This window comes from Phaseolus vulgaris, chromosome 3 (assembly GCF_000499845.2).
Source record: "Phaseolus vulgaris cultivar G19833 chromosome 3, P. vulgaris v2.0, whole genome shotgun sequence".
Lineage (NCBI taxonomy): Eukaryota > Viridiplantae > Streptophyta > Magnoliopsida > Fabales > Fabaceae > Phaseolus > Phaseolus vulgaris.
This window is the reverse complement of record NC_023757.2, coordinates 24,887,302-24,957,855: the sequence shown is the minus strand read 5'-3', so window position 1 is coordinate 24,957,855 and position 70,554 is coordinate 24,887,302. Positions and strand designations below refer to the sequence as shown.

Here is a 70,554-nt window from a genome sequence, read left to right as displayed (position 1 = left end):
TGCTCCCTTCACAACTTAAGCATAACTTGGCATTTATCCTTCTCTTGTACACTTGTGTGTGTCAAAGGTTTAAGGATCTTATACCATCCATTTTCTCTGTTCGTCCTTCCTACTGCCATTGATGCATTTTCACCTTTTCGGTACTTTGGGTTTACGTGGATTTTTATGTTTCCAATCTAGATATTATCCAATTGTTTCTCGAGCTTCGGATTAGGGATCCTGTAATACTTCACAAGATTCAGTCTTCTTGAGAAGAAAATATCATGTATTTTCCCCATCTTTGAAAAAATCGCCACATTTTGTATACACCATATATAGTTGGATGGAAAGTGAGAGAAGAAAGATGTAGTTAGCTCCCTCATGATTTGTTTTGAAAGAGAAACTTATATATGCTTGTTTGAACAAGTATGATGATATGATAGTGAAAAGCTTGTGACACAAACTACATATATCTCTCTCAAAAACCTTTGTAGTAGGGGTTGTTCTTCTCCTTATGTTTATTTTAGTTAATATCCTTACACGTTTTTATTTGGGGGCTGGGAAGTGAAAGTTAAATTTAAATATAATTTTCCTTCTTTATTTGTTATCGCGAATGAACATGGTTAATGTTGATATTACTTTGCTAACAGGTGGAAAATAAAGGCTGATGATCCCCCACTTGCTTTACCGTATGTGGAATTCACGGGAGGGTTGCTATTGATCTTGAACCCATAAGCTGAACTTCTCGGAAACACCTTTGATAGTTTGGTTTTTATATGCTGAAAATCAATAAAACAATAATATGTAAAAGTAATTCTCTATTTACAAAAACGGGAAAAAAAACTTTTAAATTCGGAATTTTATTACATTATCTTTTCCATTTGGTCTCTGAACAAACAATTCTACACTATGATTTACACATCCATATCACCTAACTTTCTTTAATGAAGAAATAAACGGCATGAAATTTTTAATGACTTAATTGTTTCCCTATGGGTATAACAGAGAAAATCGACAATAATCGCGTATGAAATCATGAGCTGTTTAAATAAGTTAAACCTTCTGTAAAAGAAAGCATGAAATTGTTCATGAATTAATATGTCCCTGTGGGTATTGACATAAATTGCACTTGAAATCATGAGTCCTCAAAAGTTAATTATAGACACTATTCGTGAACAGTGTTATAACAAAGAAAGACCGGTGGCAATGAAAAAGTCAAATTAAGAAATGACGAATCAAAATTTTGTTTAATGTATTTGAATTTTATTTTCTATTTAACATTGATTAAGTAAGAGTGTATATTAGTTTTACGTTAATGCATTTTTGTTATATTTGTTTAAAAACTATAAAAATAAATACTAAAATGTGAAAGACTAAACAAAAAAATAATTAAAAATTTAAATTTAAAAATTATATATCCAGATCAATGGTCAAAATTTAATCCATATATTTAGATGTTGGTATATCACACTTCTTTATTTATTCTTATTTGGTCCAACATTGTATGAATTTAGTTGGACTTGAATCACTTTCAATTGTAACTCAATTTAAGTCTTCTTACATGTTCCGTTGCTTTTATTCTCTTCGTGTTGGACGTTAGTTGAATCTTCAATTAAAGGCCAATTCTGTCATAAACTATAATTGTTATTTAAAGGAAATGAATCCAAAATAGAAAATAGGTAATAACTATATATATTTATGAGCAAGAATACTTTCTCTTGTCTTATACCTTGTGACTTTTTTTGGAATTATGTACTTTCTTTGTGAGTGAAAATTATTTTATAGGGGTAGTCATCATGTATAGATTTGTGATCATATTGTCGTGGCCTTCCAAGCATAATGTGCCCAAATTTCATAGGAATAACATCACATAAAACATTTTCCTCATAATTGTCCATGAAAATGAGTATACTTATTCTTTGACTACTATACCACCATCATCATTTATCCATTCAAGTTTGTAAGGTTGTGGATAGGGTTTAGAGTCAAGGCTAACTTTTCCACCAACCTTGCATTGCAACATTTACAATTGTAACCATTATCCATAATAACAGAACAAAGTTTTTTTTTAAATTTTACATTGTGTTTGGAAGAGGTTCTTATGTTGTGACGGTAAAGTACAATTAGTTGACTTTCAAGAAGCCTTCTCACCACTAGTAACTCTCCTTCACAAGGACGGATTTCCTCTTCCACAGAATCTAAAACAACTTCTTCACCGGTGAAGAATAAGAATTACCCTTACTTCCTATGTCTTCGTCTTTTTAAAACCATTTCTCTCTTATGAGAGAATACTCAAAAGAGTAGTGTCCCTTTTCAAGACACTTAAAGCATTGAATATTTATCATTTTAGCCTCTTTAAAAGGTTATCTATAGTTATTTTTTCTTTCTCTTTTTAATTCTCCTTTCTCTTTCCCTCCTTTCTTCATGTGGGTGGGAACTTCATGTTTAGATTTGGAGGCTAACCCTCCCTCTTGTAGTCTCTTAGAATAGGATGTGTTTGGGTGGTCCCTTTTATAGCAGATTTTGTTATAAGTTGTTGTTCTATCCCTCACACATACTTAAACTAAATCATTATAAGATAATAGTTGAACTTTATCCCGAACGGTGTGATTAACGCTACTTTGGAACCTTGCCATTGTTATTATAGGTTTTTCTCTAATTATTGTCCTCATCAATAGTAACTCCATTTTTTTCTACACTCCTCTGTAGTCATGTCTTTTGTTGGAGTCTTTGGAGTTTGTACATCAACTCCTAAAATACTATAAAAAAAATGTGAGAATTAGTTGTTATACTGGTGGAACGTGCTCGGGGCCCGACCCGAACACTTAAGCATACCATTTTGGTCTGCCTAGCTTAAAAATCTAAATACTTTAACTCAGCCCAAACGATAACATGCCTAATGATCTGTTATGGAGTCAGCCCAAGCGGTTGGCAAATATATCAAAAATGGGCAACAACTATAAAACAACTGAATGTATAACTGAATCAATTAGGCCACAAATATTTGCTATAAATCTGATGAAATAAACAGTAAGAGAAAATGCTCTGCCAACACCCCTAAAATAAATTAATAGAATATCTTTATGGTTGTTAACTCCTAAAGGCAGGATCTACGAGTATTATAAAAGGGCCTCAAGACCCTGAACAAAAGGTAAGTGTCATTCCATACACTACACACTATACTCATATTTATATGCTCTCACTGACTTGATTGTCGGAATCTTGTCAATAGGTGGAGCTCCCCTCACTGCTGACTTAAAGCATCTCAAAGCAACAGTAGAAAAAAGTTGGCCCAAAATCTACCTTCAGGACTCGATCCAGGATAGTAGATGAGAACATTTGGCAACCACCGTAGGGCAAGTAAAACTGATCTCACTAACTACGTTACGTATGACATATAAATGGTCATTATCATTTAAATCTGTTGTGATATTTTAAATTTGTTATCATATTATTATGAAAATCACAAATATATTTAAATATGGTATCATATTATTTTGAAGATACCACAAATGATTATTATCATTTAAATCTATTATGATATTTTTCTGAAGATAACAAATATATTTGTTATCATATTATTATGAAAATAACAAATATATTTAAATTTGTTATCATATTATTCTGAAGATAACATAAATGATTATTATCATTTAAGTCTGTTGTGATATTATTTTGAAGATAACAAATATAATTGTTCTTATTTAAATTTGTCATCATATTAGTTTGAAGATTAACACAAATGATTATTATTATTAAATCTGGTGTGAAATTATTCTGAAGATAAACAAATATAATTGTTATTATTTAAATCTATTAATCACATCATTATGAAAATAACAGATATATTTTAAATTTGTTATCATATTATTCTAAAGATAATAAATATAATTGTTATTATTTAAATCTGTTATCATATTATTTTGAAGATGACATAAGTGATTATTCATTTAAGTCTGTTAATGATATTATTCTAAAGATAACAAATTATATTGTTATTATTTAAATCTGTCATCATATTATTATGAAGATAACACAAATTATTATTATCATTTAAATTTGTTGTGATATTATTACGAAGATAACAAATATAATTGTTATTATTTAAATTTGTTATCATATTATTATGAAAATAACAGATATATTTAAATTTGTTATCATATTATTCTGAAGATAACATAAATGATATATCATTTAAGTTTGTGGTGATATTATTATGAGGATAACAAATATAATTGTTATTAATTAAATCATTTATCATATTTTCTAAAGATAACATAAATTATTATTATTTTTATGATGTTGTCAAAAATATTTAATTGTAATGGTGAGATTTAATCCAAATAATAAGGTTAAACAAATTTTATGAGATATCAGTCATAAATTTATGAGATGTTTTATTTAATTTTAATCTCTCTGTTTAAGTTATAAAAAATCACTTGGGAGTGGTCATAGTACAATATTTCTTCTATTCTTCACTTTCCCAAACCATAATTTTTATAGTACCCAGTAGATGTTGGGTCTATTAGTGTCTAAGTTCAAGAGGGGAGGGGTGAATTGAAGTTATAAAATTTTCGCAAACCCAAACTGTTTTACAGTTTAACTGAGGAAAAAGAACATATTGATTCTTCAAAACACTTTAACACAAACATAACTTATCTAGATAGAATTGAGATCAAGCAATGAAAGATAGCAAAATTAGATCGGTTCACTTTTAACAGTTTTGAAGAACATAGAATATACCAAAAGAACAATCAAATTTATTCAACACAAGGCTTCAAAGACAATGAATCTTTATCAAGGATTTAATGAAGAAAACTGTTCGTCCTTAAACCAATTACAAACTTATATTCAAAAGCTTTGTTTATGATTAGAGAACTTTTCCAGATCAAGAATAACAGTTTTTATTAAGCCCAGAATTAACAGGTTAATTTCAAATGAACAGATTTCATTCTTGGTAGATTAAACCAAACCAGAAACGAGTGCAGAGATGAGGAAATTTATGCAAGCACGGTTTATACTGGTTCACTCATAAAGAGCTACATCCTCACCTCACTCCAAGGTGAAATACACCTAAAACCAATTCCAAACAAATTACAACACAGCAGTTCTTGAAACCTACAAGAACAATACAACCAAAGTTGAAAAACTCTATTTCAGCACACCTTGCACTCCAAGAAACCCTATCAAAGAGTGACTACACTAGTACAAAATATAAAAACAACGACCCTTTATTTAGTGCGGCTTTGCGCTTAAACGCATTTGTAAAAAACGCGGTGGCATTTTGAAATTAAATTGATTTACAAAAATGCGGTTCTAGAGTAAAACCGCATTTCTAAATCAATGCCAATGATTTACAAATGCGGTCTTTACTATGACCGCATTTGTAAATCAATGTGCAATGATTTACAAATGCGGTCTTTACTATGACCGCATTTGTAAATCAATTTTACCCTAAAAATTGAAGCGCGCCACTAGTTTCAGACTTTCACTTTCTTCTCCGCTCTTCATTTCCACGTTCTTGCGCTTAGTTTCAGTTTCTTCTCTCTGCATTTGTAAGTTCAGTTTCATTCATTCGTTTTCGTTTTTCGTTTTCGCATAATTCATTATTCACTTCGTTGGCATTGGGCATTTTCGTTTCCTAACTTCGTTTGTGCATTTGCATTTAGGTTACTGTTCCATTGGTCTTCGCTGGTGTTTTCCTGCTCTGCCACCGCCACCGCTTCCGCCGCCGGCTTCGACTTTGTCTTGTGCCTCTGCCACTCCGATCACCATCAAGCTTGTTCACGACAGAAAGGTTGGTGTTGTATTTAAATTTTTTGAATTTTTATTTAATATTTTGAATTTATATTTTTCTGTATTATAATATATATAACTAATAACTAATACAACTTGGAATTTATAACTAATAACTAATAATTTATATATTTGTGTGTATTTTGAATTTTTGTTTATTATAATTTATATATAATTAATAAATTAGTTACGGAAACAACTAATTTATATTATTATATATTAAATTGTATTATATAATTTGTATTTTCTTAAATTCATATTATATAATTAGTTAGTTGTTAATTACATTTTAATAAAAGTTTTATGTTATGTTAGTTATTGTTACTTTTAGAATAGAATTATCGTGTTTGGATTGAGTCTGGGGGTGTTCGACCCTCGGCAAATGTGTGAGATAGAATACTATTATTAGAAAATCCTAACTATTCCAGAATATATAATGGATCGAGGTTGGATTAATGTTGTTCGTATAAGTGATGAGTACGAAAGGGGAGTAGAGGAATTTATACAATTTGCGCAGCGTAACGCGATTATTAGTGGTCATGATGGAGCAAAGATCAGGTGTCCGTGCGTTAACTGTTTGAATGGAAGGATACTGGATGTGAATATCATGAGGGAACACCTGCTATGTGATGGGTTTCTTCGATCTTATACAACTTGGACATGGCATGGTGAATTATTAAATTTACCACATGTTTCCGTAACTGAAGAATATGTGGGTTCTACCATGGATGAAGCAGTACACGATGAGGAGATGATGATCGATTGGAGGACATGATTCGTGATGTGGGAGCTGAGTGTTTTGCAAAAGCGCATGGATATGGAAGTATGTCAAAAGATGCAGAGACTCCTTTGTATCCTGGATCAACTAACTTCACACGGTTGTCGGCGGTGTTAAGATTGATGAATTTGAAGGCAATAAACGGATGGACTGATAAAAGCTTCACGGAATTGCTCCAGCTGTACCGACATCCAGCTGATTCTATTCAATGGAAGAAATTTGATGATGACTTTCCAGAGTTGGTAAAGAATCAAGAAATATCTGACTGGTTTAGCTACAGACGGAATGAATCCATTTGGTAATATGAGTACAAATCACAGTTCATGGCCGGTAATTACTAGTTTTACAACTTACCTCCTGGATTGTGCATGAAGCGAAAAATACATGATGTTGTCTATCATGATATCCGGTCCGAAACAGCCAGGGAATGATATTGATGTTTATCTAAGTCCCCTAATTGAAGATTTGAAGTTAATGTGGGACCAGGGTGTTGATGTATTTGACGGATTTGCTAATGAAACTTTCAAGCTTCATGCCATGTTATTTTGCACCATCAATGACTTTCCGCATATGGTAACTTATCAGGTTTAGTGTTAAGGGTCACAAAGCGTGTCCAATATGCGAAGAAGACACTGCTTCTCAACAATTGAAACATGGAAGGAAAACAGTATAATCTTCGGCATCGAGGTTTCTTAAAAGTCATCATCCTTACCGGAGGTTGAAAAAAGCCTTTAATGGGACACCAAGAGGGTAGTGGCCACCAACTCCATTAACCGGTGTTGAGGTTTACGAAAAGGTAAATAACATAGACCACACCTTCGGTAAGTAAAAAAAAAAAGTCATGGTTGTAATGCATGTTGAGAAGAATGTGGGTGATAGCTTAATTGGTACACTTCTTAACATTAACGGGAAGACGAAGGATGGTCTAAATGCTCGTTTAGATTTGATTGAGATGAACATACGCGACGAGTTGGCACCCATAGAAATGGGTAAGCGTACATATTTGCCCCCAGCCTGTTACACAATGTCAAAAGATGAAAAAATTAGTTTTTGTCAATGTCTAAAAGGTGTGAAAGTGCCACAAGGACATTCCTCAAATGTGAAGAGCCTAGTGTCAATGCAAGATTTGAAGTTAATTTGGTTGAAGTCTCATGATTGTCACATCTTGATGCAATAGTTGTTGCCAGTAGCTATCCGTGGGATCTTACCAAAAAATGTTACACATACCATAACCCGTTTGTGCTCATTCTTCTCTTCCATCTGTTGTAAAGTCATTGATCCCTCAAAACTAGATGAACTTCAAAATGAAATTGTTGTTATCTTGTGTGAATTGGAGATGTTTTTTCCTCCGTCTTTTTTTGACATCATGGTTCATCTAGTGGTGCATCTGGTAAGAGAGGTTAGATTGTGTGGACCAGTGTACTTAAGATGGATGTATCCTGTTGAGTGGTATATGAAAATTTTGAAAGGTTATGTGAAAAACCATTATCGTCCAGAGGCTTCAATGATTGAAAGGTACATAGCTGAAGAAAGTATTAAATTTTGTTCAGAGTACATGACAAAAGCAAATCCAATAGGTGTTCCAGCTAATTCATGGCACCACAGGCGTTCTACAAGTAAATGTTTACGTGGTGTGAATATTGTAAGCAAATCTCGATCAGAAGTCTTGCAAACACATTTGTACATATTGAATAACACAGATGAAGTTGTACCTTACATAGAAGCTCATAAAGCCATTGTGAAGGCAAATAACCCAAGACAAGCAGAGAAATGGGTCTTGATGGAACATAATAGAACTTTCATGCCTTGGTTTAAAGACGAGGTGTTCAAGGATTCAACGACATCAGAGACCTTGACCTGGTTGGCTGCTGGATTGAAGTTTGATGTCATCTCATGTACAGCATACGAAGTGAATAATTGTATATTTTACACGAAGTCCATGGATGAAAAGAGTACAGTTCAAAATTCTGGTGTTACTCTTGAAGCCGAGTCAATGCAGTTTTCGACTTCGAAAGATACAAATCCAGTACTTGGATCAATGGCATACTATGGTTTTATAGAAGAGATATGGGAGATTGACTACACTAAGTTTTCCGTTCCAGTTTTCAAGTGTAAATGGGTTGACAATAAAAGTGGGGTTAAAATTGATGATTCAGGATTCACACTAGTGGACTTTCGAAAGATATGGTATCGAGATGAGCCATTTATAATGGTTCAACAAGCATCTCAAGTTTCTACGTGAAAGATTCTACGTCAGAACATTGGTATGTCGTTTTACACGGCAAAAAACAAGGGGAGACCATAGATGATATTGAAAATGGTGACCCCTGTTCATTCACACCAAGGATAATTAATAAAGATGATGATGTAGTTGATGATGTACATGCAACCCGTAAAGACCACAGTGAAGGAATTTACATATGAACTTTCAACCCCCATGCAACCTGTAAATAAGCATTTTAGATTTAGATTTTTATGTATTATTTTTATAAGATTTTAATTCGATGCAGATTAACTAATGTTTGTTACCTAATTTTTTTTAACAGAGACATGGATGACGATCAGACCTCCCTCAAACCTCGATCCGGACGAGGCAGCAGAGGACCTACTAGATTGAAGCGTCTCGCATTGAGACGTGCTGCTGGTGAGAAGACACGTGTTGGCATTGACGTCAACACTGGAGTGGCTTTTGGTCCTAAGGCAGATGAGTTTATGAGCTATCTTGGAGTTGTTTCTCGTGAGAGGCTCTCCATCCTGATTAATTCATGGGATGAGGTGTCAGAGGTCGACCGTAACATGATCTGGGAGGATGTTCTGGTAAGCTTTACATTTTGATATAATGCTTTTTAATATTCATTGATTAATTTTAATTTGCTGATGTTATTTTGCAGGCAAACTTTGAAATTCCTGATGTGGAACCGCTTCGATCAAAGATTATATCCAATATCGGACTCAAATTTCGTACCTTTAAGTCAAGACTGACTTCGAGATACATTTTTGGCGACCCTAAAGACGAAAATACATGTTTAAAGTACAAACATATTGATGAAGAGACATGGCGTCTTTTTAAAGAAAGCCGTGAAAATGAGGCTTGGAGGGTAAGTGAAGTAACTTTTTTGTTTATATAACATTAATAAGTTTATCTTATTTACTTCAGTTTGTTTATTTCAATTATGACAGGATCGTCGGAAGAAAGCTCAAGAGATAGCTTTGAAGAATCTTACCCCGCACGTTATGTCTCGTTCGGGGTATCGAAAACTTGAGCAAACACTGATGGTGGAAAAGGAGAAATCTAAACAGGGGACGTTGTCTGAGAATGTTGAAATAGGGGTCACTTCTCCTCCATCACCACCTTTTCGCCATGTAAAATGGAAGAGGGCCCGAATTAAAAAGTCGGGTGCACCAAGTTCTGAGCAATCTGGGGTTATCATCGAAAAAATTGTAAGTTATTTTTAGTTTTTTTTTCATTTATTTTAAAGCATTAATTATATCAATGCTTGAAAATATGATTTTTGTGTACTCTTGCAGGATTCTTTGGAGTCCGACGGTAAATTTGTTGCTGAAGGTCGTCACGATATCCTGGTTGAAGCAATTGGACGACCTGAGCACTCTGGTCGTGTTCGTGCAGCTGGACAAGGGGTCGGAATTAAACTATATTTTGGAGTTTCAGAACGACAGTCATCCTCCTCCTCCAAAGAGAACGAAACTCAAATGAAGACTAAGATACGTGAAGAATTAATGGAGGAGATGAGAAAGGAGACTGATTTGATGTGGCTAGAGATGAAAAAGGAGAATGATCGAATGCGACAAGAGTTTCTATCGCAACAAGTTTGTGCTGAGCCGATTGAACCCCCTGTTAGTCCCACTCCCAAGAGCAAAAAGGGGAGTTGTGCGGCTCCTCCAACATCAGGGGATGATATCAATGGGCAGACGGAGGATTGTGAGCTACTGGTAGTGGGCGGCAAACTTCCTCGGGTGGTGGCCCTTGGAAAAGTCTACCAAAACGCCACCACCTTACATAACGTTCCTCTCTCCCCTGATGTGGCGAAGGTAACAGTTGAAAAAGTACGATTTCCTGATGCTCGTGTTCCACTACCTTCAGATGAGGTAACCACTGTGGCCGATGCATTTCAGACATTCGTTGCCTGGCCCAGAGAGCTCATTCGATCTATGCCCAAACCTCATGTAATAATTTCATTTCATTATATTATTTTTTATTTATATTTATATATTACATATAATTTAATACAAATGTTGTTTATCTTGTAGAAACCTTTTCGGCCACCAAGTCCGGAAAAGAAGCGTGAGGTTCCAGTTGACGATGCTCTAGCTTCCTTACGTCTCATTGCTAGTCAGATTGGCAATGAACCTTTTCCAGTTCCGTGGGATGATACATTTTTTCAAATAAACACTGAACTGCCACTGATGATTTACAACACAGATTTATCAGAATTTATATCTGGGAAACAGGAGCTCAATATAAGTATAATTCAGTTTTTTATGATGTAAGTATCTTTACCTATTATTCAATTTACTTTATGTTAAATTATTATTGATTATGCTTTAACTAAAAACTTGTAGGTTTTTGCATAGAGTCTGTATCACTGAGGGGAAGGAAAATATGTATGGATTCTTAGATCCTGCATATACTAATCCCGTTGGACCAAACTCATCTGAGACTCAAGCATACATCACTAACACCCTGGAAAAAGAGGGAAAACAAATTTATTTATGCCCTTATATTAATGAATAAGTTTAATTATATGTCATCAATTATTATTATTTCATGTTTTAAATATTTACTAACTCTTTTCATTGATGATATAGGCATCATTGGCAGTTACTTGTCTTATCAATGGTTGATAAAACTGCTGTGTGGTTTTGTTCCCTACACAAGAAGATTCCCACAAAATTTAAGGATATCATTGATACGTAAGTACATTATAAACTGAACTTTGTATATGTTACTAATTAACCATCTACTAACGAGGTTTTTTGTATTAACCAGTTCATGGCGTGGATATAACATCCTAAAAGGTCGATCAAGGTCAAATAATTTGAACTGGATAAGAATAAAGGTTGTAATTTTTTTTCTTTCTCTATTATCATTGTTTATCAATATACTAACATATTACTTTTTATTGAATTATAGTGTAATAAACAACCAGGAAGCTATGAGTGTGGCTATTACATTATGCAATGGATGATTACCATTATAAGACTAGGTGTTAAAACTGGTTGGAAAGAAGTACTATATATGTTAAAACATTTTTATAATTCTTGAACATATATATATATATATATCTAAAAACTAATTTATGTCAACTTTGCAATGCAGTTATTCACAGAAGAAACACCAATGAATGAGGAAGGCATTTCATATGTTAGAGATTCTTGGTCCACATATTTCATAAATTTTTATAACTCTAGCATAGGTAAACAATAATGGTTTTATGTATATGTAATTTGATTACTTGTAAATGTACATTTTGATGATCTCAATTGATTACTATATTTCTGTATTTGTCTGGCTGGGTTTGATCATTATGCAGGTTATTAATTTATATGGTTTATGCACAATACAAATTGCACTTTAAAAAAAACACTATTTACAAATGCGGTCATTTACCAAAACTGCATTTGTAAATGTGATTTACCTATTTACAAATGCGGTTATTACTAAGACCGCATTCGTAAATCTTAAACCCCTAAACCCTCATCCCTCATTCAGAATAATATACAAATGCGGTTATTTTAAATAACCACATTTGTAAATCAAATTTATAAATGCGGTTCTATGACCGCATTTGTATATCTCCGATTTACGAATGCGTGCTGATCAAATGCGGTTCTATAAACGCATCTGTAAATGTAAAATAACCGCGTTTATTTTACATTTCTGCGCTAGTGATAGAGACGGAAAGATAGATAAAGAAGGATAGATAGATAGAGACGGATTGATAGATAGATAGAGACAGATTGATAGATAGAGATACATAGATAGATAGAGACGGAAAACTAGATAGGGACGGAAAGATAGATAGACAGACACGAATAGATAGATAGATAGAGAGAGAGAGAGAGAGAGAGAGAGATAGGAGAGAGAGATAGAGAGGAGAGAGAAAGAGAAAGAGAGGAGAGAGAAGAGAGAGAAAGAGAAAGAGAGGAGAAAGATGAAAGAGGAGAGAGAGAGGAGACAGAAAGAGAGGAGAGAGAGAGAGGAGAAGAGAGAGGGAAAGAAAGAGAGAGAGAGGAGGTATAAGTGTTAGTCACTCTTTGATAGTGTTTCTTGGAGTGCAAGGCATGCTGAAATAGTGTTTTTCAGCCTTGTTTGTTGAAGTTCTTGAAGGGTTCAAGAACTGTTGTGTATGCTGTAATTGTTTGTATCTGTTTTAGTGGATTCCACCATGGAGTAAGGTGAACTGGACGTAGCTCTTGATGAGTGAACCAGTATAAAATTTCTCTTGTGTTTCTCTTCTCATCCCTGCACTTATTTATGAGTTTTCACATAATCTGTCATGAAAGGAATCTGTTCTTTTGAATCTAAATTTGTTAACTATGGACCTGATTAAATCTGTCATTCCAGCTTGTTAATCAATCTCCTAAACATAAATCAAGCTGTTGTGTGAATCTGTAATATGGCTAAAGTGTGAATTGTTTTCCTTGACTGAACTATGACATTTGTCCATTCCTCTAGATGCTTTGTGTTAAATAAAATTGATTAATCCTGTGATACAATTTGCAACTTTATAAGTTGTAAAAGTTAATCAATTTGTTTCTGCTATTCCTACTGGTTGATCTAAACCCTGTTGATCAAGTCCTGGTTGTGCTAAAGTCATTTGTAAAACAATCTGTTTCATTTAAAATCAATCTGTTCTTTTCACCTGTGTTACACTGTAAATCAGTTTCTTTTGCGAAAATTTGATAAGCTCAATTCACCCTCCCCTCTTGAACTTAGACACTGTTTAACTCTAACAAGAATAAGAGAGGAGAGAGATAGAGAGAGACGAGAGAGAGAGATAGAGATAGGAGAGAGAGAGTGAGAGAAGAGAAGATAGATAGAGACGGATTGATAGATAGAGACGGAAAGCTAGATACAGACGGATTGATAGATAGAGACGTTAAGCTAGATAAAGACGAATTGATAGATAGAGACAGAAAGCTAGATAAAGACGGAAAGATATGTAGAGACGGACAGATAGATAGAGACGAATAGATAGAGATCGAGAGAAAGAGAGAGAGAGAGAGAGGAGACAGAGGAGACACAGAGAAAGAGAGGAGAGAGAAAAAAGAGAGAGATAAGAGAGAGAGGAAAGAGAAAGGGTGAGGAGAGAGAAAGAGAGAGAGGAGAGAGAAAGAGAAAGAGAGGAGAGAGAAACAGGAGAGAGAAAGAGAGAGGAGAGAGAGAAAGGAGAGGAGAGATGGAGAGAAAGAGAGAGAGAGAGAGAGAGAGGAGACAGAGGAAACAGAGAGAAAGAGAGGAGAGTAAAAGACATGAGAGAGAAAGACAGCAGAGAGAAAGAGAGGGAGAGAGAGGAGAGAGAGAGAGTAAGCGCGAGGGGGAGAGAGAAAGAAAAGAGAGAAAAAGAGCAGAGAGAGAAAGAGAGGAGAGAGATAGAGAGTGAAAGAGAGATAGAAGAGAGAGAGAGGAGAGAGAAAGGGTGAGGAGAGGAGAGAGAGGAGAGAGAAAGGTTGAGGAGAGGAGAGGGAGGAGAGAGAAAGGGTGAGGAGAGGAGAGGGAGGAGAGAGAAAGAGATAGAGTCAGATAGATAGATAATATATAGAGAAATATAAAGAGATATATAGAGACAGATAGATAGATAGAGACGGATAGATACAAACGGAAAACTAGATAGGTACGAATTGATAGATAGAGACAGATAGAGAGATAGAGACAAAAGATAGATAGAGACGGATAGATAGATAGAAACAGATAGATAGATAGTGACGGAAAACTAGATAGAGACGGATTGATAGATAGATAGAGACAGACTGATAGATAGAGACAAATAGATAGATAGAGACGGAAAGCTAGATAGAGACGGATTGATAGATAGAGACAGATAGATAATAGAGACGGAAAGATAGATAGAGACGGATAGATAGACAGAGACGGATAGATAGATAGTGACGGAAAATTAGATAGGACGGATTGATAGATAGATAGAGACAGATTGATAAATAGAGACAGATAGATAGAGACGGAAAGCTAGATAGAGACGAAAAACTAGATAGAGACGAAAAGATAGAAAGAGACAGATAGATAGATAGAGACGACTAGACAGAGATAGAGAGAAAAAGAGAGAGAGAGAGGAGATAGAGACAAAGAGAGGATAAAGAAAGAGAGAGATAGGAGAGAGAAATAGAGAGGAGAGAGAAAGAGAGGAGAGAGAAAAGAGAGAGAGAGAGAAGAAAAGGAAACAAAGAGAAAGAGAGGAGAGAGAAAGAGAGTGAGGGAGAGAGGGAGGAGGAGAGAGAGGAGAGAGAGAGGAGAGGAGAAGAGAGAGAGAGAGTATAAGCGAAGAGAGAGAGAAAGAAAGGATAGAGAAAGAACGAAGAGAGAATAAGAGAGGAGAGAGATAGAGAGAGAGGAGAGAGAGAGAAAGACAAATAGGAGACATGAGACAGAGAGAGAGAGGAGAGAGAATAGATAGAGACAGATAGATAGATAGAGACAGATAGATAGAGACGAAAAGCTAGATAGAGACAGATTGATAGATAGAGACGGAAAGCTCGATAGAGACGGAAAGATATGTAGAGACAGATAGATAGATAGAGACGAATAGATAGAGATAGAGAGAAAGAGAGAGATAGAGAGGAGACAGAGAGAAAGAGAGGAGAGAGAAAGAGAGAGATAGAAGAGAGAGATAGAGAGGAGAGAGAAAGGGTGAGGAGAGAGAAAGAGAGGAGAGAGAGGAGAGAGAGAGGAGGAAAGAGGAGAGAGAGAGGGAGGACAGAGAGAGAGGAGAGGAGAGAGGGCGAGAAAGAGAGAAAGAGAGAAAGAGAGAGAGAAGAGACAGAGGAAACAGAGAGGAAGAGAGGAGAGTGAAAGGCATGATAGAGAAAGACAGCAGAGAGAAAGAGAGAGAGAAGAGAGAGAGAGTGGAGAGTTGAAGAGAGAGAAAGAAAGGAGAGAGAAAGAGAGGAGAGAAAAAGAGAGAAGAGAGATGAGAGAGAGAAAGAGAGATAGGAGAGAGAGAGGACAGAGAAAGGGTGAGGAGAGGAGAGAGGGGAGAGAGAAAGGGTGGGAGAGGATAGGGAGGAGAGAGAAAGGTTGAGGAGAGGAGAGGGAGGAGAGAGAAAGAGATAGAGTCACATAGATAGATAGATATATAGAGAAATATAAAGAGATATATATAGAGACAGATAGATAGATAGAGACGGATAGATAAATAGAGACAGTTAGATAGATAGAGACATATAGATAGATAAAGAAAGATAGATACATAGAGACAGATAGATAGAGACGGATAGATAGAGACGGAAAGCTAGATAGAGACGAATTGATAGATAGAGACAGATAGAGACGGAAAGATAGATAGAGACGGATAGATAGATAGAGGCGGATAGATAGATAGTGACGGAAAACTAGATAGAGACGTTTTGATAATTAGAGACAGATAGATAGATAGAGACGGATAGATAGATAGAGACGGAAAACTAGATAGGGATGGAAAGATAGATAGAGACAAATAGATAGATTGAGACGAATAGATAGAGATAGAGAGAAAGAGAGAGAGAGAGGAGAGAGAAATAGAGAGATTGGAGAGAGAAAGAGAGGAGAGAGAGATAGAGAGGAGAGAGAAAGAGAGGAGAGAGAAGAGAGAGAGAGGAGAGAGAAAGAGTAAGAGAAAGAGAAAGGGAGGACAGAGAGAGGAGAGAGGAGAGAGAGAGGAGAGAAAAAGAGAGGAGAGAGAGAGAGGAGAGAAAGAGAGAAAGAGAGGAGACAGAGGAAACACAGAGAAAGAGAGGAGAGTGAAAGACATGAGAAAGAAAGACAGCATAGAGAAAGAGAGAGAGAAGAGAGAGAGAGCGGAGAATTGGAGAGAGAGAATGATATGATTCCAATAGCACAATATGAATGATTCTTGACATTCTTAGGAATCATCTTGAGTTGGAAATGAGATAGGCACTTTAAAATAGAATTAGACAAGATTCTATGTTCAAGAACTCACCAAGACTAATACCAAAACCCAAACTCATATGGAAGTTCCATGTATTGTCAAATTGAACCGAACAAATTGAGTGAAAAGGCAAAGGTACCGAACAAAATTCTTAAGAACAGAATTGAACCGAACAATTAAGCTAGAAAATGAAGAAGAAGCAAAGATGAACGGTAGAAATGAAAGGAATCGAAGCAAAACACAAAAGAACTACAAATGCCGAAATGAAAAATGCAAGAACTCAAACTAAGACATGAACATAAAAAGAGAAGGAAGGAAGGAGAAGAGAAAGCTCATGAAGATGGAGGAATGGTTGGATGATCACGCCACTTAGAGGATGGAGACTCCAAGATGAGTGTGCAAGCCGCCACTTGAGGTAACTAAAGAACTCTCAAGATAAGACTAAGTGAGGAAGGCACAAAGGTCTCCAATTCTCTCTCAAAATTTGAGTATAGTTTCTCTAATTCAAAATTCAAATCTGAAAAATACAAAGGCAGCACCTTAATTTATAGCCTAGAGGTGCTGAAATGCAAAGCTAATTAAATTCAAAATTCCCCCCAAATACATGAAAATGGCGCCAAGCATGAGGAAGGTGTGACCTCCTCTCTCACTTTGGCACCTCCCTATTACTCCTACACCTCTCTACTAAACGCACACCCCCCTAAGACTCCTAAACTAAAGACCTAAAGATGCTTTGACAAAAGAGGTTTCTTATGTTTCCCTCTAAGCACCTTCAAACAAAGAAATTACAAAAGGAGAAAACAAACGTCCATTAGCTCCTAAAGCCTTGAACATGCTCCTTGTAAGCCTTTGAGGTGGGCTTTGAACTCCATGAGCGTCCTCCATTTGAGCCTCAACCTCTTCTTGCTCTTGATGATTGGCCTCCATGTCCACTTGAACTTGATTTCCATCAGAGAAAGAAAGGAGATAGAAAGAGCGGAGTGAGAAAGAGAAGAGAGAAAAAGAGAGGAGAGAGATAGAGAGAGAGAGAAAGAGAGAGAGAGTACAGAAAAAGGGTGAGGAGAGGAGAGAGGGGAGAGAGAAAGGGTGAGGAGTGGAGATGGAGGTTAGAGAAAGGGTGGGAGAGGAGAGGGAGGAGAGAGAAAGAGATAGAGTCAGATAGATAGATAGATATATAGAGAAATATAAAGAGATATATAGAGACAGATAGATAGATAGAGACGGATAGATAAATAGAACAGTTAGATAGACAGAGACATATAGATAGATAAAGAAAGATAGATAGATAGAGACGGAAAGCTAGATAGAGACGGATTGATAGATAGAGTTAGATAGAGACGAAAAGATAGATAGAGACGGATAGATAGATAGAGGCGGATAGATAGATAGAGGCGGATAGATAGATAGTGAGAGTGAGAGAGAGAGAGAGAGAGAGAGAGAGAGAGAGAGAGAGAGGAGACAAAGGAAACACAGAGAAAGAGAGGAGAAAGAAAGGAGAGAGAAAGAGCGGAGTGAGAAAGAGAGGAGAGAAAAAGAGAGGAGAGAGAGAGAGGACAGAGAATGGGTAAGGAGAGGAGAGAGGGGAGAGAGAAAGGGTGAGGAGAGGAGAGGGAGGAGAGAGAAAGAGATAGAGTCAGATAGATAGATAGATATATAGAGAAATATAAAGAGATATATAGAGACAGATAGATAGGTAGAGACGGGCAAAAGTACTGATGGTGCCACCAGTAGTGTTGGTGGCAACCTTACTGATGGTGTCACCAGTCCTATTGGTGGCAACTGTACTGATGGTGCCACCAGTACTGTTGGATGCAACAGTACAAATGGTACCACCAGTACTGTTGGTGGCGACAGTACTGATGGTACCACTAGTATTGTTGGTGGCGACAGTACTGATGGTCCCACCAGTACTGTTGGTGGCAACAGTACTGATGGTTCCACCAGTATTGTTGGTGGCCACAGTACTGATGGTGCCACCAGTACTGTTGGTGGCAACAGTACTGATATTGCCACCAGTATTGTTGGTGGCAACAGTATTGATGGTACCACTAGTGTTGTTGGTGGCAACCGTAGTGATGGTACCACGAGTACTGTTGTTGGCAACTGTAGTGATGGTGCCACCAGTACTGTTGGTGGCAACAGTACTGATGGTACCACCAGTGTTGTTGGTGGCAACTGTAGCAATGGTACCACCAGTACTGTTGTTGGCAACAGTACTGATGGTGCCACCAGTACTGATGGTGCCACCTGTACTGTTTGTGGCAACAGTACTGATGGTGCCACCTGTACTGTTGGTGGCAACAGTACTGATGGTGCCACCTGTACTGTTGGTGGCAACAATACTGATGGTGCCACTAGTACTGTTGTTGGCAATAGTATTGATGGTGCCACTAGGACTGTTGGTGGCAACAGTACTGATGGTACAACCAGTGTTGTTCGTGGTAACCATAGTGATGGTACCACCAGGACTGTTGGTGGCAACAATACTGTTGGTGGCTACAGTACTGATGTGCCACCAGTACTGTTGGTGGCAACAATATTGATGGTGCGTACAGTACTGTTGGTGGAAACAATACTGATGGTGGCAACAGTACTGATGGTACCACCAGTACTGTTGGTGGAAACACTACTGATGGTACCACTAATGGTGTTGGTGGCAACAGTACTCCTGGTGCCACCAGTACTGTTGGTGGCAACAGTACTGATTGTGCCATCAGTACTGTTGGTGGCAACAATACTGATGGTGCCAACAGTACTGTTGGTTGTGTTGAACCAAGTGGTGTTCAATGTTTTGAAGAATCCAAACCCTTTGAAGGATGTTGAAGCCTCTGGTCTGCTTGCTGTTGCTGTGCTGGTTTAAGCTTTGTTCTGGGGTAGTTTAATGTTGTAATCCACCCTTATATTAAATCTCAAGCAATTAGCATCTCATTCTTTATCAAAGTAAAATGCTTTTCAAACTAAGTTGAAAGAACCGATTGTTTTGTCGAAACAACCGATTGTTTACACTTAGGTTTTTTGAGAAAGTTTGAAAACTGTTTTTGAATGGTTAAAACTGTTAAGTAACAAAACAACCGATTGATTCGAGGAAACAACCGATTGTTTGTTTTGTAACCATAACAGAAAAATTGTTTTCTTTGACTGAGCTTTAAATGCTTTAACTGAATACGCTCCAGTCATTAAATGCTTTGACCAATCTATTTTAAATGCAATTAAGAGTTTGTTAAGATTTGATAACAAACTATATCTTTGTATAAATTCAGAAAAACTGTTTTTAAAGGATTAAGAATCTTGAAACAAAGTTTTTTTTACTAAGAGTTTTTCAAAGAGTTCTGAGATTGCTTAAGAGTTTAGAGATTGATCAAGGTGCTGGAATAGAATTCTACTTGTATTGATTTCAGATATTCATCTGTAACAAGTGTAATTTTTGTAAACTGCTGAACAATTCGTTTGTGTGTTTTGCTGAGATTGGCTGTGTGTTCTTGAGGTGTTCAAGATCAGCAATCTTAGTGTTTTCCAAGGAGAGTGTGTTTCTTGAGGTTTTCAAGGTCATTCTCTTGGTTGTGGTGTAAGTGATCAAGTGGTGATTGCTTAGTGGTTATCCTCAGGGTTTCTGAGAAGACTGGATGTAACTCTTATTTGGAGTGAACCAGTATAAACAACTGTGTACAATTTCTCTATCCCTATCTCTTTAAATTCAGTTTTGATATTTTGAAACTGGTATAAACAACCGATTGTTTCGCTAAAATAACCGATTGTTTTTCCAGCTTTGTGCTTTTGCTGTTTTGATTTGAAAAACTGAATCCTTAATCAAGGTTCTTTTGAAGAATTTTCATTCTAAGCTTAAAAGTTTACTAAAATCTTTATTAAACAATTCACCCCCCCTCTCGTTTAGGGCCATATATTCTAACAAGTTGCAACAGCACTGATGGTCCCACCAGTACTGTTGCTGGCAACAGCACTGATGGTCCCACCAGTACTGTAGGTGGCAACAATACTGTTGGTCCCACCAGTGTTGTTGGTGGCAACAGTATTGATGGTTCCACCAGAGTTGTTACTGGCAACAGTACTGATTGTCCCACCAGTGTTGTTGGTGGCAACACTACTGATGGTACCACCGGTATTGTTGGTGGCAACAACACTGATTGTCCCACCGGTACTGTTGGTGGCAACAGTACTGATGGTGCCACCAGTACTGTTGATGGTCCCACCAGTACTGTTGGTGGCAACAGTACTGATGGTGACACCAGTACTCTTGGTGGCAACAGTACTAATGGTCCCACCAGTACTGTTGGTGGCAACAGTACTGATGGTCCCACCAGTACTTTGGTCGCAACAGTACTGATGGTACCACCAGTACTGTTGGTCGCAACAGTACTGATGGTGCCAACAGTACTGATGGTGCCACCAGTACTGTTGGTGCCACCAGTACTGTTGGTGCCACCAGTACTGTTGGTGGCAACAGTACTGATGGTGCCACCAGTATTGTTGGTGGCAAGGGTACTGATGTTCCCACCTGTAATGTTGGTTGTCACAGTACTGATGGACCCACCGGTACTTTTTGGTGGCAACGGTAATGATGGTACCAGCAGTAGTATTGGTCGGGATAGTACTGATGGTGACAACAGTACTGTTGGTTGCAACAGTACTGTTGGTTGCAACAGTACTGATGGTCCCACCAGTCCTGTTGGTGGTAACAGTACTGATGGTCCCAGCAGTAGTGTTGGTGGCAACAGAACTGATGGTACCACCAGTACAGTTGGTGGGAACAGTACTGATGGTGCCACTAATACTGTTGGTGGCAACCGTACTGATGGTACCACTAGTACTTTTGGTGGCAACAGTACTAATGGTGCCATTGGTACTGTTGGTGGCAACAGTACTTATGGTGCCACCAGTACTGTTGGTGGCGACAGTACTGATGGTACCACAATTGATGTTGGTGGCAACAGTACTAATGGTACCACCAGTACTGTTGGTGGCGACAGTACTGATGGTCCCACCAGTACTGTTGGTGGCCACACTACTGATGGTGCACCAGTACTGTTGGTGGCAACAGTATTGATCCTGTCGGTTGAGCTAGCGCAAGAGCGTTGCCTCGTCACGATCTTCCTCACCAGCTTGACGCCACGGGCCCTGCAAGTCCACACCACAGATAGCCTCTCTGAGAACCTGAAACACAAGGTGGCGCCTCTGCGGTCGGTGGCGCTCCGACGCTCAAGTCAGTAACAAGAACACCCAAAAACTGAGAGAAAAATATATTCTGTAGAACCGTATTAAAGTGCACACAACTCTAGCAATGAGCCGTAATGAAAAAACGTACCTCTGCAAATTTTATTAAGTTTACCTTTATAGTTAGGTTTTTTCTCTCTCCAGGCAGTTACACTTTGGACGCGTGGCTCGCACCCAACCCTGCACGGTCACCATCTGGGCTGGGGTAGCAGGTAGTACCCAGCCCTACACGTGTCATCATCTGAGCTAGGATAACTCGAGCGTCACTTCTATACTGTATCCAACCTTACACGTGTCATCATCTGGGTTGGGATAACAGGTAGCATCCAACCCTACGCGTGTCGTCATCTGGGCTGGGGTAACTTGAGCGTTATTTCTGTGTGGTAACTATTCGCGCGGCTAAGTCTCCTATTCAAAGAGTAATCTAGCACGTAACACACTCTGGGATATCGCTTGTCGCAAGTGGCTCCTTCCTTATTGCTACGCCACACATGTTCTAGCTGAGGAAACCTTGCCACCAGCGAATGTCCACTCCGGGAATCCTGCCGCTGATGGGCAAGCTGTTCCCTTCAACCCACTCGACCTTCACGCCCCATGCTGTCGTAACAATCGTCTTACTGAACTTGCGCGCCTGAGCGTACTCTTCTGAGCCTCCAGCAGCTTTAACTGAGTTTACTGGGAGATCCGACGATGTGCTCCTCGCGGCGACCTCAGACCACCTGATCTCCCATTATCTAACACGTCGATGACACACAAACCCGGCGACAACCGACCATGTTCACTATAGAACTCCAGTTCCATGAATCGCAGACTATGCTCATTCCTGAACCATTCGTCTCTCACTTGTCCACGTGTTCTGCTGAGCATCCCCCACACGGTCACGTGCCAGACACGTCATCACAACCGATGACCTGGTCGGTACACAAGCCCCCCAGTCTTGAGCTGTGACTTGTTCAGCGAAAAGGCTATAGGGTTAAATTTCCGGCGACCTACGTGGCCTCGCGCGTTGGCGCTCATTCTGTTCATCGATTTGACACTTCACCAACCCCCTTCGATCGCTCGACACGTGGTGATGAGAATCAAATAAAGGAGGCTTTTATTAATGAAGGGAGAGGTCATTCACCTACACATTTGAAGTTCTTCCTTCTAGTCTTTTCAAAATTAAAAGAAGACATAAAATAAAGAGAGGATCAAGCCTAAAGCTAAAGAAGTCTACAAGCCTTCAAAGAATGGGCTTCAAATAAATATCTCTCTTTATAGTTTCTTTTATAAAATGTAGAATGTTTAAATATATAGTTTTTAGGAAGGTGCTTAGAGGGAAACCTTAGATACCTCTTTTGTAAAAGCATCTTTAGGCATTAGTTTAGAATTTTCTAGAAGGTGACTCTTCATGCTTAACTTTAGGTGCTAGAAGTGAGTAGCATGCAAGGGACTTTTGGTTAGCTTGTTTTGTAAGCTTCATGACCAGCCCTTGCTCTTATAAAAGGAGGGCTTAGGTCCTTCATAATGCAGATTTGGAATTTGTAGTAAAGAAACTCTCCCAATTTGGTGATTGAGTGAGTGAGATTTGATTTCTCCTCTTCCTAGTCTCATCTTGAGAGCCTTGGTTCCCTCAAGTGGCGGCAATTCACACTTATCTTGGAGCAATCACACTTCAAGTGGCGTGTTCATCAATCAAGTTCTTCATCCACATAAGTTTCCTCTCTTCTCCATTTAGTTCTTCCATTTCCATGCCCATATGAACTCTAAAACAAGTGTAGTTTCTTTTATTCGGTTCATCTTCCTTTTCTTGCACTTTTGTTCGGTTCTTTTCAATTTCTTACTGTTTTAATTCAGTTCAGTAGCTCCTTTTCATGTTTTTTTCGGTTCAATTGCTTTCTTTAGAGTTTCAATCGGTTCATTTACTTTTCCTCTCATTTTAACCGGTTCAATTTGACAATAATTGGAACTTCCATATGAGTTTGTGTTTTGGCACTAGTTTTGGTGAGTTCTTGTTCATAGAACCTTGATCCAATTCTATGATAAAGTGCCTATCTCATAACCAACTCAAGATGATTCCTAAGAATGTCAAGAATCATTCTAATTGTGCTAGTGGAATCACATCACGTGGACCTATCAATGATCATAATTCCGTGTCGCTTGCGCTTCTCGCAACGTTCGAGATTCTTCAAAACCTTTAAACACTTCGTGCCACTTCACTGTTTCATTATCTTCTTCCTTACTCCAAAACTCTCGAAACTCCTCAGCGAGCGCTTCGACTCCCTCAATCTCCATCTTGCTAAACACTTTTCTGATCATCAAAAGGTAACTTTTTTATCATTCCCACTGATATTTGTTGCATTTTAATCGGTTTGCATCATCCATTAACTGTCTGGAGCATACGTTGTGGGATGTTTTCTCTGCTTTGCATTTTCTTTTCTGCGTTTAGGGTTTCTAAACCTTTTCTCTGCGAGCCCCCTTTGTTCTTCTATCTCCTTCTCTTCTGTTGAGTCTCTCTGCTTACGAACTCTCATCTCTTCCCCTTTTTGTCTTCTTGCAGCTTCTCCGATGGCTCGCTCCAAAATTACACCAAACCCTCCTCTATCTCCTCGCAACCCTCCGGCGAACACCCGTAGGGCAAACCCTTCCTCCTCCCGCGACCCCCCAAGGGATCCTAACGTCCCTTCGAGCCAGGTCGTGAGACCCGCGCCTTCTCGACCCGACCAAACGGAGCCAAAACCACCTCACACCGGCGCAACTGTGAGGCCCCTTCCCAACTACAAGCAACTATATCCTTGGGCCTCTTCAGCCCTACTGGGTGAGACTTCATCCATCAACTCCGGCCGCGATATCCTCCGCCTTAAGAAAGGTGACCCAACTCACCTTTCTTTCAGCAAGCAACACGATGACAAGGTTTCTGTGCATCCTTGTCCTCCTGGAGAGCCTATTTGCACCGATAACCAAGGGAGCGACGGCTTCCCCTTCTGCTTCATCTATGCCACAATGTTCAAGAAAGTCAAGCTTTGATTCCCCTTCACCCGCTTCGAGAGGGAGCTCCTGACCGAGCTTGACATAGTCCCCGCCCAGCTTCATCCCAACAGCTGGGCGTTCGTCCAGGCCTACCAAATCATTTGTGCATATTTGGGACATCCGGCTTCAGTGGACGTGTTCCTCTACCTGTTCGAGGCCAAGAACCCGGGCGACCGTCTATGGGTTTGCCTCAACGGGGTCGCTGGGAGGTCCATCCTTTCCATCTTCCAGCAATCTTATAAGGACTGGAAGGGGAAATTTGTGCGCGTTCGCTGCAACGACCGAGACCCCTCCCTCCTCGACGGGTTTCCCTTGTATTGGGTAAACAAGGGAAAGAAGGAGTCGAGCTTCAGGAAGGCCAGGGAGCCAGAAAAAATGGGGGAGCTCGACAAAGACTTGTGCAACTTCTGGAAAGGAGTTGCCTCTTCCAACGTCACTCTGCCTACTTCCTCCATCATCAGCTACGACTTTCTAGAAGGCCAACTGGATGTTCACATAGGTTTGTCCTTAAGTCTTTGAGTTCCCCTAGTTCAAACTTGCATCACCCTGTCCTTACTTTGATGTTGCTGTTCTGATTTGCGTATGGTTTTAACATTTTCCACGCATTGTCTTGCACTGCTTATCTTTCTGTGCATTATTAACTGTCGAATCTTTGTGTTGGTTGGTAACTGTTGGCCCCTTCATGCAGATATGATGCTGGGGAAGGATAGGATGGCCGAGCTACGCTCCATAGCCAAGCTCCAAAACCTTGCTGCGGGCTCCCAAACTGTCCCGAACTCTGTCGCGGAGATCGCCGCTGCCCAAGGCCAGTCTCCGCCAGTTGGCCCGTCCAACGCTGCTGCTCTCCCCGCCCCTGAGCAGAAAAAACTACCACCCAAAAGGGCTAAGAGGAAAGCCCCTAGGGTTGTATCAGACGAGGAAGCGGACGAGAGCACCGAAGACGGGCTGATTTGCAAAAGGAGAAGGGGAGTTGCAACTGAGCCACCAGCAGTTGAGGTCGCCGCTCCTAACTATGCCGAGAATCCCCCAGTGCCTCCACGCCCTTTGAGTCCGTTGGGGACGTTCTCGCCTCCAACACCTCGGCTGTTGAAGCTCCGCCTGAACAGCTCGCCGATACACAAGCTTCATCCCAGGCTGCAACGGAACTACCAGCCTCACCACCACGCCTCGAGGCTCCCTTCGCCATCCAACCTTGCGAGGGTGGTGGTGAGCACCAACCCCCTCCTCCTCCTCCAACACCGAGCCTCCCAGCTTCCCTCCAAGAAGCCTTAGAATCTTTCCGCGTGCGCCTACACGCTATGGCCGACGAATGCCTTCCTCAAATCATCGCCGAAGGGCTAAAAGGCTCCTTGGAGAAACTTGAGCCCGATTGCCGCATCCATCAGGAGGTGGCAAGCACTGCGAGAGCCGAGGCCGAGAAAGTCAAGTTCGACATGATGATGCAAGGCCTAGAGTTCTCGCGGGTCGAAAACACTCTCAATGAAGAGCTCCAAAGCTTGCGTAAGGACAAGAAAGAATTGCGCAAGAAGTTGCACGACAAGCTTCAGGACGCCGTTGAGCTGGAGAGGAAAATCGTTCCTATGAGGAAGCGAATCACAGAGTTGGAGGAGGCCCGAAGGTCCGACGCAGATCAAATGTCCAAACTGGAGAAAAGGTCAACCGAGCGGGAAACTCTTCTGGGCAAGGTTGAACAAGATCGGGATAAGGCAGCCAAAGAATTGAGTGAGACGGCTACCGAGCTTGCCCGAGTTCGTGAGGAGAACAACGGGTTCAAGCAGAAAGTCGACGAGCTTCAACTTGAAATCACCCAGGTTCGTGAAGAGAACAACGGGTTCAAGACAAAGATTGACGAGCTTCAGCTTGAGGCTGCCCAAGTTCTTACTTCCGGCTTTGGAGCAGCTTTGGAGCAATTTGCTTGCAAATTCCCCGATCTCGACCTCTTAGAGTTTTCAGTGTACAACGAGGTGGTGGATGGCAAGATCATGCCTCCAACTTAACTGCTCCCATCTGCCACTTCAATTTTATCACCTTGAAACCTCTTGTATTTAACTTTGATATATGTAATAATTTTCATTCTGCTCAAACTGTTCTGATATGCGTGAATATACGTGGCTCTAACTTTATCTGTTGTGCGATCATCTGATAACTGGTTGGTTTCTACTCAACCCAATTAACTTAGCACAAACTGACGATTAATTCTCTGGAAATCAACTTAACTTAAACAAACGGTTAGTCTGTAGCAATAACGTTTAACGCAAGATCACTTACTTGGCGATAAGGGCGTAGGTCGATCTTAGTATCTGCAATCTCATTCGCCTGATCTGCCAAAGGGCAAGCGTATTTCTACGTTATCACCCAAAACTTCGCTGATCTGGCTCTCGCCGTGTAATGCTCTTTCTATTTCAATTCCCAGCCATGGGCTTTCGGTGATGTCGTTTTCCTTTGACTGAAAATGCCCCCTGCGGGGGCATCACATGACTTCATCTTTGCTCATCCGGAAGGGGAGCTGCCTCCCGGATCTCCCCCTAACCTTCCCGAGTCCTTAACCTGAGATAACTTAAATCATTGTCCCCTCATCTGGGGGTAGAGCCGCCTTTCGGATCCTTCTCTACCTCCTTGAGTTTTAGAACAATGATTTAGGTGGTGAGGCGCCCTCTGCGAACCTTCCCCGACCACCCTTTAACTTCCGATTTAACTGGTCTTACTAGGTCAATATTGGCGTTTCACTCAAGGGGAAAGGAGTTTTTCTCCAACCCTCCTTTCCCATTCTTAAGATTATTAACACCCCTGACTTTTCAGCTTCATCTTGCCTGAACTCACTCGGGGGTGAAAAGGACTTTTCCTGATGCCTCGACTTGCTCAGGGGTTACATCTCCTCCCCCCCAGGTGCATTGAGGGCTTTCATCTTGCCTCAATTTGCTTACGCAAAGAGGTCTTGTGCTCTGCTATTGCCTATACTCGCTCAGGGCGAGAAGGACTTTAATCTTTTCTGGCCTACACTCGCGCGAGGCGAGGAGGTCTTTTTGATCTCTTTCTCGAATACACTCGCTCGAGGCGGTGAGGACTTAAAAACTTTATTCTTGTGCCTCCGGTCGCCATGTGGCGACGAGGGTTTAAAACTTCATACTTTGAAAGCTTTGCACTGGGTGCATGCGACTTGGATTCTCCATTGTTTAAAACTACACAAGGGCGATAAAGTCCCTTTGCGAAAACTTAAAAAACGATGAGCATGCCAACTTAATAACTGGGAAACTTCGATAAACTTCGAAACCTTCTTTATAGGGTGGCCTCATTAAAACCCTCTTTAGGGAAAAAGAGTGCCCCCTTGAAAAATTGTTTAAACTGAAACATCTTAAACTGTTTGAGTTAATTTCTACTTACAATGCCTTAACTGTAATAAAACTTGAGATGGGTGGCGTTCCAAGTGCGAGGAATCGTCCCTCCTTCCAGTGTCTCCAAGCGATAAGCGCCGTTCCCGAGTGCTTCGGTTATTCTAAACGGTCTTGTCCACTTGGGTGATAACTTGTTCTCCATCTCGTACTGGTGGGCCTTCCTCATATCCAGGTCACCATCTCTGAATTGCCTCGGTCTTATTCTGGAGTTGTACTTACGCTCAACTCTTCTCTTTACTGCCTCAACCTTCACCTGTGCTTCCTCCCTGACCTTGTCCAGCAAATCCAAGTTCATTCTCCTTTCTTCGTTCGAGTCTTCTGCCACGAAGTTCTGGAATCTTGGCGAGCTTTCCTAGATTTCTACTGGAATCATCGCATCGCATCCATACACTAAGCTAAAAGGGGTTTCATGGGTTCCCGATTGCTCAGTGGTATGATATGCCCACACTATGCGGGGAACTTCTTCAGCCCAAGACCCCTTGGCCTTTTCCAACCTCCTATTCAAACCTCTCAGCAGAACTCGATTAACGGACTCCACTTTCCCATTCGTTTGCGGGTTGACCTAGCGCAAGAGCGTTGCCTCGTCACGATCTTCCTCACCAGCTTGACGCCACGGGCCCTTCAAGTCCACACCACAGATAGCCTCTCTGAGAACCTGAAACACAAGGTGGCGCCTCTGCGGCCGGTGGCGCTCCGACGCTCAAGTCAGTAACAAGAACACCCAAAAACTGAGAGAAAAATATTATATGTAGAACCGTACTAAAGTGCACACAACCCTAGCAATGAGCCGTAATGAAAAAACGTACCTCTGCAAATTCTGTTAAGTTTACCTTTATAGCTAGGTTTTTTCTCTCTCCAGGCAGTTACGCTTTGGACGCGTGGCTCGCGCCCAACCCTGCACGTGTCACCATCTGGGCTGGGGTAGCAGGTAGTACCCAGCCCTACACGTGTCATCATCTGAGCTAGGATAACTCGAGCGTCACTTCTATACTGTCTCCAACCCTACACGTGTCATCATCTGGGTTGGGATAACAGGTAGCATCCAACACTACGCGTGTCGTCATCTGGGCTGGGGTAACTTGAGCGTTATTTTTGTGTGGTAACTATTCGCGCGGCTAAGTGTCCTATTCAAGGAGTAATCTAGCACGTAACACAGTCTGGGACATCCGGCTGACAATGCGAGTATCGGATGCAGCAAAGTGCACCATCTCTGTGATATCGCTTGTCGCAAGTGGCTCCTTCCTTATTGCTACGCCATACATGTTCTAGCTGAGGAAACCTTGCCACCAGCGAATGTCCACTCTGGGAATCCTGCCGCAGATGGGCAAGTTGTTCCCTTAAACCCACTCGACCATCACGCCCCATGCTGTCGTAACAATCGCCTTACTGAACTTGTGCGCCTGAACGTACTCTTTTGACACTAGTACAAAATTCTTCAATAACGACACCTTTCAAAGACGGTTTCAAAACAACCATCGTTAAAAACTAGGCGGTGGCAATCTTGTAATTTTTTTGAATTTTTTGTGGACTTTTAACGATGGTTCAACCCAGAACCGTCGTTAAAAGTGGAGCGGGGGAGAGATATAACGACGGTTGGCCCAGAACCGTCGTTAAAGCTGGGGTCGCGTGAGATACAACGACGGTTCACCCAGAACCGTCGTTAAAAGCTGGGTTCAAGTGAGATACAACGACGGTTCATCTAGAACCGTCGTTAAAAGCTAGACCGCCAAATTAATTTTCCCTCTCACACTACCTCTCTCATTCCGAAAACTTTCCCTCTCACACTCTCCCTCTCTCATTCAGAAAACATTTCACTTTCCCACTCTCACAACTGCGACTGCCGTTACCCAGCGCCGCCGCGACCGTGACCCCGCGCCGCGACCGTAACCCCCGCCGCCGCCACCGCACCGCGAACCCGCTGTCGACCGCGCGAAGCTGCAACCCCCGCGCGCGACCGCGCTCCCCGCACAGCCCGCGACCTCTGCACCGCGCAGCCCCCGCGACCGCAACCTGCCGCGACCGCGCCCTGCCGTGACGGCACCGCCCCCCGCGACCGCGCTCCCGCACCGCCCGCGAACCCCGCGACGACCGCACCGCGCTCCCGCACCTGCCGCGACCGTGAACCCCGCGCGACCGCGACCGCGCCTCTGCCGCGACGGCACCGCCCGCACCGCGACCGTGAACCCCGCCCAGCGCCGCTACCGTGAACCCCGCGCGACCGCGTTCCTGCCGCGACGGCACTGTGCGCGACAGCTACCTGCTGCGACCGCGAACCCCGCGCGAACTCGACCGTTCTCACAACCACTGACCGGCCGACCCTGCCGTTGCTCCTGCGACTGCCGTCCACAACTACGTGACGACCAACCTGTGCCGCGACGCACACCCGTGACCACCGACTCCTTGCTGCAACCGCTTGTCGTGACCGCCCATCCATTTGAGGTTAGTCTATTCTTATTTATTATCACCTATATTTTGAAAGTATTCGTTTTGAGTTTGATATTAATTCTTTATATTGAACGCATTGGTTCTGAGTCCGAAGGTGTTCGACCTTCGGCAATTTTCAGTCATTATATATTGTTTGACATATTGAACGCACTGGTTCTGAGTCCGGAGGTGTTCGACCTTCGGCAATTTTCAATCATTATATATTGTTTTGACATATTGAACGCATTGGTTCTGAGTCTGGAGGTGTCCGACCTTCGGCACTTTTTTTTTATTTTTTCATGATTACATATTGAAAGTATTGGTTCTTAGTTTAGCAGTTCAATAGATCGGAGTTGGATTAATACACCACGAATAAGTGATAGTTACGAAAAAGGGGTGGAAGAGTTCATACAATTCGCAGAACATAATGCCGTTAGTTATAAGAATGGAGTAAGGATAAGGTGCCCTTGTATCAATTGTTTAAATGGAAGGATATTGACTGTTTCTGAAATTAGAGAACATCTTTTGTGTGGTGGATTTTTGAAAAGTTATACAACATGGACGTGGCATGGTGAATTGTTAGACTTGCCAAGTGTGCACGGAGGTTCGGAGGAAGTTCATTTCTCAATGGATGATAGATTAGAAGACATGATTCGTGATGTGGGAGCAGAATCATTTGCTAATGCAGTTTTCGAAAATATGTCTAATGATGCAGAGACTCCTTTGTATCCTGGTTCAACTAACTTCACACGATTATCAACAGTGTTAAGGTTGATGAATTTGAAGGCAATGAATGGATGGACCGACAAAAGTTTTACAGAATTGCTTCAATTGGTTAAGGACATGCTTCCAGAAGGAAATACCTTGCCCAATCGAAATTATGAGGGAAAAAAAATACTTTGTCCAATGGGTATGGAGTATAGAAAAATACATTCATGTCCTAACGATTGTATTTTATACAGAAATGAGTATGAAGATTTAAGAAGATGTCCCAGGTGTGGTTTGTCACGTTATAAGGTTAAAGTTGGTCAGAATGATGAAATTGATGAATTCACAAAGGAAGGTCCTCCTGCTAAGGTTGTTTGGTATCTTCCAATAATTCCAAGGCTTAAGCGTTTGTTTGCAAATGCAGATGACGCTAAAAACCTTAGGTGGCATGCAGATAATAGAAAATGTGATAGATTACTTCGTCATCCTGCTGATTCTTTGCAGTGGAAGAATATTGATAAAGAATTTCCTGAATTTGGAAAAGAATCAAGAAACTTAAGACTTGGATTGGCAACTGATGGAATGAATCCCTTTGGAAATTTAAGTAGTAATCATAGTTCATGGCCCGTTTTGTTAGTGATTTACAACTTACCTCCTGCTTTGTGTATGAAGCGCAAATACATGATGTTATCTATGATGATCTCTGGTCCAAAACAACCTGGAAATGACATAGATGTTTATCTTAATCCATTGATTGAAGATTTGAAATTATTGTGGAATGAAGGGGTTGATGTGTTTGACGTGTTTAAGAATGAATCTTTCCGATTGCATGCAATGTTGTTTTGTACTATCAATGACTTCCCTGCATATGGGAACTTGTCAGGTTATAGTGTGAAAGGCCATAGAGCATGTCCAATATGTCAAGACAAGACATCTTATGATCAGTTGAAACATGGAAGAAAAACCGTGTATCTTGGGCATCGTAGATTTCTAAAGAAATATCATTCGTATCGTCGATTGAAAAAAGCTTTTAACGGATACCAAGAACATGACATTTGTCCCACTCCCTTAAGTGGTGTTGAAATTTATGAAAAAATAAAAAATGTTAATGTGACTTTTGGAAAAATGAAGAAGAAGCAAACTGTGAGTGAAATATGGAAGAAGAGATCAATCTTTTTTGATCTTCCGTATTGGTGTAAGTTAGATGTTAGACACTGTCTAGATGTAATGCACGTAGAGAAGAATGTGTGTGACAGTCTAATAGGAACACTTCTGAACATTAAAGGCAAAACAAAGGATGGTGTGAATGCACGTCTGGATTTGATTGAGATGAATATACGAGAGGAATTGGCACCAAGAGAAGTTGGTAAACGTACATACTTGCCTGCAGCGTGTTACACTTTGTCAAAGAAAGAGAAAACAAGTTTTTGTGAATGTCTTAAAGGTGTTAAGGTACCACAAGGCTACTCTTCAAATGTGAAGAGTCTTGTATCTATGAATGATTTGAAACTAATTGGCTTAAAGTCACATGATTGTCACGTTCTAATGCAACAATTACTACCGGTGGCTATTCGTGGAATCTTGCCCAAAAATGTCAGGCATACAATCACTCGACTATGTTCATTTTTCAATTCCATATGTAGTAAAGAGATTGACTCTCAGAAGTTGGATGAACTTGAAGAAGAAATAATTGTTATCTTGTGTCAACTCGAGATGTTTTTTCCTCCATCTTTTTTTGATATTATGGTACACTTGGTTGTTCATCTTGTAAGAGAAATCAGATTGTGTGGGCCAGTTTATATGCGATGGATGTATCCAGTTGAACGATACATGAAGATTTTGAAGGGATATGTGAAGAATCAATGTCGTCCAGAAGCTTCCATTATTGAAAGATACATTTCAGAAGAATCTATTGAGTTTTGTTCCGAGTACATGTCAAAAGCCAAATGTATAGGAGTTCCTGAAAAAGGTTGGCACTCTCGTAGATTCATAAGTAAATCTTCAAGAGGTGTACATGTCATAAGCAAATCTAGAGAAGAGGTTCTGCAAGCACACTTGTATATCTTAAATAACACTGATGAGGTGTTACCATACTTGGATACACACAAAGACATTGTCAAATATAAAAATCCAAGACAATCAGAAAAATGGGTGTTAATTGAGCATAACAAAACTTTCATGTCATGGTTTAAGCAACAAATAATGAATGATCCATCAGCATCTGAAACATTAACATGGCTTGCAAACGGTCTCAAATTTGATGTTTTATGTTGTTCTGGCTATGAAGTAAATGGTTGTTTGTTTTACACAAAGTCTCGAGATGATAGGAGTACAGTGCAAAATAGCGGAGTCACCTTGGAGGCAGAGTCTATGCAGTTTTCAACTGCAAAGGATCAAAATCCTGTTGTGGGATCAATGCCTTATTATGGTGTCATAGTAGAGATTTGGGAAGTTAATTATACCAAGTTTACTGTACCTGTTTTCAAATGCAAGTGGGTTGACAATAAGACTGGTGTCAAAGTTGATGAATCAGGAATGACTTTGGTTGACTTTCGAAAGATAGGTTATCATGACGAACCATTTATAATGGCACATCAAGCTTCCCAAGTTTTCTATATCCAAGATCCTACGTCTGACCACTGGTCTGTTGTGCTACATGGAAAAAAACAACATAATGACCCAGAAGATACAAACAATGACATTTGTGAGATTGAATCACTTACAAGAACGACCATCAATAAAGAGTACGAGGATGTTGCTGATGTTGTACATGCAACTCGAAATGATCATGATGAAGGAATATATATTTGTATGTACATGTGATTCATGTTTAGTTTTACAATATATTTCATTTTCATTATATTTCGTATTCTTGATGCTTATTATATTTTTTTGATAACAGGAACATGGCAGATGATAAAGTTTCCCATTCAAAAACTGGTAGAGGACCTACAAGATTGAAGAATATGTTTAAGAAGATAACTAAAGATGACAAAATACCTTTGTCTATTGATATCCACACTGGTGTGCCCACTGGGCAACATGCAAAGAAATATAGGAGTTATCTCGGAGTACTTTCTCGTGAAAGGATCTCTATCTTAACTCAGTCCTGGGATCAGGTGACTGACCACGAGAAAAACATGATTTGGCAAGATATTCTGGTATGTAACTGTTTTTACTTTGCTAAATCTAAAGTTCTTTTATACTTTGTTTTTGTTTATGAACTAATTCTTTCAAACAATGTAGACACATTACAACATCCCGAATGTGGAAACCTTGAAAGTGAAGGTTCTTTCAGATGTGGGTGTCAAGTTTCGTCAGTTTAAATCAAAATTGACAACAGATTATATATATGGGAAAAGGAAAGAAGAAAATCCTTGTGCAAAATATGCATCCATTGATGAAGAAACTTGGCAGCAGTTTGTCAATATTCGACAAACTGAAAAATGGCAGGTTAGTATCACTTTTATATTTGAATAGAGTTTATATTAACGTATTACTAAATTTTGAGTGTTATGATAGGAGGTTCGAAACAAAGCAAAAGCCAACCAGGCACATAATGATACCCCACACTTATTGTCTCGTGGAGGTTATAAGTTGCTAGAGCAGAGGATGCTTGAAGAAAAGATTAAAGCACGTTCTACTTCCATTGAGGAAATGAATAGTGTAGATTCTTTAAGACCTCCATCCCCACCACTCCGACATGAGATGTGGAAGGGTGCCCGTATAAACACATTAGGGACATGGAGTTCTAAGTCTACAGAACAAACAGTTGAACGCATTGTAAGTTTGACAATTTCTTTTCAATGTGTTATTTTAAATTCTATGTGTTATTTTAAATTCAATGTGTTTAAGTTTGTCAATTTCTTTTCATTTGTTTTAGGATTCTCTTAATGAGCAATCAACACAGGGGACTTTTAAACCATGTGGTCGCAATGATATTCTTAATGTTGCTCTCGGACGACCTGAACACCCTGGACGTGTTCGTGTAGCTGGATATGGGGTTGGGATTCGGTCATACTTTGGACCTCCATCACACTGCAAGGAACAATTGTCCAATGAACCTAGCCAAGAGTATTTACTACAACTACGTGAGCAGTTAAAGGCTGAGGTAACTCAAGAGCTTAAAGAAAGCTTCATGGAGGAGTTTAGTGCACGAATGGAAATGGAGTTCAAAAAGCGGTTGGAGGGTTTAGGACACTCACAGCAACCACCTACTATGGTAGAAGATGAACCACCTCCGCCTCCTATTAAGAAAGTCAGCACTAAAGGAAGTTGTTCGGCAGTTGATCTATCAGGGGATGACTTTGGCTCAACTAGCCAATGCGAATTATATGTTGAGTGTAATTCTTTGACCCGATTCGTTGCCTTGGGTAAGTGTTATGAAGGGGTCACAATGTTACACAATGTGCCTCTTCCTTCTAATTTGATGAAGGTCACGGTGGAGAAGGTCCTTTATGGTGATCTTGCAGCTCCTGTGCCGACATCAGAGGTGACAATTGTGGCAGAGGCATTACATACTTTCGTTGCCTGGCCTAGACATCTCGTCAGACCTATAGACTCTATGGTATATATTTGCACTAATACTAATACAATTATGATATATTACATTCTAACTAATTTAAGACAAATTTTTTGTTTTGATGAGTAGCAGGAACCTAAGACAAATTTGCCTCTGGGAAAGAAGAAAATAGTCTCCATTGATGATCCTCTGGCGGCATTGGTGGAAGTTGCTACAACTTTAGATACAACCGTCTTAGAGGTTCCATGGGATGCCAATGTTTTTGGAAGGCATAGTAATCTACCGTTGTACGTTCACATGTCTGATTTGTTGGACCTTGCATCCGGAGATCAAGAGATTAACATAACAGTTCTGCAATTATGGATGATGTAAGTTCAAATTTTAAATTCTTTATACTTTTGATTTATTAAATATATTAGTACTAACTTATTGAAATTTAGGTATCTTTCTGGATTATGCTTTGATGAGGGGAAACATAATATATATGGGTTTTTAGACCTTCAAATCACTCAATCAATTGGAAACAAGAAGTCGGAAACACAAACATACATCACCACTGCCTTAAAGAATGGTGGAAAACACATTTATTTTGCTCCGTACATCCATGAGTAAGTTCTTATTTATTAAATAAGTTTTAATAAATTATTGAAATAAGAGAAACTAATTAACTGATTTATTATACAGGCGTCATTGGCAACTATTGATCATATCTGTTCAAGATCATACCGCTGCATGGTTTTGCTCCTTGCATAAAAAACCTCCTGCCTATTTTAAAAACATTATAGATAGGTACGACAGTTTCATTTAACATTTATTATTACTTATATATTATATAATGTTATGTATTCTAACATGAAATCTTATTATTTTAGTGCTTACTCTGGATATAATATGTTGTGTGGGAGGAGAACTTCAAACGCACAAAAACTCACTTGGATGTACCTTAAGGTATATAAAGTATATTTGTTCAATTAATTTAATGTGTTTCACTCATTCATTTAATACATTTATTTTCACATGCAGTCCAACAGGCAACCTCAAAATTATGAGTGCGGTTATTATGTTATGCAGTGGATGTTGACTATTTTGCAAGCTGAAATTAAGAAAGGTTGGGATAAGGTAATACCTCAATACAATAAACACTTTAAAATTTGAGATTTATTAATCATGCACTAATTCAAAATATTTCAAATGTCACAGTTGTTCAACGACCAACACCCGCTAGATTTAGAAGCATTGGAGTATGTGAGAACAACATGGTCAAAGTATTTTGTAACCATGTATAACACTCTAGTATAGATAAATCATTACAATGACAAATTTTTTCATATATTACCAAACTTTTTTGTATTATGTTATAATTTTTTGTATGTAATTTTTATATTTAAATTATGATTTGAAATGTTTTTATTTTCTGGAATTGAAAACTTTATGCATGTTATTTGAGATTTTTTTAAAAATAAAATTTTTTATTTTTTTTTAATCAATACTTATAACGACGGTTCCTAGAGGAACCGTCTTTGAAAGTCACACTTATAACGACGGTTCCTAAAGGAACCGTCTTTGAAAGTCACTTAATTTTTTTTTGGAAAATAGGAACCACCTTTACCGACGGTTCCCAGAACCGTCGTTAAAAATTCATACCTTTTAACGACGCCTGTAATACCGACGGTTCTGGAACCGTCTTTAAATGTCGATTTTAACCGTCGTTAATTTACCTTTTTGTACTAGTGTGAGCCTCCAGCAGCTTTAACTGACTTTACTAGGAGATCCGGTGATCTGATCCTCGCGACGACGTCAGACCACCTGATCTGCCATTATCTAACACGTCGATGAGACACAAACCCGGCGACAACCGACCATGTTCACTATAGAATGCCAGTGCCATGAATCGGCGACTATGCTCATTCCTGAACCATTCGTCTCTCACTTGTCCACGTGTTCTGCTGAGCACCCCCGACACGGTCACGTGCCTGACACGTCATCACAACCGATGACCTGGTCGGTACAAGTACTGATGGTGCCACCAGTACTGTTGGTGGCAACAGTACTGATTGTCATGCCAATACTGTTGGATGCAACAGTACAGATAGTACCACCAGTAGTGTTGGTGGCGACAATACTGATGGTACCACAATTAATGTTGGTGGCAACAGTACTAATGGTACAACCAGTACTGTTGGTGGCGACAGTACTGATGGTCCCAGCAGTACTGTTAGTCGCGACAGTACTGATGGTTCCACCAGTACTGTTGGTGGCAACGGTACTGATGGTGCCACCAGTACTGTTGGTGGCAACAGTACTGATATTGTAACCAGTAGTGTTGGTGGCAACAGTACTGATGGTACCTCCAGTGTTGTTGGTGGCAACCGTAGTGATGGTACCACTAGTACTGTTGTTGGCAACAGTAGTGATGGTGCCACCAGTACTGATGGTGCCACCAGTTCTGTTGTGACAACAGTACTGATGGTGCCACCAGTGGTACCACAAGTGTTGGTCGCGGCAAACGTAGTGATGGTACCACCAGAACTGTTGGTGGCAACAGTACTGATGGTCCCACCAGTACTCTAGGTGGCAACAGTACTGATGATCCCACCAGTGTTTTTGGTGGCAACAGTACTGATGGTGCCACCAGTACTGTTGGTGGCAACACTACTGATGGTGCCACCAGTACTGTTGGTGGCAAAACTACTGATGGTGCCACCAGTACTGTTGGTGGCAACAGAACTGATGGTGCCACCAGTACTGTTGGATGCAAGAGTACAAATGGTACCACCAGTACTGCTGGATGCAACAGTATAGATGGTGCCACAATTGATGTTGGTGGCAACAGTACTAATGGTACCATAAGTATTGTTGGTGGCGACAGTACTGATGGTCCCACTAGTACTGTAGGTGGCAACAGTACAGATGGTGCCACCAGTACTGTTGTTGGCAACAGTAGTGATGGTGCCACCAGTACTGTTGGTTGCAATAGTACTGATGGTGCCACCAGTAGTGTTGGTGGCAACAGTACTGATGGTGCCACCAGCACTGTTGGTGGCAACAGTACTGATGGTGCCACCAGCACTGTTGGTGGCAACAGTACTGATGGTGCCACCAGCACTGTTGGTGGCAACAGTACTGATGGTGCCACCAGCACTGTTGGTGGCAACAGTACTGATGGTGCCACCAGCACTGTTGGTGGCAACAGTACTGTTGGTTCCACTAGCACTGTTGGTGGCTACAGTACTGTTGGTGCCACCAGTACTGTTGGATGCAACAGTACAGATGGTACCCCCAGTACTGTTGGTGGCGATAGTACTGATGGTAGCACAGTTGATGTTGGTGGCAACAATACCATTAGTACTGTTGGTGGCGAAAGTACTGATGGTCCCACCAGTACTGTTGGTGGCCACAGTAATGATTGTGCCACCAGTACTGTTGGTGGCAACAGTACTGATGGTACCACCAGTGTTGTTGGTGGCAATCGTAGTGATGGTACCACCAGTACTGTTGTTGTCAATAGTACTGATTATGCCACCAGCACTGGTAATGATGGTCCCAACAATACTGTTGGTGGAAACAATACTGATGGTGGCAACAGTACTGATGGTTCCACCAGTACTGTTGTTGGCAACAGTACTTGTTCCGGCCGGTTGACCTGGGTCGTCTTTATGCGTGGCTTGTTCTAACGAGCTAGGGCACCTTCGTTCTGCTCCGTCTGTGAGTCCTGAAAAAGAAGAACAAAGGGGCGCCCTCGCGGCCGTTTGCACTACTTCGGTCAAGTCAGCTAGCGAGAAACACCAAAGTAACTAGAAACTGTATAATAATCTCAATGACTGAAACTGTGTTGCCCTAATTGCCTTGTGCTCTCAGCGGATGCACCGTCAAGAACAATTTGGGTTTGTGCTCCGTATGTCTATCTGAGAACTAGGTTAAAACTCGTGTAACTGTGAAAAGCGTACCTTACTAGAGCACTTCGTGCCCTTTATATAGGTAAAAACTAGGGTTTACCTTTGCGCTGCTGCTATTATCTAGGGTTTTTCGGAGAAGGCCCTTGCGCCGCTATCTTTTGGATCTTAGCGTATTCGGCCCATGGGCTTCCCTTATCTGGAGTGCAATGTATAACCTTATGGCCACTTGGGCTCTAACTTGAGCGCTGTATCTCTCGCGCCATCATACTCCGTGGGTGCCCCTTTGACTCGATCATTTATTCTGTGCGGAGGGTCCTACAGTGCCGCCACCCAACTTTAGGGCGATGTCTTACTTTGGGGCGATGTCTACACTCGGCGACGTCTTACTTCTGCGCGATGCTTCTCTTGGGCGATGAGCGATGATCCATCTTGGCGGTGACACATCTCGGCGATAACCGACTATTTATACTGCAGAACGCCGCTTCTACATACGGCGACTACGTTGACTTCTTGACCACCTACCTTTCTCTTGTCCACGTCATCACACCCGATGACCTAGTCGGTACACAAGCCCCCTAGTCTTGAGCTGATAACTTGTTTTCAGCAAAAAGACTAAGAAGTTCACCGTTTCATTTTCTTCTTCAATACATATAAATGTGCGCATAGTTTTGCTTTTATCTGCTGTGTAATCATCTGATATAACTGACTAACTCTTGCTTGTGTAATCATCTGATATAATTGACTAACTCTTGCTTTAAAGAAATTGACTTAGCGCCAACTGGTGCTTAGCTCTGTGAAAATCAACTTAACTAGACAAACTATTAGTTTATAACAATAACATTTAACGCAAAATCACTTACTGGGAAGTAGGCATGGGTCAGTCTTAGTATCTGAAATCTAGCTCGCCTGATCTGCCAAGTGACATGTGCACTTCTATGTCATCGCCTCAAAATCTGCTAACTTAGTTCTCGCCGTGTACTTCTTCTTTCGAGCTTCAATCACAAAGTCGTGGGCTTCTTTGGATGCTATTTTCCTTTTTATCTGCTAAGGCGTCCTCTAGGGAGCGGCCTCATACCTTGAGCTATCAATTCTGCTCATTCTGGGAGGAGAGCTGCCTTTAACGGACCCCCCTCTGCCTTCCTTGAGCCTTTAATCTGAAACAACTTGATTTGAGTAGTGAGGTGTCTTTTACGAACCTACCTCAGCCACCCTGTGACTTCTTCCACCCTGATAACGTATCTGTTGTGCGATCACTGAGCAGTAGGCGGGAGCCATTTTTAGTATCTGAAACCTTGCTTGCCTGATCTGCTAAGCGATATGTGTGTTCTGTTCTCGCCTGCACCTATTCTAGGCGAGGAGAATTTATCTTATAACTATTTAACTGACCTCGGCTTCGCTCGAGGGCGAAGAGGGTTTTCTCTGGTGCCTTAACTTGCCCAGGGCTACCTTTCCCCTGGATGCACTGAGGACTTTTAATCTCATCTTGCTTGAACTCACTCGAGGGTGAGGAGGACTTTTTCTGGTGCCTCAACTTGCCCAGGGGTCTGCCTGGATGCACTGAGGACCTTTAATCTCATCTTGACTGAACTCACTCGAGGGTGAGGAGGACTTTTTCTGGTGCCTCAACTTGCCCAGGGGTCTGCCTGGATGCACTGAGGACCTTTAATCTCATCTTGTACCGGGGCTAGCTATTCATACTTGAGGAGGGGGCGTCCCGAAGGAATCCCTTAACCCCTGCTCAAGGACTAGGTGCTCGGATTTTAACTGTTATCTGGTACTGGGGCTAGCTATTCATACTTGAGGAGGGGGCGTCCCGAAGGAATCCCTTAACCCCTGCTCAAGGACTAGGCGCCCGGATTTTAACTGTTATCTGGTACCGGGGCTAGCTATTCATACTTGAGGAGGGGGCGTCCCGAAGGAATCCCTTAACCCCTGCTCAAGGACTAGGCGCCCGAATTTTAACTGTTATCTGGTACCGGGGCTAGCTATTCATACTTGAGGAGGGGGCGTCCCGAAGGAATCCCTTAACCCCTGCTCAAGGACTAGGCGCCCGGATTTTAACTCATACTGGACATACCTATCATCTTGCTCTGAACTCTCGCCTATACTCGTTCTTGGCTCTGAACTTTCACCTATACTCATTCTTGGCGAGTAGGACTTCTTAATTTGTTCTCGCCTAAACTCGTTCTTGGCGAGTAGGACTTCTGATCTGTTATCGCCTAAACTCGTTCTTGGCGAGCAGGACTTATGATCTGTTCTCGCCTAAAGTCGTTCTTGGCGAGTAGGACTTATGATCTGTTCTCGCCTAAACTCGTTCTTGGCGAGTAGGACTTAAAACTTAACTTTCACCTCTGATTGTCAGGTGGTGACAAGGACTTAAAAACTTTATACTTGTGCCTCCGATCGCTAGGTGGCGATGAGGTCTTAAAACTTTATACTAGTGCCTTCGATCGTCGAGTGGCGATGAGGACTTAAAACTTAACTTGTGCCTCCAATCGCCAAGCAGCGATGAGGACTTGAAACTTATACTCGTTTGCCTCCGATCGCCAGGTGGCGATGAGGTCTTAAAACTTTATACTTTAAAACTTTGGACTGAATGCATGCGATAATCTTTAAACTGTTGCCTTAAATCTCATTAAAGCGATAAGGTCTTTTTTCTGAAAACTTAAAACGATAAGCATGCGAACTTAAATAACTTGGAAACTTTGATAAAACTGTTTTAACTGAAACCTCTTCTTAAAGAGTGCCCCTTGAAAAACTGCTTTAACTGAAACTACTTCTAATTATTACCTTGGCGATCTGGTCTTGTGTCTCGCTGTCTAAAGTTTTCCCCAGCTTAAACGTCTTGCCGTTGATCTTCTTCTCAAGCCACTCCTCGACTGGCTGAGGCCTCTTCTCGTTGGTTAACTCCAATGGTAGACTTTAGCCCTTCTATCTCCGTCTGTTCAAAGGCTCGAACCACAACGGTGGCGAGCTGCGATCAAGGGTGCCCATGTCCAGATTGTCTCTGAGCCAAGGGTCAGTGCACATGAGTCGTAATGTACCTGTTAGAGGAGTTGTCCTGATGGCTTGACTTTTCATCGACAGGCTTCGTCGTCCAACACTTCTATGACCCTTTTCTGGGCTGACCAACATCTGAGTTGAGCTCACGACTCACCTCTTGTGCCCAATCACCGATGACCTCCCCCGAACCCTTGGGTCGAGCTGACGGGCTCTCCTGCATGGTACTCATGCCCCTGTCTTACCTGGCACTAGGTAACCATTTACTCGCGGGGCGCCTATACTCGAGTGGCAGTACTACCAAGCTAGGTTGACTTACCTGTGCTGTGCTTAAACAAATCAACAAACAGATCAATTCCACAAAGCGCCTATGCTCGTACTTATACCGAGCTAGGTCAACTTATCATGTGCCAATTCAGTTAAATCAACAAAGTTAAATGCATCATCTTCCAAGAAGAGATTTATCACACATTGTTCAAAGAGAAAGTGTACCGCCCTGACAGTCGGAAGTGATGACGTGGCATCCAGCTATAGTATAGGCGTATTGACAAGGCGCCAGGTTGGCAGAAGAGGAGGAAGTCGGGGGGCTCGTGAAGTCGCCAGTTATTAAGTTGGCGTGTTCCGATCTCCAGCATACCAGAACCGGCGATCACCGGGTTAAAGATGAAGTCGCCAGATGTAAACTCAGGCGACCAAATGATTGGAGATCGCCAGAGCAAGCACATCGCCAGAGATGAAGGTGGTGCAGATTATGAAGGCGGCCGGCGAGACCACAGGGAAGGTGTACGAAGGCACCCTAACTCGCCAGTTCCAGTAGAGATCGCACTCCCAAGTTAGCTATGCACTGGGCAGTACCATGCATAAGTAACTTAGCCAAAAAGAGAGTCAGAAGCAGCGCCCAAGTCAAGGAGGCTCCAGATGATGGCACGTGTACGACTGGATGCGAGCCACGTGTCCAGGTTTGTAACTGCCAGGAGAGAGAAAGTGACCAGGTATATAAGAGTTCTCAACGAACTTTCTGAGGTACGCGCGTTCAGATTATACTCTTTACGCTTGTGAGTTCTTGAGCATACTGTGAGAGAGAACATTGCACGGTTCCTTGAGAGTTCTAGAGTGTTCTTGCTCTTAGTATTTGGTGGATCGGTCACTGACTTGGGCGTTGGAGTGCGATCGGCCGCAGCGGCGCCGCTCTGTTCTTTTGCAGGTTCTTGAGGTGGATCTTGAAGAAGGACGGAGGTTTGAAGCGGTGCACACGTCGATCCTTTGACGAGGCAGGTTCCAACGTTCTGGTCAACAGGCAGGATCAGAAAGCATTAAGCACGAATATCTTAGCTGAAATACAACTTGAGGTTTGCCACATTCCACACTCAAGGAATGGCCTTAACTGGTCAGCCTTGGCTTCTTCATTCACTGATTGGAGGGCTTCTCCACGATTTGTTGTATGGTCATCTCTTCGCTCCTAATGCGTGCGGGTCTCATGTTCGTGGTTTCTAGAAGCCCCCCTTGACTATCTGCAATTTGAGGGCTGGGACTAGGCTGGAAACTGCAACTAGAACTGAAAAACTTGTGTGGTGGGACTGATATTTTACATCGAGCCCCACGGTCGGCGCCAAATGTTCCGGCTGGTTGACCTGGGTCGTCTTTATGCGTGGCTTGTTCTAACGAGCTAGGGCACCTTCGTTCTGCTCCGTCTGTGAGTACCTGAAAAAGAAGAACAAAGGGGCGCCCTCGCGGCCGTTTGCACTCCGACGGTCAAGTCAGCTAGCGAGAAACACCAAAGTAACTAGAAACTGTATAATAATCTCAATGACTGAAACTGTGTTGCCCTAATTGCCTTGTGCTCTCAGTGGATGCGCCGTCAAGAACAATTAGGGTTTGTGCTCCGTATGTCTATCTGAGAACTAGGTTAAAACTCGTGTAACTGTGAAAAGCGTACCTTACTAGAGCACTTCGTGCCCTTTATATAGGTAAAAACTAGGGTTTACCTTTGCGCTGCTGCTATTATCTAGGGTTTTTCGGAGAAGGCCCTTGCGCCGCTATCTTTTGGATCTTAGTGTATCCGGCCCATGGGCTTCCCTTATCTGGAGTGCAATGTATATGGCCACTTGGGCTCTAACTTGAGCACTGTATCTCTCGCGCCATCATACTCCGTGGGTGCCCCTTTGACTCGATCATTTATTCTGTGCGGAGGGTCCTACAGTGCCGCCACCCAACTTTAGGGCGATGTCTTACTTTGGGGCGATGTCTACACTCGGCGACGTCTTACTTCTGCGCGATGCTTCTCTTGGGCGATGAGCGATGATCCATCTTGGCGTGACACATCTCGGCGATAACCGACTATTTATACTGCAGAACGCCGCTTCTACATACGGCGACTACGTTGACTTCTTGACCACCAACCTTTCTCTTGTCCACGTCATCACACCAATGACCTGGTCGGTACAGTACTAATGGTGTCACCAGTTCTGTTGGTGGCAACAGTATAGATTGTGCCATAAGTACTATTGGTGGCAAAAGTAATGATGGTGCCACCAGTAGTGTTGGTGGCAACAGTATTGATGGTGCCACCAGTTCTGTTGGTGGCAACAGTACTGATGGTGCCACAAGTACTGTTGGTGGCAACAATACTAATGGTGCCACCAATACTGTTGGATTCAACAGTACAGATGGTTCCACCAGTACTGTTGGTGGCGACAGTACTCGTGGTACCACAATTGATGTTGGTGGCAACTGTACTGATGGTACCACCAGTACTGTTGTTGGCGACAGTACTGATGGTGCCACCAGTACTGTTGGTGGCAACAGTACTAATATTGCCACCAGTACTGTTGGTGGCAACAGTACTGATGGTACCACTAGTGTTGTTGGTGGCAACCGTAGTGATGGGACCACTACTGTTGTTGGCAACAGTAGTGATGGTGCCACCAGTACTGTTGGTGGCAACAGTACTGATGGTGCCACCAGTTGTGTTGATGGCAACAGTACTGATGGTACTACCAGTACTGTTGGTGGCAACAGTACTGATGGTACCACCAAGACTGTTGGTGGCAACAGTACTGATGGTTCCACCAGTACTGTTGTTGGCAACAGTACTTGTTCCGGCCGGTTGACCTGGGTCGTCTTTATGCGTGGCTTGTTCTAACGAGCTAGGGCACCTTCGTTCTGCTCCGTCTGTGAGTACCTGAAAAAGAAGAACAAAGGGGCGCCCTCGCGGCCGTTTGCACTCCGACGGTCAAGTCAGCTAGCGAGAAACACCAAAGTAACTAGAAACTGTATAATAATCTCAATGACTGAAACTGTGTTGCCCTAATTGCCTTGTGCTCTCAGCGGATGCACCGTCAAGAACAATTTGGGTTTGTGCTCCGTATGTCTATCTGAGAACTAGGTTAAAACTCGTGTAACTGTGAAAAGCGTACCTTACTAGGGCTCTTCGTGCCCTTTATATAGGTAAAAACTAGGGTTTACCTTTGCGCTGCTGCTATTATCTAGGGTTTTTCGGAGAAGGCCCTTGCGCCGCTATCTTTTGGATCTTAGCGTATCCGGCCCATGGGCTTCCCTTATCTGGAGTGCAATGTATAACCTTATGGCCACTTGGGCTCTAACTTGAGCACTGTATCTCTCGCGCCATCATACTCCGTGGGTGCCCCTTTGACTCGATCATTTATTCTGTGCGGAGGGTCCTACAGTGCCGCCACCCAACTTTAGGGCGATGTCTTACTTTGGGGCGATGTCTACACTCGGCGACGTCTTACTTCTGCGCGATGCTTCTCTTGGGCGATGAGCGATGATCCATCTTGGCGGTGACACATCTCGGCGATAACCGACTATTTATACTGCAGAACGCCGCTTCTACATACGGCGACTACGTTGACTTCTTGACCACCTACCTTTCTCTTGTCCACGTCATCACACCAATGACCTGGTCGGTACAGTACTGATGGTGTCACCAGTTCTGTTGGTGGCAACAGTATAGATTGTGCCATAAGTACTATTGGTGGCAAAAGTAATGATGGTGCCACCAGTAGTGTTGGTGGCAACAGTATTGATGGTGCCACCAGTTCTGTTGGTGGCAACAGTACTGATGGTGCCACAAGTACTGTTGGTGGCAACAATACTAATGGTGCCACCAATACTGTTGGATTCAACAGTACAGATGGTTCCACCAGTACTGTTGGTGGCGATAGTACTCATGGTACCACAATTGATGTTGGTGGCAACTGTACTGATGGTACCACCAGTACTGTTGTTGGCGACAGTACTGATGGTGCCACCAGTAATGTTGGTGGCAACAGTACTAATATTGCCACCAGTACTGTTGGTGGCAACAGTACTGATGGTACCACTAGTGTTGTTGGTGGCAACCGTAGTGATGGGACCACTACTGTTGTTGGCAACAGTAGTGATGGTGCCACCAGTACTGTTGGTGGCAACAGTACTGATGGTGCCACCAGTTGTGTTGATGGCAACAGTACTGATGGTCCTACCAGTACTGTTGGTGGCAACAGTACTGATGGTACCACCAGTATTGTTCGCAGCAAACGTAGTGATGGTACCACCAAGACTGTTGGTGGCAACAGTACTGATGGTCCCACCAATACTGTAGGTGGCAACAGTACTTATGGTCCCACCAGTGTTTTTGGTGGCAACAGTACTGATGGTGCCACCAGTACTGTTGGTGGGTACAGTATTAATGCTGCCACCAGTACTGTTGGATGCAACAGTACAGATGGTACCACCAATACTGTTGGTGGCGAAAGTAGTGATGGTACCACAATTGATGTTGGCTGCAACAATACCATCAGTACTGTTGGTGGCGAAAGTACTGATGGTCCCACCAGTACTGTTGGTGGCTACAGTACTGATTGTGCCACCAGTACTGTTGGTGGCCACAGTACTGATGGTCCACCAGAACTGTTGGTGGCCACGGTACTGATGGTGCCACCAGTACTGTTGGTGGCAACACTACTGATGGTACCACCAATGTTGTGGGTGGCAACACTACTGATGGTACCACCATTGTTGTTGATGGCAACCGTAGTGATGGTCCCACCAGTAGTGTTGGTGGCTACAGTACTGATTGTGCCACCAGTACTGTTGGTGGCCACAATACTGATGCTCCACCAGTACTGTTGGTGGCCACAGTACTGATGGTGCCACTAGTACTGTTGGTGGCAACAATACTGATATTGCCACTAATATTGTTGGTGGCAACACTACAGATGGTACCACCATTGTTGTTGGTGGCAACCGTAGTGATGGTAACACCAGTACTATTGTTGGCAACCGTAGTGATGGTGTCACTATTACTGTTTGTGTCAACAATAGAGATGGTGCCACCAATACTGTTGGTGGCAACAGTACTGATGGTGCCACCAGTTCTGTTGGTGGCAACAGTACTGCTGGTGCCACCAGTAGTGTTCGATGCAATAGTACAAATGGTACCACCAGTACTGTTGGTGGCGACAATACTTATGGTACCACAATTGATGTTGGTGCCAACAGTACTGATGGTACCACCAGTACTTTTGTAGGCAACAGTACTGATGGTGCCACCTGTACTATTGGTGGCAACAGTACTGATGGAATCAGTACTGTTGGTGGCAAAAGTAATGATGGAGCCACAAGTAGTGTTGGTGGCACAAGTACTAGTGGTGGCAATAATACTGATCGTGCCACCAGTACTGTTGGATGCAACAGTACATATGGTACCACCAGTACTATTGGTGGCAACAGTACTGATGGAGCCACAAATACTGTTGGTGGCAATAATACTGTTGGATGCAACAGTACAGATGGTACCACCAGTACTGTTGGTGGCAATAGTACTTATGGTGCCACCAGTACTGTTGTTGGCAATAGTACTGATGGTGCCACCAGTTCTGTTGGTGGCAACAGTATAGATTGTGCCATAAGTACTATTAGTGGCAAAAGTAATGACGGTGCCACCAGTAGTGTTGGATGCAACAGTACAGATGGTACCACCAGTACTGTTGGTGGCTACAGTACTGATGGTACCACAATTGATGTTAGTGGGAACAGTACTGATGGTACCACCAGTACTGTTGGTGGCAACAGTACTTATGGTGCCACCAGTACTGTTGTTGGCAACAGTACTGATGGTGCCACCAGTTCTGTTGGTGGCAATAGTACTAATGGTGCCACAAGTACTGTTGGTGGCAACAATACTAATGGTGCCACCAATATTGTTGGATTCAACAGTACAGATGGTTCAACCAGTACTGATGGTACCACAATTGATGTTGGTGGCAACTGTACTGATGGTACCACCAGTACTGTTGTTGGCGACAGTACTGATGGTCCCATCAGTACTGTTGGTGGCAACTGTACTGATGGTTCCACCAGTATTATTGGTGGCAACTGTCCTGATGGTGGTGGCAACAGTACTGATGGTGCCACCAGTACTGTACCGCCCTGGTAGTCGGAAGTGATGACGTGGCATCCAGCTACAGTATAGGCGTGTTGACAAGGCGCCAGGTTGGCAGAAGGGAAGGAAGTCGGGGGGCTCGTGAAGTCGCCAGTTATTAAGTTGGCGTGCTCCGATCTCCAACATACCAGAACCGGCGATCACCGTGTTAAAGATGAAGTCGCCAGATGTAAGCTCAGGCGACCTAGTGATTGGAGATCGCCAGAGAAAGCACATCGCCAGAGATGAAGTTGGTGCAGATTATGAAGGCGGCCGGCGAGACCACAGGGAAGGTGTACGAAGGCACCCTAACTCGCCATTTCCAGTAGAGATCGCGCTCCAAAGTTAGCTATGTACTGGGCAGTACCATGCATAGGTAACTTAGCAAAACGAGAGTAGAAGCAGCGCCCAAGTCAAGGAGGCTCCAGATGAAGGCACGTGTACGACTAGATGCGAGCCACGTGTCCAAGTCTGTAACTGCCAGGAGAGAGAAAGTAACCAGCTATATAAGAGTTCTCAACGAACTTTCTGAGGTACGCACGTTCAGATTATACTCTTTACGCTTGCGAGTTCTAGAGAACACTGTGAGAGAGAATTTGCACGGTTCTTGTTCTCTTAGTATTTGGTGGTTCGGCTACTGACTTGGGCGTTGGAGTACGATCGGCCGCAGCGACGCTGCTCTGTTTCTTTGCAGGTTCTTGAGGTGGATCTCGAAGAGGAACGGAGGTTTGAAGCGGTGCGCATGTTGATCCTTTGACGAGGCAGTTTCCAGCGTTCCGGTCAACAGGCAGGATCATCAGGCGCCCACCGTGGGGCCGTGTAAAACTTGCTCCCATCCACAGCGTGAGTTCTTGAAGGTTTTCGAAGTTTTCTGCGTGGTTGTGTGCTGGTGCAACCATCGTTCGCTGTTTGCTTGAAATTTGTTCGGTGAATTCGCGTTTTATACCGTTCGTTTGGGTTTTCGATCGGTGAAGGGAGGTTTTCCTGCTGTTTACGCGTAATTTGTTCGGTGGAGTTGAGTTCTTTCGCTGAATTAGTTATCCGTGGGAAGTGCAGTGGTTTCTGGTGGAGTTGCAGGTTTCTTTGGAGGTTGCGGTGTTCTTGAGTTTCCTTGCGAAGTTCCGCACATTTTCTTCCGATTGATCGCTGAATCGATCGTAGCTGAAGTAAGTGTTGTTCGCTGCATGCTGTGATTCGTTAATGAGAAAAATGAGAAGCAATCGTTCAAGCTCCGTGGCGCCTGTCGCTGCTGAAGGCGACGCCGCCAGGACCATGGCGCAGATGGTAGATATTATGCGCTCGTTGCAGGCGACTGTGGAAGCCTCGCGCATAGAGCAGGCGCGAATGCATGAGGACCTGGCCGCCTCTCGGGCCAGGAATGATGAGCTTACCAAGGTGACTGAGGAGCTGCGTCAAGCTCTTCAGGAGCAGTAAGGGCGTCCTATTGCTGAAGAGGTCGCGCCGTCGTCACCACCTCGTGTTTTTCCTATGCCTTTCGCTCAGGCGATCACTGACACGCTTATTCCTACGAGCGTGGTCCCTGTCAAGGCTGTTTTTACCGGCGTGGAGGATCCAGAGGCTCATCTGACCACGTTCCATATGCAGATGATGCTGTCGGGAGGGTCAGACGCCGTGTATTGCAAGATGTTCGTAAGCACGCTCCAGGGAACGGCGTTGGAGTGGTTTGTGAGCCTACCTAACGGTCACATAACCAATTTTCAGCAGTTCTCGAAGGTCTTCGTCGAGCAGTACATCGTGAACAAGGCACCGCCCAGGGTGTCTTATGATTTGTTTGATATAAGGCAGTACCAGGGAGAGTCCCTCAGAGACTACCTGAATCGCTTTGGAGCGCAGATGGTCAGATCGCCGGCCAAAGATGACGAGATGCTGGTCTATGCATTCAAGAAGGGCGTGCTGCCAGGACCATTCTGCGAGGCCTTGATCAGGGCTCACCCTGCAACGTTTGCTGAGGTCAGGCGACTTGCGGTGGCTCACATCGCCGACGAGAGTGAAGTCGCTGAGAAGATAGGGAGCGTGGCTCCCGCTAGGCCACGCGCCCAGACCAGGATCCAGTCGCAAAGGGTGCTGGAAACAGCGGCGGCGGCCAGGAAGGACCAGAGGACTCGCCATCCTTATGATAGGAGGAACAAGGGGAGGGGCCAGGGACGCCAGCAACCAGCACGCCGGGAATACAATCGCCCGCCTAAGCACAAGTTTGTTATGGGATTGGCGGACCTGATCGCCATTCCCAATATATCTGCCAGGTTGAAAGCGCCTGAGAAGGTGGGCGACAAGGTGCTGGGACCAAAGCCAGACGCCTGGTGTGAGTTTCACCAGGGCTTTGGCCACACTTTGGACTCGTGTTTGTCCTTAGGGTATCAGCTCGATGATCTGGTTAAGAGCGGGTTCCTAAATGACTATCTGCTGGACAGGAGATCGGGGGGAGCGTCGAGTTCCCAGCCAGCAGGTGGAGAAGCCCAGCAACACGAGATGCCTATCCACGGGGAAATCCACACCATTGCAGGAGGCTTCTCAGGTGGTGGATGCACCGCATCGCAGAGGAAGAAGTACGCGCGGTCGGTGATGACAGTGGATATGTTCGAAGATCACTCGCCGGAGGTGGACATTACGTTCACCAAGCAGGATCTTCGGGATGTTGTGCCCCATGACAACGATCCCAAAGTCATTTCGTTGATTACGGCGGGAAGGAAGGTCCACAGAGTTCTGGTGGACCAGGGAAGCTCGGCAGACGTGATGTTCTGGCCGACTTTCACGCAGCTGGAGTTGCCCCTTGACCAGCTAAGGCCCTATGGAGGGTGCCTATATGGGTTCGCTGGTGACCAGGTGGAGGTCAGGGGGTACATTGAGTTGAGAACCACGTTTACAGATGAGGCTGGTTCGAGGACAGAGAAAATCAAGTACCTCATTGTAAACGCTCCTTCAGCATACAACATCCTGTTGGGAAGGCCCACGCTTAACAGGATAGGCGCTATACCGTCGACTCGGCACATGAAGGTGAAGTTGCCATCTATGGAGGGGGTGGTGATCACGATCAAGTCTGATCAGAAAGAAGCAAAAAAGTGCTATGAGAATAGCCTGAAAAATAAGAGATCAGTGAGTTATGTAACAACCACCCCACCTCCTGGTGTGAAGCCCAGATCGACGGTAACAGAAGAGACCGCCGGAAGGGACGTGGAGATGGTGGATGCTGAGCTGGGGGAGGGAAACGCTGGTCTGGAGGAGGAAGAGGCGCGGAATCGCCCTGAGGAAGCGAGAGAGCAGGGAATCGCCAGGGCGGTGATCGCCAGAGAATCCAGGCCAAAACCTGTCGAGCAGTGGCTCGAGAAAGAGATCGGGGGAAAAATCTTCAAGCTGGGAAGATCTCTGGATGTCGAGCTCCAGGACCAGATCGCCAAGGTGATTGAGCGGCATCTGGACGCGTTTGCATGGTCCGCTTCGGACATGCCCGGAATTGACCCCGACTTCTTGTGCCATCATCTGGCGATGGACAGCTTGGTGAGACCAGTGCGACAAAGAAGAAGAAAGTTCAACGAGGAGAGGAGGCAGGCGATTAGAGATGAAACACAGAAACTCCTTGCTGCAGGCCACATCAGGGAAGTCCAGTACCCTGAATGGCTGGCGAATGTCGTGCTGGTGAAGAAGAGTAACGGGAAATGGCACATGTGCGTCGATTTCACCGACCTGAACAAAGCTTGTCCAAAGGATTCGTATCCTTTATCGAGCATAGACGCCCTGGTAGATAGTGTCGCAGGGTGTAAGTTGCTGAGTTTCCTGGATGCCTTCTCGGGGTATAACCAGATCAAGATGCATCCCATGGATGAAGAGAATACGGCCTTCATGATGGAGAGATCGTGCTACTGCTACAAGGTGATGCCGTTTGGGCTGAAGAACGCGGGGGCCACGTACCAGAGGTTGATGGATCGAGTACTTGCACCGATGCTGGGAAGGAACGTGCAAGCGTACGTCGATGACATGGTCGTGACCTCGCTGGAAAAAAGCAAGCACGTTGCAGACTTGGAAGAATTGTTCACGACGATCGCCAAGTTCAGGTTAAAGCTTAATCCAGAGAAATGCATCTTCGGCGTGGAGGCTGGAACGTTTTTGGGTTTTCTCTTGACTGAAAAAGGCATAGAGGCCAACCTCGACAAGTGTGCCGCTATCTTGGCGATGAGGAGCCCAGCTACGGTGAAAGAGGTCCAGCAGCTAACAGGACGGATGGCAGCCCTGTCTCGCTTCGTGTCAGCTAGCGGAGAGAAGGGCCATCCCTATTTTCAGTGCTTGAGGCGCAATAACAAGTTTGCCTGGACGAAGGAGTGCGAGGAAGCCTTCGTCAAGCTGAAGGAGTATCTGGCGAGCCCGCCAGTTCTGTGCAAACTGCTGGTGGGAACCCCTCTCAGGTTGTATTTTGCTGCAACTGAGATGGCGGTGAGTGCGGTGCTCGCCCAGGATCAAGATCAGGCTCAGAAGCCTATTTATTTTGTTAGTAAGGTGTTACAGGGCCCCGAAACGAGATATCAGGCCCTGGAGAAGGCTGCGCTGGCTGTGGTGTTTTCGGTGAGGAGGTTGCGCCACTATTTCCATAGCTTCACTATACTGGTGATGACTGACCTGCCCATCCAGAAAGTTTTGAAGAAGCCCGACGTTGCGGGAAGGATGGTGAAATGGGCAGTGGAGCTGTCAGAGTTTGACATCAAGTATGAGCCCCGAGGCCCGATCAAGGGGCAAATCTTTGCAGATTTCGTGGTCGAGCTCTCGTCTGAGGCGACACGAGTTGAAGGGGACGGTTTCCGTTGGGTACTCTCGGTGGATGGATCGTCGAACTAGCAGGGTAGCAGTGCTGGAGCCATTTTAGAAGGGCCCAATGGCGTGCTGATCGAGCAATCTTTGAGATTTGCCTTCAAAGCCAGTAACAATCAAGCAGAGTATGAGGCGCTGATCGCCAGAATTTTGCTGGCCAAGGAGATGGGGGCTAGGGTGCTGATGGCTAAGAGTGACTCGCTGCTAGTCACAGGGCAAGTGACAGGCGAGTTCCAGGCTAAAGATCCACAAATGGCGGCCTATCTGGAATATGTGCAGGAGTTGAAGAGTTCCTTTGCCTCCTTTGAAGTAGTGCATGTGCCCAGAGAGCAGAATGCCCGAGCTGACTTGCTAGCCAAGCTCGCCAGTTCAGGCAAGGGGGGTAGGCAGAGGACGGTGATTCAAGAAACTCTGAAGACGCCGAGAGCATTTGTGGCAGATCACCTGGTCCTTCAGATAAGCAAGTCGACGGAGAAAGCAGCGAGAAGCCACAAGTCCCTGACGCAAGAAACTCTGAGATCGCCGAGAATTAGAGCATGTCGGGGAGAGAAGGTGAACGTGATGCAGGTCTGCGCTACCCATGAGCCAGACACTTGGATAACACAATACAAACGGTGCCTGGCAGATGGCCTTCTCCCACTGGATCCGACTGAGGCTAGGAAGGTAAAGAAGAATTCTAGCAAGTACACCCTGATTGATGGCGATCTGTACAGGTTTGGGTTCACTCACCCGCTCCTGGAATGTATACATGGCGAGAAGTGCACGAGAATCATGGCGAAGCTCCACGAAGGTATATGCGGAAGCCACGTCGGGGGTCGAGCTCTGGCCGCGAGGACTCTTCGTGCAGGCTACTACTGGCCAACGATGAGAGAAGACTGCAAGAAGTATGCGCAGTGTTGCAAACAGTGTCAACAGCACGCCGATTGGCACAAGGCGCCTCCTGAGGAGTTGAAGTCGATCTACAGCCCTTGGCCGTTTCATACCTGGGGAATCGACATCCTGGGACCTTTTCCGCTGGCGATCAGGCAGATGAAGTACTTGGTGGTGGCGATTGAATATTTCACCAAGTGGATCGAAGCAGAACCAGTGGCCCAGATCACCGCACACAAGATCGAAGGTTTCGTGTGGAAGAACATCGTGTGCCGGTTTGGAGTGCCTAAGCGCCTGGTGTCGGACAATGGGACTCAGTTTGCAAGTCACCTGTTGAAGAAGCTTTGCGAAGGGGTGGGAATTCAACAAGTGTTTGCATCCGTCGAGCATCCTCAGACGAATGGCCAGGTGGAGTCAGCCAATCGGGTGTTGTTGAGAGGTTTAAAGAGAAGGCTAGAAAAAGCCAAGGGAAGCTGGGCTGAGGAGGTGCCCCGTATAGTCTGGGCATACCACACCACCGAGCAGTCAGGAACCCACGAGACCCCGTTCAGTTTGGTCTATGGGTGTGATGCGATGATTCCAGTAGAGATCCAGGAGAGCTCGCCGAGATTCCAGAACTTTGTAGAAGAAGGATCGAATGAAGAGAGAAGGCTGAACCTGGATCTACTGGACGAGGTCAGGGAAGAGGCGAGATTGAAGGCTGAGGCGGTGAAGAGAAGGATTGAACGAAGATATAACTCGAAGGTGATGCCAAGACAATTTAGAGAAGGCGACCTGGTGATGAGAAAGGCCCACCAGTACGAGATGGAGAATAAGCTGTCGTCTAAGTGGACGGGACCGTTCAGAATAACCGAGGCGCTCGGGAACGGCGCCTACCGCTTAGAGACGCTGGAAAGAGGGGCGATTCCTCGCACTTGGAACGCCACGCACCTGAAGTTGTACTATAGCTAAGAACTTTGTAAGTAAAGACAAACACAAAAGTTATATTACAATGTCTCTGATAAAACAGTTTGAAGGGGGCACTCTTTTTTCCCTAAGGAGGGTTTTTAATGAGGCCACCCAATAAAAGAAGAGTTTTCGAAGTATAAGGCGTTTTCGGATTGCATGCTTGCTGTTTTTTAAAAAAAAAAAAGTTTTGAAGAAAGACCTTGTCACTTGTACGTGACTCAAGGCGAGTTAAAGATATATTGCATGCTTTCTAAACAGTTTTAAGTCCTCGTCGTTTTTCGGCGATTGGAGGCATCAGTTAAAGTTTTTAAGTCCTCATCGTCTTTCGGCGATCGGAGGCACCAGTTAAAAGACCTCAACGCCCTCGCGCGTCCTGAGGCAAGTAAAAGACCTCCTCACCGTCGAGCGAGTGCAGGCGAGAAAGAGTAAAAGTCCTCAGTGTTTCTGGGGGCGAGAAGATGTAACCCCTGGGGCAATGTAGAGGCACCAGTAAAAGTCCTCAGTGTTTCTGGGGGCGAGAAGATGTAACCCCTGGGGCAATGTAGAGGCACCAGTAAAAGTCCTCAGTGTTTCTGGGGGCGAGAAGATGTAACCCCTGGGGCAATGTAGAGGCACCAGTAAAAGTCCTCAGTGTTTCTGGGGGCGAGAAGATGTAACCCCTGGGGCAATGTAGAGGCACGATTTAAAGACCTTCTCGCCTATGAGCGAGTTCAGGCGAGCAAAAGACCTTCTCGCCTATGAGCGAGTTCAGGCGAGTTAAAGACCTTCTCGCCTATGAGCGAGTTCAGGCAAGATAAAATCCTTCTCGTCTCGAACGAGTTCAGGTATGGTGTAGAGGGTGGAAGAAGTTCTGAGGGTGGCTAAGGCAGGTTCGAAGAGAACGCCTAGCCACCCGGTCTCTTGCTCTGAAGCACAAGGAGGTGGAGAAGGATCCGAAAGGTGCCTCTACCCCCAGATGAAAGAGCAATGGCCAAGGTGTGAAGGCAGGAAGAAGCTGGTGTTGCCAAGAGTCTCTGGCGACCAGGAAACGATCAAGCAATGGAGAGAAGTCAAAAACCCGTTTTGATGAAGCAGACCGGGTGTAGCGACGTTATAAAGCCAGGGGTCGAGTTAAAGTCCATTGCTTGAGGTATCATTTTACGCTAAGGTTCATTGCCTTAAGTTACGAGTTGAAAAATGTGATTATTATTCGAAGTTGAGATGGTTCGAAACAGCCAAGTACAAGATCGTGCCTACGAGATTACTAAGTTATTTCGTTGAAAGTAAATCACGCAAGGAAAGTTAAAGGTAGACAAAGAGGTTACAAGAAGAAATGCGAAAGTAACTTCATTAAGTAAGGTATCAGTTCAAAAATACATGTCCAAGAAAATACGAGTTTATTACAGAAGTATATGCAAGAGAAAGGCACGAAGGTAGCAGATGGAGAGAATCGATTAATCTTCAGCAGGAACCACTTTTCCATCCACTACCTCGTTATCAAGAGACACCATGCTGAGGTCCAGGTCGGGGAACAAGCAGGCAAATTGTTCCCGTGCAGCTTCGAATCCAGCAGCCAGAATTTGAGCAGAATTCAGCTTGAGTTCTTCAATTTGTTTCTGAAGTTCCTCAATCCGTTTCTTGAGATCTTCAGTTTGCTCTTTCAGCTCCTTATTCTGCTGCTCCAGCTCTTCAACTTGTTTCTTGAGTTGTTCATTGGTTTCTTGAGCCTGGAGAAGGTCTTCAGCAACCTTCTTGGATTCTGCTTGCGCTTGTCCCAATTCGGCGGCAAGCTCCCCGTTCTTCTTGTTGGCTTCACCGAGCTCAGCCATGGCGTCATCCCTTGCCTTTTCCACCTTTCCAAGGAGGGTCTCTCGGTCGGCTGACCTTTGCTCCAATTTCTTCACCTTGGCGGCGTCAATTTTTATGAGAGCCTCCAGGTCAGCCACCCTGACGCGATAAGGCACAATCTTGCTCTCCAGTTCAATCTTTTCTTGAGCCAGTTGCTGCACCTTATGGCGGAGATCAGTGGCCTCCTTGCGCGCCAATCTGAGCTCAGTGCTCATTGCGTCTTCCACTCGGGAGTGTTCAATCTCCGCGAGCGTCAAGTTGAAGGACAACTTCTCCACCTCAACCTTCATGGTGCTGTTCTCTGTTTTGAGGTTGAAGAGGTCGTCCTGGAGCTTCCTGGTGGAGCTCTGCACCGCCCTGGTTATGATGGCGGGGATGTCTTCTGCTATTGTCTTCAACTTAGCAGATAGAGGCTCCCACATCCTCGTGACCTCGAGAGGGAGGTTTGCCGCTTGGAGAGGTGCTGGTGGGGCCTGTTGTTGGTTTCCGTCGCCACCCTCTTTAGTTGGTTCTTCAGTGGGTGCTTCTGCTCGGGGTGGCGACGTCGGGGACTCGGTGATCAGAATCGGAGAGGTGTGGGCAACCTCATCCCCGATTGGAGCAGCATCTGCAGCTGAGGCGTTAGAGGGAGGACGCCCTCCAGCTGATACATGTGGCGTGGAGGCGCTTGGGGGGTCCTCCAAGAAATTGTCCTCGGCGGCCTCGACCGCAGGTGACGCAGTTGCCAATGGAATGGCTTGGACTGGGGAAGCGGGTGCTGGTGGAGATGGCATTGTTGGAGGCGGAGCAGGCGTAGATGGCGGTGTTGAGGTTCGAAGAGGGGGCGGGGCAGGTGGTGAAGAAGGTGCCACCCTCTTCCTCTTTGTAACGAGGCCGTCTTCGGTGACCTCGTCATCCTCTTCCTCATCCTCGTGGACTATCTGGGGAGCTTTCCTCTTAGGCCTCTTGAGGACAAGTTTCTTTCGCTGGGCGGCAGGTTGGACGTCGGAGGGTGCTAGGCCCTTAGGTGGCGATCGACCCTGAGTGGTGGCGATCTCCACCATGGAATTTGGCACTGTTTGAGAGCCCGTCGCCAATCCGTGGGTTCGGGCGAGCGCCCTCAATTCAGCGAGCATACCCTTGCCCAACATGTTATCTGCATAAGAACGAAAATGCATGGGTTAACTCAGAGAGAAAATAAGTGCATAAGGCAGTATGCAGCAAAGCAGATGATCGGTGCAGAAAAACAAAACCAAAGTCTTGCGCACAACGCACAAGACGCCCAGAAACAGTTAAGCAGAAGCAGTATTAAAACAACAGTTTAAATGTTCTAACTTATTCGAATTTCGAGTTGGTCCTCGTAGAATTCGAAGCAGATGGGTGGTGGTAAGGAAGGTGATGTTGGCATCCGCCACCCTTTTCCAGAAAAGGCAGAGATCTCTGTCCAACGCTTCCATGCTATCAGGACTTCTGGGTCTCCTGAAGCAGCTCTTGGACTCTTTTTTCCCCTTGTCCACCCAGTACAAGGGGAAGCCGTCGAGTAGGGAGTCGTCTTTGTCGTTGGGGCGCACTTGGACGAACTTCCCTTTCCAGTCCTTATAGGATTGCTGGAAGATGGAGAAGATTGACCTCCCAGCAATCGTTTTCAAGCTAACCCACAGGCGGTCTCCTGGGTGCTTGGCCTCGAAGAGAAACAGAAACACGTCTACGGATGCGGGCAACCCCAGATGGTCGCACATCACTTGGAACGCTCGCACAAACGCCCAGCTGTTGGGATGAAGCTGGGCGGCGGCGATGTTGAGCTCGGTAAGGAGCTCCCTTTCGAAACGGGTGAAAGGGAACTTGAACTTCACCTTCTTGAATAAGGTTGTGTAGACGAAGCAGAAGGGCCCGTCAGCGCTCACCTTATCGTCGGCACAAACAGGCAGATCGGGGGGGCAAGGTAGCACTATCATCTTTTCATCGTGCTCCTTATGAAATGATTGATGAGGCTCATCCCCCTTAGTCAATCGCAAGACTGCTCCAGCAGTGTTCACGGAAGACGTTTCCCTCAACAGGGTCGAGTTGGCCCATGGGTAAAGTTTTTCGAAGTCTGGCGGGGGAACGAGGGCTCCTCCGGCGATAGGTGGAGTCGCCTGGGCCAGGTTGGGGCGGGAAGGTGCAGGCCTCTCAGCCTGGGAAGATGAAGCACCGCGTGCTCGCGGTGGGATGAGTGCTTGAGAAGAGGGGTGTCGCGATGAAGGAGGAGGATTCGTATATAAGGACTTTGTATGGTACCTCAACTTGCCCAGGGCGTACATCTCCTCCCCCCTGGATGCACTGAGGACCTTTCTCTTTCTCGCCTGCACTCGCTCAACGGCGAGGAGGTCTTTTAACTTGCCTCGACATTGCCCCAGGAGTTACATCTTCTCGCTCCCAGAAACACGGAGGACTTTTTCTCTTTCTCGCCTGCACTCGCTCAACGGCGAGGAGGTCTTTTAACTTGCCTCAAAACGCGCGAGGGCGTTGAGGTCTTCCACCTGGTGCCTCCGATCGCCGAAAGACGATGAGGACTTTAAAAACTTAACGAGTGCCTCTAATCGCCGAAAAACGATGAGGACTTAAAACTTAACTGGTGCCTCTAATCGCCGAAAAACGATGAGGACTTAAAACTTTACTGGTGCCTCTAATCGCCGAAAAACGATGAGGACTTAAAACTTTTTAGAAAGCACGCGATATATCTTTTCTTGCCTTAAATCATGTACGAATGACAAGGTCTTTCTTCAAAACTTTCGAAAATAGCACACATGCAATCTGAAAACACCTTATACTTCGAAAACTCTTCTTTTATTGGGTGGCCTCATTAAAAACCCTCCTTAGGGAAAAAAGAGTGCCCCCTTGAAACTGTTTTAACAGAGACATTGTAATATAACATTTGTGTTTGTCTTTACTTACAAAGCTCTCAACTATAGTACAACTTCAGGTGTGTGGCGTTCCAGGTACGAGGGATCGCCCCCCCTTCCAGCGTCTCCAAGCGGTAGGCTCCGTTCCCGAGTGCCTCGGTTATTCTGAACGGTCCAGTCCACTTGGGTGATAGTTTATTCTCCATTTCGTACTGGTGGGCCTTCCTCATCACCAGATCGCCTTCTCGAAACTGCCTTGGCATCACCTTTGAGTTGTACCTTCGCTCGACCCTTCTCTTCACCGCCTCAGCCTTCAGCCTTGCCTCCTCCCTGACTTCATCCAGCAGATCCAGGTTCAGCCTTCTCTCTTCATTTGAGTCTTCCTCTACAAAATTCTGGAATCTCGGCGAGCTCTCCTGGATCTCGACTGGAATCATGGCATCACACCCATAGACCAAGCTAAACGGGGTCTCATGGGTTCCTGACTGCTCGGTGGTGTGGTACGCCCAAACTATGCGGGGTACCTCCTCAGCCCAACTTCCCTTGGCTTTCTCGAGCCTTCTCTTCAAACCTCTCAGCAACACCCGATTAGCTGACTCCACCTGGCCATTTGTTTGAGGGTGCTCGACGGATGCAAACACTTGTTGAATTCCCACTCCTTCGCAAAGCTTCTTCAACAGGTGGCTTGCAAACTGCGTCCCATTGTCAGACACCAGGCGCTTAGGCACTCCAAACCGGCACACGATGTTCTTCCATACAAAACCTTCGATCTTGTGCGCGGTGATCTGGGCCACTGGTTCTGCCTCAATCCACTTGGTGAAGTACTCGATCGCCACCACCAAGTACTTCATTTTCCTGATCGCCAGCGGGAAAGGTCCCAGGATGTCGATTCCCCAAGTATGAAACGGCCAAGGGCTATAGATCGACTTCAACTCCTCGGGAGGTGCCTTGTGCCAATCGGCGTGCTGCTGGCACTGTTTACAGCATTGGGCATACTTCTTGCAATCTTCTCTCATGGATGGCCAATAGTAGCCTGCACGGAGAGTCCTCGCAGCCAGAGCTCGACCCCCGACGTGACTTCCACATATTCCTTCGTGGAGCTCTGCCATAATTCTCGTGCACTTCTCGCCGTGTATACATTCCAGGAGTGGGTGAGTGAACCCAAACCTGTACAGATCGCCATCAATCAATGTATACTTGCTGGAATTTTTCTTTACCTTCCTAGCTTCTGTTGGATCTAGCGGGAGGAGACCATCTGCCAAGCACCGCTTGTACTGTGTTATCCAAGTGTCTGGCTCATGGGTGGCGCAGACCTGCATCACGTCCACCTTCTCTCCTCGACGTGCTCTAATTCTCGGCGATCTCAGAGTTTCTTGCGTCAAAGACTTATGGCTTCTCGCTGCTCTCTCCGTCGACTTGCTTATCTGAAGGACCAGGTGATCTGCTACAAATACCCTCGGCGTCTTCAGAGTTTCTTGAATCACCGTCCTCTGCCTACCCCCCTTGCCTGAACTGGCGAGCTTAGCAAGCAAGTCAGCTCGGGCATTCTGTTCTCGGGGCACATGGACCACTTCAAAAGAGGCAAAGGAACTCTTCAATTCCCGCACATACGCCAAGTAAGCCGCCATTTGTGGATCTTTAGCCTGGAACTCGCCTGTTACTTGCCCTGTGACTAGCAGCGAGTCACTCTTAGCCATCAGCACCCTAGCTCCCATTTCCTTGGCCAGCAAAATCCCGGCGATCAGTGCCTCATACTCTGCTTGATTGTTGCTGGCTTTGAAGGCGAATCTCAACGATTGTTCGATCAACACACCATTGGGTCCTTCCAATATGACTCCAGCACCGCTACCCTGCTGGTTCGACGATCCATCCACCGAGAGCACCCAACGGAAGTCATCTCCTTCAACCCGCGTCGCCTCTGATGAGAGCTCGACTACAAAATCTGCAAAGATTTGCCCCTTGATCGGGCCTCGGGGCTCATATTTAATGTAAAATTCTGACAACTCCACTGCCCACTTCACCATTCTTCCTGCAACGTCAGGCTTCTTTAAGACCTTCTGGATGGGCAGGTCGGTCATCACCAGTATTGTGAAGCTGTGGAAGTAGTGGCGCAACCTCCTCGCCGAAAACACCACAGCCAGCGCAGCCTTCTCCAGGGCCTGATATTTCGTTTCTGGGCCCTGCAACACCTTGCTCACAAAATAGATAGGCTTCTGAGCCTGATCTTGGTCCTGGGCGAGCACCGCACTCACCGCCCTCTCAGTCACAGCGAAATACAATCTGAGAGGGATTCCCGCCAGTGGTTTGCACAGAACCGGCGGGCTCGCCAGATATTCCTTCAGCTTGACGAAAGCTTCCTCGCATTCTTTCGTCCAAGCGAACTTGTTATTGCGCCGCAGACATTGGAAATAGGGATGTCCCTTTTCTCCGCTCGCTGACATGAAGCGAGATAGGGCTGCCATCCGACCTGTCAGCTGCTGGACTTCCTTCACTGTAGCCGGGCTTCTCATCGCCAAGATGGCGGCACACTTGTCCGGGTTGGCTTCTATCCCCCTTTCAGTCAAGAGAAAACCCAAAAAATTTCCAGCCTCCACGCCGAAAATGCATTTCTCCGGGTTGAGCTTCAACTTGAACTTGGCGATCGTTGTGAACAATTCTTCCAAGTCTGCAACGTGCTTGCTTTTCTCCTGCGAGGTCACGACCATGTCATCGACGTAAGCTTGCACGTTCCTTCCCAGCATTGGTGCAAGTACTCGATCCATCAGCCTCTGGTACGTGGCCCCCGCGTTCTTCAGCCCAAACGGCATCACCTTATAGCAGTAGCACGACCTCTCCGTCATGAAGGCTGTCTTTTCTTCATCCATGGGATGCATCTTGATCTGATTATAGCCCGAGAAGGCATCCAGGAAACTCAGCAGCTTGCACCCTGCAGCACTATCAACCAGGGCATCAATGCTTGGTAAAGGATACGAATCCTTTGGGCAAGCCTTATTCAGATCGGTGAAATCGACGCACATGCGCCATTTCCTGTTGCTCTTCTTCACCAGTACGACGTTCGCCAACCATTCAGGATACTGGACTTCCCTGATGTGGCCTGCAGCGAGGAGTTTCTGGGTTTCGTCTCTGATCGCCTGCCTCCTCTCTTCGTTGAATTTCCTTCTCCTTTGTCGCACTGGTCTCACCATGTTGTCCATCGCCAGATGATGGCATAGGAAGTCGGGATCAATCCCGGGCATGTCCGAGGCGGACCATGCAAACGCGTCCAGATGCCGCTCAATCACCTTGGCGATCTGGTCCTGGAGATCGACCTCCAGAGATCTTCCGAGCTTGAAAACTTTCCCCCCGATCTCCTTCTCGAGCCACTGCTCGACGGGTTTGGGCCTGGATTCTCTGGCGATCACCGCCTTGGCGATTCCCAGTTCCCTTGCTTCTTCAGGGCGATTCCGCGCCTCTTCTTCCTCCAGGCCAGCATTCCTCTCCCCCAGCTCAGCATCTACCATCTCTACATCCCTTCCAGCGGCCTCCTCTGTTACCGGCGGTCTGGGCTTCACACCGGGAGGTGGGGTGGTTGTAACATAGCTCACTGACCTTTTATTTTTCAGGCTATTCTCATAGCACCTTTTCGCTTCTTTCTGGTCCGACTTGATCGTGATCACCACCCCTTCCATGGACGGCAGCTTCACCTTCATGTGCCTAGTCGATGGAATGGCGCCTATCCTGTTAAGAGTGGGCCTTCCCAACAAGATGTTATATGCTGAAGGGGTGTTTACGATGAGGTACTTGATTTTCTCCGTCCTCGACCCAGCCTCATCTGTAAACGTGGTTCTCAGCTCAATGTACCCCCTGACCTCTACCTGATCACCAGCGAACCCATACAAGCACCCTCCATAGGGCCTTAGCTGGTCAAGGGGCAATTCCAGCTGCGTGAAAGTCGGCCAGAACATCACGTCTGCCGAGCTTCCTTGGTCCACCAGGACTCGGTGGACCTTCCTCCCTGCTGTTATCAATGAAATGACAATGGGATCGTTGTCATGAGGCACAACGTCCCGAAGATCCTGCTTGGTGAACGTAATGTCCACTTCCGGCGAGTGATCTTCAAACATGTCCACTGACATCACCGATCACGCATACTTCTTCCTTTGCGATGCGGTGCATCCACCACCTGAGAAACCCCCTGCAATGGTGTGGATTTCCCCATGGATAGGCATCTCGTGTTGTTGGGCTTCTCCACCTGCTGGCTGGGAACTCGACGCTCCTCCGGTCCTTCTGTCCAGCAGATAGTCGTTTAGGAACCCGCTCTTAACCAGATCATCGAGCTGGTATCCTAAAGACAAACACGAGTCCAGGTTGTGGCCAAAGCACTGGTGGAACTCGCACCAAACGTCCGGCTTTGACCCCAGCACCTTGTCACCCACCTTCTCGGGCGCCTTCAACCTAGCAGAAATGTTAGGGATAGCGATCAGGTCCGCTAGTCCCATGACGAATTTGTGCTTAGGCGGGATATTGTACTCTCGGCGTGCTGGCTGTTGGCGTGCTGGCGGTTGGCGCGCTTGACTTCTTCCCTTATTTCTCCTATCGTAAGGATAGCGAGTCCTTTGGTCCTTTCTGGCTGCCGCTGCCGTTTCCAACACCCTCTGTGGCTGGATTCTGGTCTGGGCGCGTGGCCTGGCGGGAGCCACGCTGCCTCTCTTCTCGGCGACTTCGCTCTCGTCGGCGATGTGGGCCACCGCAAGTCGCCTGACTTCAGCAAACGTCGCTGGATGAGCCCTGATTAAGGCCTCGCAGAATGGCCCTGGCTGCACGCCCTTCTTGAAGGCATAGACCAGCATTTCTTCATCCTTGGCTGGCGACCTGACCATCTGCGCGCCGAAGCGATTGAGGTAGTCTCTGAGGGACTCCCCATGGTACTGCCTTATATCAAACAGATCATAGGACACCCTCGGCGGCGCCTTATTCACGATATACTGCTCGACGAAGATTTTCGAGAATTGTTGAAAATTAGTTATGTGGCCATTAGGCAGGCTCACAAACCACTCCATCGCCGTTCCCTGGAGCGTGCTCACGAACATCTTGCAGTAGACGGCGTCTGACCCTCCCGACAGCATCATCTGTGTGTGGAACGTGGTCAGATGAGCTTCTGGATCCTCCACGCCGGTAAAAACAGCTTTAACCGGAACCACGCTTGTGGGAATTGGCGTGTCGGTGATCGCCTGAATGAAGGGCATTGGGAAAACACGAGGCGGCGTCGACGGTGCCACCTCTTCAGCTGAAGAACGACCCTGCTGCTCCTGAAGAGCTCGACGCAGCTCCTCAGCCACCTTGCTGAGCTCTTCATTCCTGGCGCGAGAGGCGACCAGGTCCTCATGTATCCTGGCCTGCTCGACACGCGAGGCTTCCACAGTGGCCTGCAACGAGCGCATCATTTCTGCCATCTGCGCCATGGTCATGGCGGCGTCGCCTTCAGCTGCGACGGGAGCCACGGGACTGGAGCGATTGCTTCTCATCTTTCTCATTAACTTCAGCGAACCACAGAAATACAACAAATAACACTTCAACCACGATCGAACCAGCGATCAACCGGAGAAAACTCAAGAAACTGCGCAAGAACTCGAGAACACCGCAAACCTTCGAAGAAGATCGCAGCTTCACCAAAAACCACCGTTTCCCCGCGAACCAAACAACCAAACGAAAGAACTCGAATCCACCGATCGAAAAGTCAAGCAAATGGTTTAAAACGCAAACTTCACCGAACGAAACTCAAAGAAACCACGAACGACGGTTGCACCAGCACACAACCACGCCGAAAACCTCGAAACTTCCACGAACTCACGCTGTGGATGGGAGCAAGCTTTACACGGCCCCACGGTGGGCGCCTGATGATCCTGCCTGTTGACCGGAGCGCTGGAGAATGCCTTGTCAAAGGATCGACGTGCGCGCCGCTTCTCACTTCCGTTCCTCCTCTGGATCTATCTCAAGAACCTGCAAAGAAACGATACGGCGCCGCTGCGGCCGATCGCACTCCGACGCTCAAGTCAGTGACGGTATCACCAAATACTAAGAACTAGAACCGTGCAAACTCTCTCTCTCAAACAGCTCTGTTACTCGCAAGCGTAAAGTGTATGAACTGAACGTGCGTACCTCAGAAAGTTCGTTAAGAGCTCTTATATACCTGGTGATTTTCTCTCTCCTGGCAGTTACAGACTTGGACACGTGGCGCGTATCCAACTGTACACGTGCCATCATCTGGAGGTTCCCTGACTTGGCGCTGCTTCTACTCTCATTTTGGCTAAGTTACCTATGCATGGTACTGCCCAGTGCATAGCCAACTTAGGAGTGCGATCCCTACTGAAACTGGCGAGTTAGGGTCTTCATACACCTTCCCTGTGGTCTCGCCGGCCGCCTTCATAATCTGCTTCTCCTTTATCTTCGGCGATGTGCTTGTTCTGGCGATCTCCGACTGCCTGGTCGCCTGAATCTGCGTCTGGCGACTTCATCCTTAACCTGGCGATCGCCTATCCCGGTAAGCTGGAGATCGGAACACGCCAACTTAACAATCGGCGACTACACGTGCCTCCCGACTTCCTTCCCAACTGCCAACCTGGCGTCTTGTCAACACGCCTACACTGTAGCAGGGTGCCACGTCATCGCACCCGACCACCAGGGCGGTACAAAGTGCAATCAACTTAACCAAAAATCTTGTCATGCATTCAAGAACCAAACACATTGAAATTAGGCATCATTTTCTAAGGGAACACATATCTAATGGAACATGTGATATTAAGTTCATTGGTACTGATTTACAACTTGCTGATTTGTTCACAAAACCATTAGCCAAAGATAGGTTTAGTTTTCTGCTTAATGAATTGGGTATTATAAATGTCAAGTGTGCCTAGCAGTGAAAAATTAAATCTGTTTATTCGTAATTGAATGTGTTTATTTTCTGCACTGATATGCATTGATGACTAGGAAAGAGAATTTCTGATCTTTGACTGCTTGACTGACTTAGTGGGCATTAACCTCTGTACCTTTGACGGTTTTGGTCATGGTTATGTAACCGATTTGATGGTTTGGGTGCTCAATAAAAGTTTGAGTGTATGCATCGTGACCCTAAATATTTGGTGCATATTTTCAAAGATTCTCTGCACAAATTCAGAGCATAAAATCTTCATGCATATCCACTAATAACTGCCATATCAATCCATTTATTCTGCTATAAATCTGTGTGAATATTTGCTACCCACATTGGCTGCCTCTCTTTGATTCTCACCATTAGAAACAAGAGATATTTTCTAGTTCAAACATGGCTTCGTCTTCAAGACAAAAACAGAAAAGCAAGGGAAAGCAAACCACCTCTCAAGGTGTACTAGAAGGTTGGTTTGCTGGAAATGAAGAAGGCATCAATGCCTACATTCACGAGACAAGCAGGAAGCAAATCAACATACCCAAGGTGCTGGATTTCAACTGGCTGAAATCTGAAAAACTGGTAGAAACAAGGGATGTGTTGAAGCACCAGAAACTGAAAAAGTTGCTAGAATTAACGGGTAATGTATATCCTGACTTGGTTAAGGTGTTTTATACTAACCTCACATTGGATGGGAAGAATGTTGTTTCTTATGTGAAAGGAATTAAGATGAAGATCACAAGTGAGGTGTGGAACTCTGTGGCTGGAATAAAATATGCTGGATTGAAAGTAGGAAAGGGAAATATCAGTGGAATTTCAGAATTCAGCAAGCTGCAATATTATAAGAGTTGCATGAGGAATCCTACAGAGAGTATAAACAGGTTCCATGCAGGGCATTTGAACCTCACTCCACGTCTAGTTGCCTACATCATAGCATGACAACTTATTCCAAGAGGGACAAACCATGCTGTCTTACATGAAGAGGATCTAATTCTCCTATATTGCATCATGAACCAGATTAAGGTAAACTGGGTTTTCATCATCAATGAACACATGCTCAAATCAAAAAGGTTGGCTGATTACCGATTTCCCTATGCTATAATTGTTTCCAAATTGATTGATTACTTTGGTATTGATGTTACAAATGAGAGAAACGACCCTATCAAGGCTGTAAGTGAGATTAATACTTCAACTCTCACCAAAATGGGTTTTCACAAAATTGAGGACAAGTGGGTGGTTCTCAAAGGGAAGGACCCTCAAGCAGAACACGAGGCATCAAACCTCCACAATGAGGATGAGGATGAAGCTGTTCCTATGGATGATGACTCACCTGCTACCCAGTCTGTGCATGAGGAAGCTGCTGCAAATGCCATTGTTGCCTATCAAGCTCCAGAATACCGAGGAGAACCAATGTCTATGTTTGAGAGGCAAGTGCTGTATCGTCTTGATGTAATGTCTGCAAAACAAAGGGCATACTTTGAGACTACTCATGCAAGGTTTCAACACCTTGATGATCAGATTGAAGGGGTTCAGGCACAACTTGCAGAGCTTTACTACAAGGATCAGTAGTCATCTGTTTTTAATGCTTTCTTTATCAGCCTTCAAATGTCTGTAATGCTGAACAATATGGTTTTATTTTCTGAACTATTATGATTATGGTTTCTGTTTTATATTTTTTTTTCCTATGCTTATATGCTGTTTGATGAATCCAAAGGGGGAGAAAAATAGCTGAAAAATAGCTCACCATGCTAGGTGAAGCTAGCTGAAACAGGGAGTTAATTATGCACCTTTAAACCAATTTTACATGATATGCAATGTTGCTGTTTTTTTCTGGTTTAAGGTATGTTGCAGTGCAGGTACTTAAAGCAACAAAGCTATGAGGTTAGCTGTGGGGATTTGTCTCCATCAAACAGGGGGAGATTGTTGAAGATGGTTGCTACCCCTTCAAGATTGTGTTTGATGAAGACTTCTATGTACATTTCATGTGCATATTGCTTTGCTTTAAGTGTGTCTCAGGTAGTGCTTAGAGGTTGTCTAAGAGTGGGCTTTTTGCTGAGTAACTCACCTCATAACCACTGGCCATGTGATAAGAACAAGCATAAGTTTTCTTAAACTGTTTTTCACATGTTTTACAAAAAACACGTTTACTGCATAAAAATAAATATGTTCTTTTCTAAATAAACAAATTCATTTTTACACTGATGCCTTGGCTAAGTCTTGTGAAAATTAGATTTTGTGCATCATGTATTTTGACTAAGTCTTCTATCTTTCAAAACGACTGTGTTTCAAACAGTTAAGCTTTTCTGTTTTCGTTTTGAAAAATAAATCTGTTCATCTGTAAATGAATAGATTCTTTTTGTCTCTGGTGCCATGTCAAGCTTAAACGATTTTCAGTTTTATCTCAGCACCAGAATGGTTGACTAAGTCTCCTCACTTAACGAATTCTCTAACTGCTTTTGAAAATAAATCTGTTCATTTTATTTTCAATCTGTTCATTTTATAACAGCTTTAACTATTTTTCAAAATTCTGTTATAAGTTGGTTTTCTATAAAATGAAAACTTGTTTCTGAGTTTAAAAGTCGTTCATACATTTCCAAAAACAAGTTTTGACAGCAGAGAATTAAGAGTTTACAAAGGATTATCATTTGTTCTTCAAAGATTTCGAAAATCACAAAGTGATTGTTCTTGGTTTGGTTCCAAAAGCTTGCTGTGAGGTGCTGCTACTGTTCTAGCAATCTTGTCTACTGGTTTAAGACAGATCTTTGTATCCTCAATCAGGTGTAGTTGTTTCACTTCTCATTTCTTGTAATAGTTTGGTTGAACACTCTTCTTGATAGGTTTTCTTGAAGAGTGTGTGTGAGCTGAAATTGGTTTTTTCAGCAAGAGTACCTAAGTTCTTGTAGGTTTGAAGAACAGTGGGAATTGTGTTTGTTTGTACTGTGATTTAGTGAATTTCACCTTGGTTGTAGGTGAAGACTGGATGTAGCTCAGTTGAGTGAACCAGTATAACTGCCCTGTGTTCATTCTCTCTCAATCTCTGCAATTAAG

The 70,554-nt window shown here is 44.3% G+C and overlaps 3 protein-coding genes across 3 annotated transcripts; all 3 read left to right on the top strand.

Moving 5' to 3' along the window:
• Positions 1 to 9,826: 9,826 nt before the first annotated feature.
• LOC137839416 (uncharacterized) lies at positions 9,827 to 24,912 on the top strand. Its single transcript, XM_068648533.1, has 6 exons — positions 9,827 to 9,916; positions 10,082 to 10,135; positions 10,823 to 10,935; positions 18,442 to 19,508; positions 20,570 to 21,706; positions 24,446 to 24,912. Exons 1-6 carry the CDS (start codon positions 9,827 to 9,829, stop codon positions 24,910 to 24,912), a joined length of 2,928 nt encoding a protein of 975 aa, XP_068504634.1.
• A 4,932-nt stretch (positions 24,913 to 29,844) lies between these two features.
• On the top strand, positions 29,845 to 34,919 carry LOC137839415 (uncharacterized). Its single transcript, XM_068648532.1, has 5 exons — positions 29,845 to 29,933; positions 31,067 to 31,476; positions 31,804 to 34,243; positions 34,501 to 34,600; positions 34,686 to 34,919. Exons 1-5 carry the CDS (start codon positions 29,845 to 29,847, stop codon positions 34,917 to 34,919), a joined length of 3,273 nt encoding a protein of 1,090 aa, XP_068504633.1.
• Positions 34,920 to 37,954: 3,035 nt separating this feature from the next.
• On the top strand, positions 37,955 to 49,296 carry LOC137839414 (uncharacterized). The gene is made up of 8 exons (XM_068648531.1): positions 37,955 to 37,962; positions 38,046 to 38,453; positions 38,507 to 39,582; positions 44,705 to 44,762; positions 45,339 to 45,946; positions 46,185 to 46,242; positions 46,790 to 47,950; positions 48,000 to 49,296. Exons 1-8 carry the CDS (start codon positions 37,955 to 37,957, stop codon positions 49,294 to 49,296), a joined length of 4,674 nt encoding a protein of 1,557 aa, XP_068504632.1.
• Positions 49,297 to 70,554: the final 21,258 nt, after the last annotated feature.

Coding starts and splice junctions, on each gene's coding strand:
- LOC137839415 (XM_068648532.1), top strand. CDS start 29,845: ATGGTTCAACCCAGAACCGTCGTTAAAAGTGGAGCGGGGGAGAGATAT. Junction 31,477..31,803: donor GTATCCTGGTTCAACTAACT/TCACACGATTAT, acceptor AAGGTCCTCCTG/CTAAGGTTGTTTGGTATCTT. Junction 34,601..34,685: donor TGATTTGGCAAGATATTCTG/GTATGTAACTGT, acceptor CAAACAATGTAG/ACACATTACAACATCCCGAA.
- LOC137839414 (XM_068648531.1), top strand. Junction 38,454..38,506: donor CCACCAGTGGTACCACAAGT/GTTGGTCGCGGC, acceptor TGGTGGCAACAG/TACTGATGGTCCCACCAGTA. Junction 39,583..44,704: donor CAGTACTGTTGTTGGCAACA/GTACTTGTTCCG, acceptor TTGTGCTCTCAG/TGGATGCGCCGTCAAGAACA.
- LOC137839416 (XM_068648533.1), top strand. CDS start 9,827: ATGGTGGAAAAGGAGAAATCTAAACAGGGGACGTTGTCTGAGAATGTT. Junction 10,136..10,822: donor AAGGTCGTCACGATATCCTG/GTTGAAGCAATT, acceptor TTTATCTTGTAG/AAACCTTTTCGGCCACCAAG. Junction 10,936..18,441: donor AATGAACCTTTTCCAGTTCC/GTGGGATGATAC, acceptor TGGTGTCACCAG/TCCTATTGGTGGCAACTGTA.